Genomic DNA, 72,089 nt, shown 5'->3' on the forward strand with positions numbered 1-72,089 from the left:
ATGATAGGGATATACCACTACTGATCCAGACTATGACATGTAGTTGGATGGTCAGTCCATTGAATAGCACAAGATATATGTTGGGAGAAGTAGGGTGGTATAATGGGGAGAATGCTGGATTTGGAGTCAAGACAACATAGATGCAAATCCTGACACTTACTAGCTGTAGAATCATGAACAAGTCAACAAATGAATACAAGTCTCAATTTCCTCTACTGTAAAATGCTAGGTAATGTAGTGCATAGAGTGCCTGACTTGGAGTTAAATCTAGGTTCAGACCTTACTAACTGTGTGACCCTGGGCAAAGTCACTAAAAAAACCAAAACCAACAACAACAAAACAAAACAAAAACCCTTTGTTTGCCTCAGTTTCCCCATTTGTAAAATGGGCTGGAGAAGGAAACAGCAAACCTCTCCAGTATCTTTTTTAGAGAGAACCCCAAATGTAGTCATGAAGTCAGACACAATTGAAATGAGTGTAACAAATAAGTATATTAAAGCAAAACAAATTCCCACATGAGCCATATCTTTAAAAAAAAAGTTTCTTTCAGAACCTTGAATCCATCATCTCTCTGTTGGAAGGTGGGTAGCAGGATTCTCTGGAATTGTGCTTGGTAACTGTATTGATTAAAGTTCTTAAATTTTGAAGTTGTTTTTATTTACAATGTTTTTATCATATCCATTGTTTTCCTGGTTCACCTCACTTCATACTTCGTTCTGCATCAGTTCATCCTAGCCTTCCCAAGTATTTTTCTGAAATTGTCCTTTTTGTTTCTTATAGCACAATAAATATTCACACCATAATTTATTCAGCCATTCCTCAATTGAAGGGCACCCCCTTACTTACTTTCTTTTTTTCTTTCTTGATTTCTTCCTTCCTTTTTTTTTTTTTTTTGCTGCCACACAAAGAATTGCTATATATATTTTGTATATTGAGTCCCTTTCCTCTTTTATCTATTTTGGGTATAAGACTAATGGTTGAATCACTGCACATAAGAGTATGTGCATTTTTTTCTTTTTTTTGCAGGGCAATGGGGATTAAGTGACTTGCCCAGGGTCACACAGCTAGTAAGTGTCAAGTGTCTGAGGCCGAATTTGAACTCAGGTACTCCTGAATCCAGGGCCAGTGCTTTATCCACTGCGCCACCTAGCTGCCCCTAGAGTATGTGCATTTTATAACTTTTGGAGCATAATTCCAAATTACTTTCCAGAACAGCTAGACCAAGTCACAGCTCCACAGCTCCATTATTGTACCTGTTTTCTCGCAACGCCTCCAATATTTTTCATTTCCCTTTTTTGATATTTTTGTCAATCTACTGGGTGTGAAATGGAACCTCAAAGTTGTTTTAATTTATGTTTCTCTAATTATTAGTGTTTTGGGAGCATTTTTAGATGACTATGGATAGCCCAGATTTCTTCTTTTCATAGCTGCTTGTTCATATATTGACCACTTATTCATTGAAAAACTGTTCTTATGTCTTGAAAAATTATTTTGCTACTGGTTTAGGAACTCTTGCATGGCCTGATTATAAAGAGTATTGTGCAGGATAAAGGTGTGGGCTATGATCTGCATAATTAATTACCCCATGCAGAAACATTGCAGCTGGGAAAAATAAAGGAACTCCAGAGCTACAGTTCTCAGAGATTTCGAGGACCCACTTATTACATTTTATGAAGGTTTGTCCACGAAGTTTGTGGATTAATTAGGCTTTTTATGACATAGGGTCAAGTGAATGCTCAAGCTTTGCAGAGATCACTCTAGATTTCCTCCCTTTAGGCTACTTTGATATTTGAAGAAATAAATTGCTTATACATCATCAGCCAGCCAATAGGTATTAGTCATCTTCAATAATGGGCTATATTGAAGAATTTTACCTTAATTTTTTTTTCCAGATCTAGACTGTGATTTGACAACAAGTTTTTCTTTTGAAAATTATATTCAAACCAGACCAGTTGATTCAAGTAAATATCCACTGGGCATCAGTGACACTGCTTGTGGTTTATTGCTGAAATAACATTGAATATTGTGCCAAAAATAATTGGGTTTTTTTTCTTTTTTTTTAAAAAGTGAGGCACTTGGGGTTAAGTGACTTGCCCAGGGTCACACAGCTAATAAGTGTCAAGTGTCTGAGGCCAGATTTCAACTCAGGTCCTCCTGAATCCAGGGCTGATGCTCTATCCACTGCGCTACCTAGCTGCCCCCAAAAATAATTGTGATGAAAGAAAATCCACCTTTTTTATCATATCACTATGTAATAATGTGTATTGAAGGTCCTTTTGGGGGGCTGTCATTTATAACTTTTGGAGAAGGAATGCTTAATTCTCATCAAAGACTAATGATTTGAAAGAGTACCATTTGGCTCTAATAATGATGTTGAAAGAATTTTATATCCATTGTGTGGACATTTTGAAATAACATTAAGTACTAACTAATGTATATAGAATGGAAAACAAAGTGGTGAGTATACTTTTGTTTTGGGGTTTTTTTGTGGGGCAATGAGGGTTAAGTAACTTGCCCAGGGTCACACAGCTAGTAGGTGTCAAGTGTCTGAGGCCAGATTTGAACTTGGGTCCTCCTGAATCCAGGGCTGGTGCTTTATCCACTGCACCACCTAGCTGTCCCTGTGAGTATACTTTTTTTATTTTGGTGAGGCAACTGGGGTTACACAACTAGTAAGTGTTAAGTGTCTGAGGCTGGATTTGAACTCAGGTTCTCCTGACTCCAGGGCCGGTGCTTTATCCACTGCACCACATGTGAGTATACTTTTAAGCTCTCTGAGAATGGGTTATGTTCAGAAGAATTCAGAGATGGGCAAGCAATGGTATGATTGTTTTTAGTCTTCTAAACTGGACTATTGCAATAGCCTTCCCATTGGTCTTCCTTCCTCAAGTCTCTCTCCACTCTTAATTCATCCTCCATTCGGCTACCAAACAATTCCTCTAAGGAAAAGGTTGGACTATATGACTCTTTGCTCAACAAACTCCAATTGTTCCCTATTATGTCCACCATCATGGAGGTAGGAAACAGTGGGATATGGTTGGAAATAGCCTGAGTAGTACAGTTTGGCTGCTTTGTACAAGAAGGTTGGAATGATTGGTTGAAGCCTGTGGTAGTTGCTGTTGTAGGGCAACCACTGGGGCTGGGGAGGAGCAATTGGTTCAGTTCATCCAAACATACGCATGCTCCCAGCATCCCAGCTCCTTCTTCTTCCTTTGCCTTGCCCCTGATCTCTATTCCCCTGTCCTGCTCTTGCAAACAACTCCCCCAGAATGGTCTGGACTGATCCTTTTTTTCTGAGGAGGGAAGAGGGGATATGACTGTGTCATGGGGCACAGAGCACCCCAGAATTTCTCTGGGGCACACCGAGGAACCTTCTCCTTGAGAAACTAAACCAGAGGACAGATAACGCCTAGAGGAACCAAATCGGACTGAGCTAGCTTGGGATTCCTACCCTTCATTCTGGTCTCCCTTACCCTGGGGAGATAAGTTTGGGTGTGGCTTCGGCCTTTGTGTTCTGAAGAAGGATCTGTAGCCACCCCTCACCCAATTCCTTTAGTCACTACCAGTGGGGGATGGTCTTCCACTGCTCACCCAATTCCCCCAGCTACCACCAGTGGGGGATGGTCCTCTCTCACTAAAGGAACTTTTCACGGGCAGATGGTCCACCCCCATCAGTCCTCTATAAAAGTACCTTCCAGTCTCCTGTTCGAGGAGATTTGGTACCTCTGAGCCATGTGCTTTATGCCAAATCTCCCCATGAAAAGTCCAAGGATTTCTTTCATGGTTTCCCTCCCCCCACCCTTCCCTTCCCTTGCTCCTAAATAAACTATCACCTTATTCTAACTAAGTTTTGTGTGCAAGAGGGTGTAATTCTTTAAAGAGGAATTCCCAAGAATCCCAACCTCAACCCGTACCCCATTTTCCCACCATATCAATTGTTTGGCTGTCTTCCCATTGGATTCTTAAAAAAGACCCAGCCGGGGCAGGTAGATGGCTCAGTGGATAAAGCACTGGCCTTGGATTCAGGAGGACCTGAGTTCAAAATCCAGCCTCAGACACTTGACACTTAACTAGCTGTGTGACCCTGGGCAAGTCACTTAACCCTCATTGCCCTGCAAAAAAACAAAAAACAAACAAAAAAAGACCCAGCCACATAAGAACTGGTGTCTGAATACCTGCTGAGCTCCTATAGCCTGTGAAGGACATTTTCCTGACCTAGCCTTTTAACTGTGAAATGGAGTCTTTGGATCTTTTAAGCAGTGTCATGGGGAAAATGAAGTAAGGGGTAAGGGGTAGGGGTTTGGGGTCCTTAGGAATTCCTCTTTAAAGAATTACACCCTCTTGCACACAAAACCAGTTAGAATAAGATGGTAGTTTAAGGGCAAGGGCAGGTGGGGGGGGAAGGAAAACCATGAAAGAAATCCTTGGACTTCTCATGGGGAGAAAGGTATAGAGCAGTGGCTCTGAGATACCAATCTCCTCAAGCAGGAGACTGGCAGGTACTTTTATAGGGGACTGATGGGGGTGACCGTCTCTAGGTGGAAAGTTCCTTTAGTGAGGGAGGACCATCCCCCACTGGTGGTGGCTGGAGGGATTGGGTGTGGGGTGGCTGCAGATCTCTTCTACACAAAGGAAGCAGCCACACCTAATCTTGTCGCCCCAGGGTTGAGGGAGACTTGAATGAAGGGTGGAGGTCGGGGAGCTAGCTCTGTCCAAACTGATTATCTCTCTAAGCCTATCTGTCCTCTGGTTTAGTTTCTCTAGGAGAAGATTCCTTGATGTACCCCAGAGAATTTATGGGGTGCTCTGGGCCCACAACAGTAGTAAAGTGATTTTTATTGCATTTTAGGGTCTGTCCATAAATGACTCACTGAATTTTAACCCTTGATCCTGAATCATTAGAATGACCTAGTTTAGGCCTGGCCCAGAATAAAGCCAGATTATGGAGAGCCTTGAAAACCAAGCTAAAGAGTTTGAACTTTTTTTAAATAGATATGGGAGTGGTATGCATAACTATACAGTTTGTGGTCATCATATTTAGTCTTTCCGTCAACCATCCTACCAAGCAACTCAACTCAAATTGACCATATCCTTATTAGTCATGGAAATCTCTCTGAACTTGAAGCCAGGAAACCTGGGTTCTAGTCTCAGCTTCATTGCTAGCCAGTTGTGTGACTTTGAGCTTCAATTTTCTCATCTGTAAAATGAGGGGATTGGACTAAATGACTTCTAAATTCTTCTCCTAGCATTGTGTACTTATGTAATATTTTGTACAGAAGAGTTAGCAAAGTTGTTTATTTGTAGAAATCAACACCAGCTGCCTCCATTTATGCAACAAAACCTTGTTTTGGTAGCTCTGAAAGGACTGAAGCAATCTTGAGCCCATTGGCTGGAATAAAGCAAATTACTTTTTGAGGGCAGGAACTGCTTTTTGCCTTTCTTTGCATCCTTAGTGCTTAGCACAGTGCCTGACACATAATAGATGCTTATTAAATGCTTATTGACTGACTTGCAGAATGACCCAGAGAACTACTGTACTAAAACCACATAAAACTCATCAAGGAGTTTCTGAAAAACAGTCAGTTCCCAGGAGGGCAGCTGCTCAGACACTTGAAAATGTCTCAGAGAACAATATGTAATTTGCATTTCTATGTAAACTGCTGCCTCTTTCTCTGAGACAATCTCTTTTTCATTCCCCTATGTTTCAGATCAGTTTATGGAGAAATGACTGACCCACTAATTTGGGGTAAAAGCAACAGAAAATAAACTAGTCAGCATAGTCCAGTAATGGGAAGGGATGTATAGTACCAACCTTTTTTGAGCAAGGTTGGTACTGTCTGCATAGGTCCATAGCAATGTACTTCAGCTGTATCCCATGGATACTAATCAACACTCAGTGACAGCAAAGACAGCTGACATCAATAAAGATTTTTCTTTTGTGAAGCAATTGGGGTTAAGTGACTTGCCCAGGGTCACACAGCTAGTAAGTGTTAAGTGTCTGAGTCCGGATTTGAACTCAGGTACTCCTGACTCCAGGGCCGATGCTCTATCCACTGTGCCACCAGCTGCCCCCAATAAAGATATTATATGGGCATACAGTTGGGCTTGGAATATCTCTGGGTGTTACCCAGAAAAACCCACAATTACTTTTACCAAAGAGCATTGAAAGTAAATTATTTAAAATAAAGGAGGAAGAGAAGAGAGAACATGCATTAAATGAACCACCAGCCTTTTAAGAAGGAAAGAATTAAAATTCAAAGTCTGAGTAAGATAGTAGATTTTGTCCTTAGCTTTTCAGAGACAAGATCACGGTCATTTTATGTTCCAGTGCCATGCTGTGACTGCAGTGGGTATGACAGTCTTTCAACAATCCCTCAGCCTCAAGGAATAAGACATCTATTTCTCATAGGACAGTGGGAAATGGGAAATGGGCTACTAAAGGCTATTTGTAAATCACCCATTTTGTTCAAAGGGGTTGCCATTCTAATTACCCTCTGTCAATCCATTGATAAATACCCTTAAGACCAACAGATTTTACTCATTCATTTGATTGCATTCTAGGTTGGAATGGAAATAAATAGAAACTATTTTAATCCCTTCTTTTGAAATATCTGTGAAGACACCCAACTGCCTTATACCTCATCCTACCCTCATTCCTCCATCCCTATAATCTACAAAAGAACAAACCTCTTAAGTCATTGAATGACATGGGATATGCAGCAGGATTGACACATAAGGTGAATGTTAGATACTTCTCAATGTGGCAAAATAATTTTCATGATCTGATGTGGGCAAGAACTTAGTGAGGGAATGGGGCTGAGAACCCTTAGCTCTGAATCTTCATGAATCTACCCTGATCAGACCACACAACTATATAATGTTGTTCAGTCCTGGTACCACATTTTGGAAAGTGATGCTGGTAAACTGTAGTGTCCAGAAGAGAACAATGAAGAATTGGTTGAAGGAATTGATAGTATTTAGCCTGAGAAGACTTAAAGGAGATAGGATAACAATTCAAGTATTTTAAAGGTTATCACCTGGAAGTGAAATTTGACTTCTAGGTCCCAGAGGGCAAAACTAACAGAGGAACAGTGGGTTGAAGTTGCAAGTTCTGATAGAGAAAACTTTAGCTACCCCAAAGTGGAACGGGTTGCCTTAGGAGGTAGTGGGTTCTCCTTCACTAGAGGTCTTCAGACAGATTGAATGACTACTCATTCTCTTTCTACTCAGATACTCTGATTTTGTGACCCTCCCCTGATTAGATGCACAAGCACTGGGACACAAGAAGGGATGTGGTAGCCAATTAGAGGGCACACTTTCTGATGTAGTGGCTGTGCTCTCCCTACCTACCCAACAGACAGCTGAGCCCAGAAGAATAGGCCAGTGAGTATTGCTAGTCCCTTAACTCAAGAAAATTTTCTCTATAGTCTGTGGTAGGACCTTCACAATAACTTTTGTTGAATGCACCCCAGGTGGTTCAACCACTTCTCAATTTTCATAATGCTTCTAGTTCCCAGTTTTTTCAGTTCCAAATAATATTACTCCCATAAACATTTGGATATGTTTATATTATTACTATCTATATACTTTTTTATGCAATTAAACACTTCCCCCCAAAAGCACACACACACACACACACACACACACACACACACATATACATACAACAAACTCCCAGCAAAGTTAATTCCCCCAAAATAGATAAGGGAAATTGCCTAAAAGAGTATATGCCAATAATAATACATGTCATTTTTGTACTTTACTGTTAGTTAACACAAGGGAAGGTTATACACCTTAAGTTTCATTACTTGGTGCCACCAAAGATGGATTATATGTATATAATCATGATCTTCTTCATTGTTCTTTGACTGTTTTAGGAAATGTACTTCGTGGAGTAGGGGAGTATTTGTTGTGAGGTGTCCGATATGTAAAAACAAAATAACCCTCAAAAATATTTTAACAAACTGGTTCAGGTTATGCACTTAATGGCACCTTCATAAACAACATCCTAGGACCAATTAGTCTAGGTAACACTGGGCAGTGGCTGAATATTCATAATAAAAATCTGACTTTGAACCAGGGGTGTGCTGGAGGCAGCTTTTACCAGCTCAGGAGAGAAAGCAAATCAGCAAATGTTACAAACTAGGGCTTGATTACTAGTTTTGTTGATTGTCTACATTCAAGAATGGTTGTCATTTAAAAGTATCATGCATACTTTTTGCTTTCCCAGAGAGATAGTTGTTAAACATTTACTAGCACACTGCATAATAATCCCTTCCCTGTATAATGATTTTCTTTGATAGCTACTCGACTGGGGGGGGGGGGGGGAAATGTTTGATCTATCTTATTCAATTGTGTAGTTAAGACATTCATAGGGAACCAAACTACATAGGACCAACTGCTATAGTGAATGTATAGAAGCATAATAAGGCATAGTCTCAGTCTTTAGAAGATGTACAATAGAGTTTGGGAGACAGCTCTCTGTGGATGACTGGGCTGTGCTCAGGAAAATGTAGGAAAAAAAGGGGCAGCGAGGATTTTTCAAGAAATGTGTCACAATACTCTTCTTGACTGGGCATGACTGAAGACAGTCCCCTGGTAGTTTAGTTTCAATATTGGAACAAAATGAGACACACTTAAGTCATTCAATAATTAACAAAAGATTTACAATTATCCCTTCCACATAAGATAATATTATAGATTTGTGGCCACTTGAGAACTGACTAGGTCTAGTATATGATAAACCCAAAGATGCAAGCTTTTGGAACAAAAAGTCATTATTTGACAAAAACTGCGGGAAAACTGGAAAACTATATGGCAGAAACTAGGTAAAGACCAACATCTCACATTGTATACTAAAATAAGATCAAAATGGGTACATGATTTACACATAAAGGATGATGCCATAAGCAAATTAAGAGAGCATAGAATCATTTATCTGTCAGATTTATGGGCAGAGAAAGAATTTAAGACCAAAGAAGATATAGAGAATGAAATAAAATAGATCATTTTGATTATTTAAAATTTAAAAGCTCTTGCACAAACAAAACTAATGTAACCAAGATTACAAGGGAAGCAGAAAACTGGGAAATAATTTTTGAAACAAATATCTCTGATAAAGGCCCCATTTTTCAATTATATAGAGGACTGAGTCAAATTTATAAAAATACAAATCATTCCCCAATTGACAAATGGTAAAAGGATATGAACAGGCAATTTTCAGACAAATCAAAGCTATCTATAATCATATAAAAAAAATGCTCTAGATCACTATTGATCAGAGAAATGCAAATTAAAATAACTGAGATATCAACTCACACCTATTAAAGTGGCAAATATGGGCAGCTAGGTGGCGCAGTGGATAAGGCACTGGCCCTGGATTCAGGAGGACCTGAGTTCAAATCCAGCCTCAGACACTTGACACTAGCAGTGTGATCCTGGGCAAGTCACTTAACCCTCATTGCCCTGCAATAAATAATTAAATAAATAAATAAAAATAAAGTGGCAAATATAACATAAAAGGAAAATATTGGATGTGGGAGGGGATGTGGGAAAGCTGGGATGCTAATCCACTGTTGGTGGACTTGTGAGAAGCTCCAACCATTCTGGAGAGCAATTTGGAACTATGCCCAAAGGGCTATAGAACTGTGAATACCCTTTGATCCAACAATACCACTGCTAGGTTTATATCCCAAAGGCATCTCCCAAAAGAGAAAAAGACCTACTTGTACAAAAATGTTTATAGCAGCTCTTTTTATGGTGGCTAAGAATTGGAAATGGTATATGATGGTGATGGAATGTTGTTGTGTTATAAGAAATGACAAGCATGATGATTTCAGAAAGGCTTGGAAAGACTTGTATGAACTGATGTATTGTGAAGTGAGCAAAACCAAGAGAACATTGTACACGGAGACAGCAATATTGCTTGATGAAGAATTGTGAATGACCTAACTATTCTCAGCAATACAATTATCCAAGACAATTCCAAAGGACTAATGATGAAGTATACTATCCACCTCCAAAGAAAGAACTGATATTGATGGAACAGACTGAAGCATGCTATTTTTACTTTCTTTCATTTTTTTTCTTTTATTCAAGTTTTCTTATACAAAATAACTAATATGGTAATGTTTTACATGAAAAAAACTGCAGGGAAAACTGGAAAATAGTATGGCCTTGATGCTTCAGAATATCAATTTCATCCCCACCTTCAGTTTTTCTTTTGATGAAAAGCTAGCTGTCATTACTGACTTATGATATTGGTAAAAAGGAATTCTTCTTGAGGAAGCTCCTCCACCAATGTAGATAGATAGCTGCTCTACAGTTTATAGTGTTATTGAGTTGCCTGGGATTGAAAGGTGAAGTGATTTGCCCAGGATCATATAGCCAGTAAGTATCAAAGGGTAGACTTGAACCCAGGATATCTTGACTCAGAGATTAATTCTCTGTCCATGAAGCTATGCAACATCTCATTTTCCTTTTGATGAAAGGTGAATAAACCATCAGATACTTACCAGTTAATCTCCTGACTCAGATACAAATTTAGAAGTCATTCTCTTCCATAAAGCTAGGAAGTGAATATTGCCCCACCCCACAGAAATGTCAATAGATTAACACTAATTGCTTAGTGCTGTGAATTTCTTGAGTATTACTATAATTATGAATCAATGGGAGGTAGGGCTTTGCCCAATCCTTTGATTAAACCTCTGGAGCTAGTTTTAAGGTCTCCTCCCATTCTTTTCTTGCTGTCATATTTCAACCCAGTGTTTTCCTAAAGTTTCCTGAGTGACAGACCTCACAACCCTCCCCACTCTCTTTTAAGATTTCTGTGAGAGCATCAAAGGATTAGGGTCATTACTGATATGGTGGACTGCATGCTGCATAGAAGTTCACGCACTGATGTAGTCCTCTTCCACACCAAAACCCATGTGGTAAGCACTCAGCTTCAGAAATCCTTCACTAAAAAGACCCTTAGTTGAAATGAAAGACTGTCCAGGTGGTGATCGAAGGAGATGGTTGGGGAGGGAGCAGGTGGGCTTGGGAAATTCATTCTAAGGAAGAAGAAATGGGGCAGAAATGTAATGTCAGAAGAGAATGTAGCCCTTCAGGGCTACATTAGTCTCAGATATATTCCTGATAGTTGATTAGATATGGAAGAAGTGAGTCTAGATGAGGAAAGTTTCCATCCCACTTCTTTTCAGAAGGTCACAAAACCAAAAACATTCCCACTACCTATTAGTAGGTTTAAGACCAATTTGAATGCATGCAAGTTAGCCCCTAGAGCAGCAACTCTGTCATCCAGGTTCCCAACCATAGCACCCATTGTGAGACAAACCTAAACTTGGTTTAGGACAACACGTTCAAAGTTGTTTGTTTTCTTAAATTTAATGCCATATGCATTTGTGAACCATAAAAATCCAATTAACCTTCTTTAATAATTGCTGTTTTCAACCATCTAATATACAAATAAAGAATATATGAAATGCAAGATCCCTTCTGTAGTTAAGAGGTGGAGACAGCTTAATCTGGAATAACATTTCTGACGATAGAAATGTTGGGATAACAATCTTCCTCACCTCCATGCCAATCCTTTTAGAATTAAAAGCACCAGGTAGGGTTCAACCAAGGGTAAGGACTGAAGATGGGCGGTGGCCACAACAGGTGCCATAGCCCTCACAGGTCATCCAAGCTCCCATGACCTGACCTAACTACTCCCACCCCCCCAGTCCTGTATTATTAGAGTCCTTTTTAAAAATTTTTTATTTATTTTATTTTTTGTGGGGCAATGAGGGTTAAGTGACTTGTTCAGGGTCACACAGCTAGTAAGTGTCAAGTGTCTGAGGTCAGATTTGAACTCAGGACCTCTTGACTCCAGGGCTGGTGTTTTATCCACTGCACCACCTAGCTGCCCCAGAATCCTTTTAAGGAGAATCTGGGGAAAGACAGATTTTTAGAATGGTGGGTCCCTAACATATGGGATGCTTTTAAACCCAAATGAACAAAAATATAGCTTAGATGCATAAACCTCATAGGAGCTTCTAGTAATTGATTAATTAACTGAGCCTGTGTAAATTAAACAAATAATCCCACTATGGGATACACTGGAGCTGTGGGAGAGGCAGCTCCTCCTCCCCTAGACTATGTCTTGCTTCCAACCAGCTCTCAAAGCTGTAAGTAAGCAACTCCTATGGAGAAGGGGCCAGTCATCCCCACTAGCAGCCATCCCCAGAGCAGACAAGCCAGCCCAGCAGAAGCTGCAAGGCACGCTGAGGAAGAGGGAGGAGGCAGCATGTGTCAGGCGAGTCAAAACACCACCCAAGGACCACCATCTCTCTGTAGACCCTGACAGACATGGCCTAGGACCCTGACCTGAGAGCCTTGGAAGTAGCGTTGCTCTATGAATACAAGACTCAGTTCCTTGCCTGCCTCATTATTTTATTTTTTATATGAGTAAAGGAGATGAATGTAGAGTCTGTGGCCTTCTGAGCTTTGAAAGGTCAGGAGAGCAAGCCTTGGGGAGTCTGGGGAGTCTAGGAATATGGGACTCCAGGAGTTAGAACCTATTTTGGGTTTTGCAGCCTACTCAACATTGATGCCACAAGGAATGAGGACCTCAGAAACTCAGCCCATCACATCAGCAACTGAGATGAATACTCAACCAATAATCATACCACCTCTGGATATGATCTTGGCAGGAGTAATGCTATGTAGTGTATAAAATATTTTGAACTAGTTGGCCTAATTTGGAGGGACTTATCTGACTGGGGTACTTAATCTGGGACTTTTGACTGACTGGCTGACTGCTATTAATTTAATATGGGCCATTTATAAAGTTCCACCACACTGTTCCACTCCCAAAATTGATAAGCAAAAGATTAAGAAGCCTCTTAACCAAATAATCAAAGCAGAGTTTATTTATGAGATACTATTTAAAATTTAGAATACGGGGAAATAAAATGTACAACCTGACTGTGTTCCAGGGATGCCTGCTGCACCTGGAACTTTTTTAATACAATAAGGGCCGTTGCTGCCTCTTGCCTTATGGTATGTTCCACTTTCACTGCTCAGCTACTTTCTTCTAACTGCAAGCCCCTTTTGCTTTCTCTATCCCCCTGAGTCTAACTTTCCTCTCCTTACTGCCACCACTGAACCTCTGTGTTTCTCTCTCACCACCTCTCCTTCCAATCTCCTAGTGCTCCAGTGTCCTTCTGTTCTCTTAATCTTCGATTTCTCCAACCTGTACCCTGTGCTGACCACTTCTGTGCTCTCTGCTGCCTCCTGGTCAGTCTGTCCATCTGTCTGCTCTGTCAGTCTGCCCTCTGCCACCTTTGCTGCCCCTCTCCTCCATTCTTCTAATATTGTCAACCTTCTTTAATCTTGTCTGCTGGCCCCTCTGAGTCTAATTCCCAGGTCTATATATATTTTCCTTTTCTCCACTCAAATCTCAGGGCTTTTTTGCACCCCCACAGACCCCAAGCTAATCCGCCAGCCAGGGCTGCGGATGGGGCTGGGGGACACTTGAGTATCACGTGCCTCAGTACAGGCTATGCCAGAGCCCGGCCTGGACAAGCCCGGGATCTCTCGGATAGATCTGCTCAGGGCAAAGGGAGCTGGGGCTCCCTCCCAGCTGTCTGACCTGGCATCTTGTACAGCCCACTGGGATTTTTGGCTCAGCTGAGGCAGAGGGGGAGGGGCACCAGCACCTCCCACACAGAAAAGACCCTAAGGGCCTAAGGCTTTTTAATCTCAGCCCAAACATAGGGTCCTCAAATCAAAATAAATTCCCACAGTAGAAACCGTGCTAAGTTTGAGCCCTTTCTTTCTGGAGACTGTGATATAAGGGAGAATGTGTCCCCAAAATGTTGGGGGAAATATTTGTATTTTTGTTCTTGTTAGAGCCTCAAAATAAATATCCCTTTCGAAAAGCTAATTTATATTGTGATAAAATGAAAAATGGGCCATTACACACAGGTGGCCAACAGTGTGGAAATAACTAGTAGAAACTTGAGTCAATGGCATTAGAGAAAGAAAACCCCAAACTCCTTAGGGTACCCCTAGAATTTTGATAGGGAGATATAATCAGCCTGGCTCTGGGATATTGTTACCATAGAATACTTGCTATATTTGAATGAGTTTATTAAAACAGTGGTCTCCTAGTAACCTCCAAATATGCCTTATAAACATAAATAACCAATATGGTAAGAGAATGATGAAGGAGCAATAGCACCTAAAAATTGTTCTCCAGAAGTATTGAAAACAAGTATGCTACCCAGCCCTAACCTTTCTTCTCTCAAACCTTTTGGCCAGAAATGTTAACACTGTACATTAGTGGAAGAACTCCACTAGGGTTCAGCTAAAGTTTGGTTCCTATTCCCTAAAAAGCATGACATCAGGGGCAGCTAGGTGGCACAGTGGATAGAGCACCGGCCCTGGAGTCAGGAATACCTAAGTTCAAATCCGGCCTCAGACCTTAACACTTACTAGCTGTGTGACCCTGGGCAAGTCACTTAACCCCAATTGCCTCACTAAAAAAAAAAAAAAAGGCATGACATCACTCTGACCCGACCTGGCTTCTACAAATTGGCTGCCCACATCCCCAGAAAGAAGCATTCTGACCACTTCACTGGGGAAGACACCCCCATCCCAGATGTGGAGTAGACAAAGGGAGATGCAGCCTCCCTCTGCTGAATTAAAATTCATCAGGAAGGAACTTCAGCCTCTCAAGTTCCTGCCCAACATTTGTCAAAAGCTTGTTTTAGCTTCCATGATAGATGATCCACACAACTTGCTCTCTGTTCATGGAAAGAGTGGAGAATAAACTACTTCAGTCACTAACTCACCCTTTATTGCTTATTCCATTTAAGAAATGACAAATAACTTATTACATAATGAAAATCTACCACATTAGTAAACAACATCCACACATTGACTGAACAGGATGGGTAAAGGCAATATTTACAGAGGATGGATGCATGGTCAGGTTTAGGAATCAGGGTCAGTGCCTCAGCTTTGTTTCCAAAACAGAGCAAATTCTTCTGAGAAAAGAGCATCAGGCTTATTCAAGCAAGGGACATCTCGAATGGGAACTCTGGATAAAGCATTAGACTTGGAACCTAATGGGAAACAAATGGAAGGTTTGGCCTATGAAATAATGCCAAGGAAAATAAGAGGTCAGTATGTTGGACAGGTCTGTGGAGAGCGCTGAACCTTAGAGGGAAATCCATCGTGCCCATACAGAAAGATAAGTGTCAGGGAGTTAATTTGGGGGCATAGACTAAGGCAGAGATTGGGAGGTTGGTTTGGTTTTTAACTGTTTTTACTCAGTTTTTCTTTTTCTTTTTTTTTTTTAGTGAGGCAATTGGGGTTAAGTGACTTGCCCAGGATCACACAGCTAGTAAGTGTTAAGGTCTGAGGCCGGATTTGAACTCAGGTACTCCTGACTCCATGGCTGGTGCTCTATCCATTGCACCATCTAGCTACCCCTTTATTCAGTTTTTCAATCCTGTTTTTTCCAAAGCCCATGGAACACAAAGAAAAGAGCCAGATTACCTGTCTTCCAAAGGATGAGTTGAATTTGTAAAGCTCAATGAACCAAAGATATGCATTCAGAATGACCAACTAGGAGGTCACACATACTGAGATGGAGGCCTCCCTCACCTTGAACCTCAGGAGGTTCTAATCCTGAGTTGACAAAAACTACTTGTGAAACAAAATACTTTGGGGTGGAGACCAAGGAAAGAAATATACAACATTGTACAATATACAACATCAGCCTGATTTACCCCCTTCTTTCCAAGAGTTAGGAGAGAGTTGGGTCAAGGAGAGGGAAGGTTTCCCCATGGCCCCTATTGTAATTAGCCCCCTTTAGTCCAGTTTTCTTGGCGGATTTAGGGTTTATCCCATATCCCTGTAGACCCTTAGTTGGTTCTGCTGACGTTTTGTGTTTATCTTCTCGTTTTTCATGGCAATATTAATTGCCCACTTTCCTTCCACTATAATCATCATAGGGGCTTGAACGGGTCTTGGGTCGTGGGATAGAGAAATCCTTTTGAGAGTCCCGATTCTGAAAAAAGAAAAAAAAAAGAAATAGTTACTATTAAACTAGTTACAATGATGTTATTAAACCAAGGCAGCTAGGCAGCAGTACAGTGGTTAGAATGCCAGACATAGAGTCAAGAAGATCTTAGTTCAAATCTGGCCTCAGACATTTACTAGACGTATGACCCTGGGCATGTCATTTAATTTGTTTGCCTCAGTTTCCTCATCTGTAAAATGGGGATATGCTAGCACCTACCTCTCGGGGTTGTTGTATGGATCAAAGGAGATCATGATGGTGACATGCTTAGCACAGTGCCTGGCACATATTAGGTGCTATGTAAATGTTGGTGTTTTCTTTTTTTTTTATTTTAAATAAAACTCACCCCAGATCTTATTTGTTTATTTGTTAGTTTGAGGCGGCAATGAGGGTTAAGTGACTTGCCCAGGGTCACAAGGCTAGTAAGTGTCAAGTGTTTGAGGCCGGATTTGAACTCAGGTCTTCCTGAATCCAGGGCCAGTGCTTTATCTACTGCACCACCTAGCTGCCCCCCACCCCAGATCTTATTGAAAAAAAGCATATGTAGAACCCTAAGCCCAGGCTCCCTTTCCCCTAGTTTTCCTGTCAATCATAGTCCCAATATCCCATCTGTGCTTTCTGTGCCCCAGTGTCTTAATTAGTATGAGGTGGTTTTGATGCCCTAATGGCCTAGGGTGAAGAAAGGAAAGGAAACAATTTACCTGTAGCTGAAAATGGGTAGAGTATGGAGCATAGAGTGAGCTGCCAGGGTTTTCAGGGCCTGAAAGAGAAAAAGGAAAGTCACATAAAGTTTTATCTGCTGTTATCAAAGCAAATCCTCCTTTGATCTTTGAATTGCCCCTCCCCCAAGGCATTCTTCAAAAACCCTTTTCCAAAATCTCTGACTGCATCTAGTAACAGATGGATACAGTTCTGAGCCTGGGTGTAAGTTTGGCCTCAGACAAAGTAGCTGTGTGATCCTGGCTAAGTCACTTTACCTCTGTTTGCTTCAGTTTTCTCATCTATAAAATGGGAAGAATAATAAGGTAGCTTTCAAGGTTGTTGTGAGGATTAAATGAGATGATAATTGTAAAATGCTTCTCACAGTATCTGCCACATAGTAAGCACTATGTAAATATCAGCAGCAGCATCATAACCACATGATTATCACCATCATCAGCATTATTTTGAGAGTACCAGAAGAGCTTGACGAGTGAATCCCACTCCTGATTTTACCCATTTTTACTTTCCTGGTACATATAACAAAACTATTAGAAGAACAAAGGCAAAGTCATATTTTTGAACTTTTCATCAAAAACCCTAATTTACGTATAACAGGGCAAACAGAGGTTCTTAACTTGGGAAAAGCTACAGAGATGAATACACTACAGTATCGTGTAGCATTTCAATAAAAAATGTAAGCCAGGGGCAGCTAGATGGCACAGTGGATAGAGCACCGGCCCTGGAGTCAGGAGGACCTGAGTTCAAATCCGACCTCAGACACTTAACACTTACTAGCTGTGTTACCCTGGGCAAGTCACTTAACCCCAACTGCCTCACTAAAAAAAAAAAAAAATGTAAGCCACTCCCCCAAACTTGCCTGCTTATGAACATCTGGGGACCGAGAAAAGTGAGTATTTAAGATTTCCTCCCTTTCCTCCAAAAGCCCCTCCCTGCACACACACCCTTTTCCTCATTGCCTTTGTCTCATCAGCCTTCCAAGTGAACCAAAATAGCCCTGAGAAATAAGGGGGGGGGGAGCTCGAGGGGCCAGTGTTGTTGCTTCTCAGGGCTGTGGTGTTCTAAAGAACAGAGTGAGAACAGACCCATCTAGTCTGCCCTGAAAGGTCTTAACCTCCAGTCTCAAGGCCATCCACCCATGTAATTAGGTATGATTGTTCTTCATACCCAGGACATCCTAAAACTTCCGTGCTGCCAAGGGCAGGCTCTGGGTATATGAAAAGTTCTATCAGTACATCATCCTTCTCCCAAAAGTTCAGTGATTTGAAATTCTTGTTTCCCCCTCTGTTGTTGTTATTGAGTCATTTCAGTCATGACCCCTTTGAGGGGGGCAGTTCTTGGCAAAGATACTGGAGTGGTTTGTCATTTCCTTCTCCAGTCCGTTTTACAGATGAGGAACTGAGGCAAACAGAGTTAATTGACTTGCCCTGGGTCACATAGCTAGTAAGTGTCTACGGTCAAATTTGAACTCAGCAAGATGAGTCTTCCTGACTCCAGCTCCTCGATGTAGTCACTGCACTACCTAGCTGCCCCTACCTACTGACAAGATTTATAGTCTAGTTATATATATATATATATATATATATATATATAGTTCTAGTTACCAGCTATGTGACCTTGATTAGTTGCTTCATAGCCCTGCCTCCCTTAAATCCAATTCACTTGCAAGTCAAGACATCACCTTCCTTGATGTCATTGGTCTTCTTTGAGAACAAAGGACAAACAAGAGTCTGAGCTACCTGTGTCTCCTTATCTGTAAATTGGGGCTAATAGTACTGTCCTAATATCTCACAGTATTGTTAGGAGGATGAAATAAAACTTTTCCCCTTCTTTCACAAATGGGACAAAATAATATGATAGCATAGATGGGTAATAAAATGAAAAATGCTACACAGCTGTGAAGTTTTTAAAAATTATGTGTATCAAATTGTGTATGTGTATAATAATAATATCTGTTTTCCTTACTCCATAATGCTGTGGTAAAAGTTCCATGAGATCACATGTTAAAGTTAAAGTGCTACCAAATCTAGAAAGGGTTATTCAAATACAGGGAATCATTATATTGACAGGCAAACATGGTAGAGTGGAAAGAACACTGGATTAAGAATCAAAATAGCTGTTTTTTCTGTTTATTAGCTTTGTAACTTTGGACAAGTCATTTAAATTCTCTGTGCTTCAGTTTCCTTTATCTATAAAATGAGAGAGTTTTACTAGGTACTACACCTCAATTTCTATTCATCTTTTACCACTCCCTGTGTGAGCACATGGAGCATTACCTTGAGTGATTTCCTCTTGCAAGTAGGCTCTGTTCTCCATACCATAGCTCTGCTTCATGAATTGAGGTTTACAAAAGTTGTCTTCCATAGGGTAGTCCTTTGGGTTACGTTGCTTGGTGAGGAGGATAAACTCAGGCAAAATGTACATTAATAGGAAGACCCAGCCATTGGCAACCAAGGCAGTGCTGAGGATGGTGTCATCCCACTCTGATTCAAAGGATTTGTGAAAAAGCAAAGTAATCCATGCCACCCAGATGGCAATGGACAAAAGCATGGTAATAAAGATGTGTGCACCATGCCGCTTCCAACCAGTAAAGGAGCCACAGAAGGTGGATATAGACATGATGAAAGTGAAAGCCATCAAAAAAAGGACGTAGATCAGCAGCATTACAAAATCTTCATTGAGCCTGGTCTGTGGCATTTGAGCAAAGACATTAGTGTTGTTCCTGTTCATGGTAATGACAACATACTCAACAGCAATGATGTCCTGAACCGAGCTGAAGCCCAAGGCCAAGCCTAGAATCATCAGCAATGAGAGGGGCTTCTTTCCTCGGACCAACTTGGCCAAGGTGAATGAATGAGCTAGTAAGCAAGAGAAGCAGAGAGCAAAGAGGACTCCAAAGAGAAAGAAACGCGTGGGACCAGTCATGTCATTCAGTTTGATGATAAAGGCAAAGGTGAGGCCAAAGAGACCCAACACACCCAGGAGAAAGACAAACTGGGTAGGGAGGACTTTTCTACGATTGGAGTCTTGGACCTTGCAGATGAGAATAAGAAGAGATACCATGAAGGCAACTGAGGTCAAAACTCCAGCTGCTGCCAATGTCTCTAGAACAATCCCCCAAGGATTCTTGATGTCACAAAGGTTAAAGTACGTGGAGTTTAGGCCCAGTTTGCATCCATAAGGGGGGGAAGCCATGATGATTGAAACAGTTGTCCTAGACAAAAGGAGAAGAAAGAAAGGGGTAAAACGTTAATAGATTCAGTCATTAGTTACAGAAAACTTAGTTAAATATATGAGGATAATAGAAAGACCTGAGGGTTTCTGTCTCTGATAATAAATCGGACTGATCTATTAAAGTAAACTTCATATGTATCTCTCTCCACCTAATTAAACTATAAAACTATATATGTATATGTGTACATACACTATAAATCAGCTGTTGTCCTAAATCAAAGTAGTCATTCTTTAATCCATTTGGTTCCAAAGTTTAATTTCATGAGCCATTATCTCAGTAAACAACTGGAGTACCAGGAGAGACACAAGAAGGGATTGATATCTAAGGGAGTAGCCCAAAGTCAAAAGAAGTAGTCACCTGGCTACCTTTTCAGCTACTGTTGTTTGCCTACAAAAAGGAACCAGGCATAGTGAATGAAAAACAGATCTCAGAATTAGGCAGAGCTGGGTTCAAGTTCCGTCTTTGACATATGCTGGCTATGTGACCCTGGACAAGTCATTTAGCTTCTTAGTACTCCCGGACAATTCTTTAAGACTATAGATTACAGAACAATTGACAATCCATGTTGGCAGAGGGAAAGTCAGTCAATTAATCAATAAACATTTAGGAAGCACCTGCTATGAGTCACGCACTGATGATACAAAGAAGCAGCAAAAGACAATCCCTGCCTTCGTGGAACTTATAATTCAATAACGTCAGAGGCAACATGCAAACAAATATATACAAAGCAAGCAAAATACAAGGTAAATAGGAAAGGATTGAGAGGGAAAGAACTGGAATTAAGAAGAGTTAAGAAAAGCTTCCAGTAAAAATGAGGTTTTAGTTGGGACTTAAAAGAGTGTCCTAATTGGGAATGAGGAAATCACAGATTTAAAAAAAGAAAAGAAAAAAGAGGTCTACCCACACTCCCAACTTTTTTTTTTTTTTTGCTGCAGGGCAATGAGGGTTAAGTGACTTGCTCAGGGTCACACAGTTAGTAAGTGTTAAGTGTCTGAGACTGGATTTGAACTCAGGTCCTACTGAATCCAGGGCCGGTGCTTTATCCCCTGTACCACCTAGCTGCCCCCTACTCCCAAATCTTTTAAAAGTGATAAACCTGGGGCCAATTTTGTCATACCTTTATGCTCTACACAACCCTTTTAAAAATAATCACTGTTAATAAGGATTAAATCATAAATTACTAAGATGTTTTCAGCAATATGTTCTCTAAATTTCAGGAAAACAATTTGATTAATAACTTTTCTGGTGCATTTCATTCAGCAAATACTTTGATATTTTCTTCAGGAAAAAAATGAAAATAAAAATCTGATTGATTTCTATTCTTCCCAACCATTCTCAACCTTTTTTCCAGCTCTGGGTACCTGCCTATGTTGCTGAGGTCCTGTTTCCTATTTTAGATATTTGCCATCCTCCCATTGCTTGGAACTGGCGCTTTCTTTGCCTTTACTTAGATATCTCTACATCTGGCCAATAATATATATATATATCTGAGTACCTGAAGCTTATCCTTAACTCTCTGCCTGTATGGCCAAAGGCTTTTATTTTTTAAGATTTGTTAGTCGAATCCTCCTAAAACCAACAAATAGTGGAAGGGAGTTTCAGGCTATATACAGTTATAAAGAGTCACAGAGTCAGTCATAGAGAAGGATCACCATAGGGTCCTAGAAATAGAGTTGGAAGAGACTTCAAGGGTCAGGCAGTCTGACCTCTTAATTGTTGTTTTGTTTTGTTTTGTTTTCATATAAGGTATTTTATTTTTTCCGTTACATATAAAGATAGTTCTCAACTTTTGTTTATACAAACTTTACAATTTCAGATTTTTCTCCCTCCCTCTCCTCCCTCCCCCCTCCCCTAGACAGCAGGTAATCTGATATAGGTTATATCTATATATCTATATCTATATACATATATATATCTATACACACACATATATATGTCCATAATAACATTAATCCTGTTATAAGAGAAAAAACCAGGGCAGTAATGCAAAAGCTCAAAATAGAAAAAAAAAAACAAAACAACAGCACCCAAAACAAAAGAAATAGTATGGTTCAATCAGCATCTATACTCCACAGTTCTTTTTTTTTTTTTACTTGGATTTGGAGATCCTCTTCTATTATGAGTTCCCTGGAACTTTTCTGTACCATTGCATTGGTGAGAATATAGTCCATCACAGTAGGTCAACACTCAATGTTGATGATACTGTGTACAATGTTCTTCTGGTTCTGCTCATCTCATTCATCATCAGCTCACGCAAGACCCTCCAGGTTTCTCTGAACTCCTCCTGCTCATCATTTCTTACAGCACAATAGTATTCCATTGTATTCATATACCACAACTTGTCCAGCCATTCCCCAATTGATGGGCACCCCCTCAACTTCCAATTCCTTGCTACCACGTAAAGAGCAGCTATAAATATTTATGTACATGTGGGTCCCTTTTCCCCTTCCATGATTTCTTTGGGAAAAAGACCTAAAAGTGGAATTGCTGGGTCAAAGGGTATGCACAGCTTTATCGCCCTTTGGGCATAATTCCAAATTGCTCTCCAGAATCTGACCTCTTAATTGTACAAATAAAGAAACTGAGGTCGATGACTTGCCCAAGGCCAAGCTAAAAGTTTTAAAGAGGCAGGATTTGACACATATCCTCTTATTCCAGAGCCTCTTTCCATAGCTGTAGATCAGTAAGTAACTTGCATTCAAGAGGCACATAGATATCGTGGAAATAATCCTGGTTTTCACCATTTAAAAAATATATATGACTTTTGAGTTACTAGCTGAAACTTTGGAAAAGTTACTTAATATTTGAGCCTTGGTTCCCTCATCTGTAAAGTAGAGAAAATAATACCAACAGGGTCATTGAGAAAATCAAATGGGACAACATATATAAAGCACTTTGTAACATTAAGTGTTATATAAAGGTAAGTTATAAAAGCAGACTGAGGCACAGATATACAATAAAAAATGGAACTCCTTTAGTACTGACTCTCTCTAATCCAAAGCCCTTCTTGTTTCAAAGAGTAGGTATTCGGAGTCAAACTCCATAGCTGACCCTAAGCCAATGAATGATCATCAAACCTTCATGGAAAGAGGCTGAGGGAGGGGAAACCTGGCAGCCTATAATCAAGGCAGTCCATTCCATCTAAGGATAGGTCTAAGAGTTAACAAATTCCACAATTTCACAGGTTTTAGAGCTGAAAGAAGATCCACTCCTCTCATTTTTTTTTTTTAGTGAGGCAATTGGGGTTAAGTGACTTGCCTAGGGTCACTCCTCTCATTTTACAGATGAAAAAAACAAAGCCCAGTAAGGTTAGGTGTGACCCAAGGTCCTATAGGTGGCAAGTAGCAGAGGTGGATTCTGGGCCCAAGTTATCTGATCCCCAAACCATCATTCTTTTTCCTTGTTTATTTGTTCAATTATTTCAATCACATCTGAATTCTTTGTGAGCCTATTTGGGGTTTCCTTAGCAAAGACACTGGAATGGTTTACAGATGGGAAACTGAGGCAAAAAGGGCTTAAGTGAGTTGCCCAGGGTCATATAGCTAGTAAGCTTATGAGTCCAGATTTGAACTCAGGAAGATCTTCATGACTCTGGGCCCAGAACTCTGTGAACTATGGCAGTCCCAAGTGGCTTTTTCCTTACATTAAGCCTAAATCAGATAAGTTTCTATAACTGCCACCCATTGTTCTCAGATCTTCTGTCTCCTGCCAAGCAAAAAAAACAAAAACAAAAATCTAATCCCTCTTCCAAATACAGACAATTTCCACTGTTGAAGATGACAATCATGTCAACCCTTGGTCTTCTCTTCTTCAAATTAAACATCCCTATTCCTTCCAACCTAATATCATCCCACATAATCTCTCTCTCTCTCTCTCTTTTTTTTGCAGGGCAATGAGGGTTAAGTGACTTGCCCAGGGTCACACAGCTAGTAAGTGTCAAGTGTTTGAGGCATCCCACATAATCTTAAAACCGTTTATCATCCTGCAGACAGTCTGCAGATTATCAATGCCCTTCCTAAAAGGTGACACCTAGACCTGAACAGGATATTACAAAAATGTTCTGAACAGGACAGGACTATGCAGTCCTAGAAACTATGGGTTAGCCTTTGGGGATTCTATGATATCCTATGCAGCATGAGTTCACTAAAATACTCAGATTTTTTTCAAACTATTGTCTAACCATACCTCCTAACTCTTATACCGGTGAGGACTATTTTTTTTTAACGTGTGTGACTTTACATTCATCCCAATCAAATTTTATCACAAATTCAGCCCAAAATCTTAACCTGTCAAGATCTTTTTGGATCCTGACTCTGTCATCTGGTGTGTTAGGTTTCCCTTCAGCTTTGTGTCACCTGCAAACTTGTCCCTCTATGCTTTTATCCAAGTCACTGAGAAAGATCTTAAATAACACAAAGCTAATCAGAAATTCTTATGGCACTTCACTAGAGACATACTTCCAAGTAGACATCCAAGCATTAATATTCTTTGGTTCTGATAATTAAACAAGTTCCGAATCAACCTAAACGAGTATACTAATGCTTAGCCACATCCCTCTATTTTGTTCACAAGAATAGCATGTTAGACTTTGTCAAATACTCTACTAAAATCTAAATAAATCATATGTGTAACATTCTCCTTACCTACCTGTCAAGTAATGTCATCAGAAAAGGAAATGAGATTTCTTTTCTTAGGTATTCACTGACCATTGTTTTAATACTACCATCTAGATTTTTACTAGGGATTCAGGACTCCATTCTCTTCTATTTTCTTGTTTTTGTTTCGTTTTTGTTTTGTTTTGGTTTGGGTTGGGTTTTTTTACCTTTTTTTTTTTCAGGGCAATGGGGGTTAAGTGACTTGTCCAGGGTCACACAGCTAGTAAGTGTCAAGTGTCTGAGGCTGGATTTGAACTCACATCTTGAATCCAGGGCCAGTGCTTTATCCACTGTGCCACCTAGCTGCCCCCTCTCTTCTAAAAATTCATATCATAAGATCACAGATTTAGAGCTGAAAGGGACTCGATAGGCCATCTGGTCCAAATGCCTCATTTTACAGATGAAGATATTAAGGTCTACAGAGGGAGGATTTGAATCCAGGTCCTCTGACTATAGATTCATTGCTTTCCCCACTGTAACACAATTGTCTTCTTTAATCCAATGACACCTCCTTGATCACTTAAAGATCTCTAATACCAATGGTTTGACAATCCTATCTGCCAAACCTTTTAGTATCCTTGGATGTTGTTGATCTGGGTGGTGACATGAATTCATCAAGAGCAGCTGGGACCTCTCTTTCTACTTATTTACTACCAATTCCCTATTATAGGCCATTTTTGTTTTGTCCTTTCTCCTCGTCTCTCCCTCTCCTTCTCCCTCTCCCTCTCCCTTTCCTTATTTTTGAAGCAATCAGGGGTAAGTGACTTGCCCAGGATCACACAGCTAGTAACTGTCTAAGTCTAGATTTGAGCCCACATCCTCCTAGCTCTAGGGCTGCATTCTATCCACTGTAACACCTAGCAGCCCCGCATTCTCTTTCATAAAAAAAAAAAAAGAAAACAAATAAAGTAAGAGTTGCATCTTCTCTCTGTCATCAGAAGAGGTAGCAACATCCACCTAGCGATCATCAAGAAAGAGTACATTGATCCAGTTACAAAAGCCTTATTTCCCTCCTCTGACTCAGACTATATGAATCAAGCAAGAATTCTGCTTTTTTATTTTTTTATTTTATTCTGCCCCAAGAAGTTACTTTCATTCCTTCTTTTTTTGTTGTTTTTGTTTTTTGGTGAGGCAATTGGGGTTAAGTGACTTGCCCAGGGTCACACAGCTAGTAAGTGTTAAGTGTCTGAGGCCGGATTGGAACTCAGGTACTCCTGACTCCAGGGCCGGTGCTCTGTCCACTGCGCCACCTAGCTGCCCCACTTTCATTCCTTCTTATACTGCCCATGGTGCCAAAATCCTAGCAGATTAAGCAAACAGTGAATAGTTAGATTGGGAAAGGATTGGGAAGAGGTGCAGTTGTTCTGGAAAGGATGAGTAATATAATGACTCATAATGGACCTATCATAGATATTACTACAAAGCTCCACGGGCAACTCAAAGCTAAATTTAATTCAACAAATATTTATTAAGTCTCCACTAAATGCCAGGCTATATACCATAAAGCAGCTAAGCTTTATTTTGGGGAATTAGGCTTCTCTATAGATACCATGCGTTATGATAACTTTTGTCAACTAGCTACTTATATCTTATTCTTTTGGTATCTTTTCTTGGATCCTTTCTTTTTTGTGCGTTTTGTTTTGTTTTGTTTTTTGTGGGGCAATGAGGGTTAAGTGACTTGCCCAAGGTCACACAGCTAGTGTTGAGTGTCCAAAGCTGGATTTGAACTCAGGTCCTCCTGAATCCAGGGCTGGTGCTTTATCCACTGCACCTGTGAGCTGCCCCATCTTTTGGTATCTTTTAAATGAAAGCCTCTAGATGTGGGTGTGTTTTTGGTTAGTATTTTTTAAATTTAAATAACAGAATCCTGTTTCTAATTCTTACCTACATAATACACAACATATCATCACATAAACTTTCAGACTTCTGACTTTCTTTTCCTGTTCACTGTTGAAAGTAATTGTTGTGAGGAGGAAGTTCTGACTATAAACCAATAGCACTTACAGTTATGTTATTCTGAAGTCACATTTCCAGTCATCAAAGGAGAAGACCTTTTCCCAGGAGCAAATAGTTGGCCCAGGAAAAACATTCTCCAGTTTCTTAGTCTCCAAGCTTCTTATTGGGAATAGTTTAGAGGGGATGCTTGTTCAAGTATAAGTTGCACTAGAGGTTGTCAAAGATCCCTTCCCATCCTGGGATTCTGTGATTTATATCACAAACAGTCCCTCCCTTCTACCACCAGCATACCAATTGCATGCCCTCAACCAGGAAGTCCTGTGCTAATTAGAATCAGGTTGGGGGGGGGGGGGAGTAGCAGGCAGGCAGGCAGGAAAGGATTGCCATAGCTAAATAAAAGCATTAGGCATAAATCCCTAATGTTTTTATTTAGCTTATTCTTCTTTCCCTGATCCCTTTCCCACTTTGGCCCTTTTAACATTAGGCATAAATCCCTAATGCTTTTATTTAGCTATGGCGATCCTTTCCTGCCTGCCTGCTACTACCCCTTCCCCCACCTGATTCTGATTAGCGCAGGACTTCCTGGTTGAGGGCATGCAATTGGTATGCATGTAAAAACAATTTTTAACATCCATTTTTAAAACTTTGTGTTCCAAATTCTCTCCCTTAAGGAGCTTACATTCTAATGTGAGTTCCATCAGTGAAGTAGCTGTTCTACTGAAACAATAGAGAGTTCCTAGATAGAGCCAAATCTCGGGCCAAATAGAAGCTTAAATTAAGAGGCATCAAGGTGGGGCAGCTAGGTGGCACAGCGGATAGAGAACTGGCTCTGGAGTCAGGAGTACCTGAGTTCAAATTCAGCCTCAGACACTTAACACTCACTAGCTGTGTGACCCTGGGCAAGTCACTTAACCCTAATTGCCTCACACACACACACACAAAAAAGAGGCATCAAGGAACAAAGGCAGAATAAGGAATCAAATATGAATTGTGTCCTTCACTGATACCAGGAGTTGGGTAGGTTGTTCAGGTCCAGGGAGTGGGGGAGTTCTCTCTATTGAAGTGCTTTGCCATTGGGAGTGATCCAATCACAAAGTAATACTATAAGCCTGAAATGTTATAGAGATCTCTGGCTGAAATGCAGCACTCTACAGGGTAGGGTTGCTTCCCTCTCTAGCAATCAAGAATTTGAAAGATATTAAACTAAGTTAGTGCCATAAGTCTGAAGGGATGTATAGGTCCTTGGGGAAACGGGGTTCACCAAAGACAGAAGAAGTGTTTTAACTATTTAAAGACTTGGGTGCAAATCCTTTATTTTTTTCTGTTGGACCAATGAATCATGTCCTGTCTTGCTATCCCAGGTGCTTGCCCAAAAGTTGAGAACTCTGTTCTTTTATTGTGGAAACATAGACATTATCTGAAAATTCTGATTCCCAAGGAAAACACTGAGTGGGGGGTAGAATTAGTTAAATTCCGATGTTAAAGGAAGGAGGGAAATGGGTGACAAACTCCCAAGATTACATATATCCCAGTCTGTATAAATCTAGAACTTTAGATTTTGGCCCCAAATGAGATAGAAAGAGATGATAGATACAGATAGATAGACAGACAGATAGATTGATGATGGACGGATTGATGGATGGATAAGCAACTTTTAGTGAGAAAAACAGTAAGTTCCACTTTGGACATATTAAATTTGAAATGCTTATGGGCCATTGGCTCTGAAATGTAAAGCAGAAATTTGATGACTGGGGATTAGAGTTTAGGAAAGAGTATAGGTTACATATAAATACATAAAATATACATACATACATGTATAGGTCTATTTTCTGTGAGAACCAGGGCACCACCCCCTGCTGAGAAAGACATGAGGTGACCTTCCTAAGGTTATCCCAGCATCCAGAAGTCACATCACAATTCACGGACCACCTTCAAGTAATGTCAATCAATGGACTTGAATGCTACCAGCCAATTAACTTGGAGCTGTGTATGGGGACTGCACCTCTTCCAGTTCCACAGGGGGCTTCCAGGAGAACCAGCTGGGACTCTATCTCTTTGGAAGTGTGAGTTGCTAGGTGAAGACCAGTTTTTCTCGTTGTCAATCCCGCATGGATCTGATCTAGGTTTTCCCATTCTTTCAGAGACCTGTGCTCACTCTCTCTCTCTCTCTTCACTAACTTCTAATAAGCTTTAATAAATACTTAAAAGCCTAAACTGTTTGCTGCCGAATTTATCAGTAAATCTTAGCTAGTCCCGCCACCCCCCCCCACACACACACACTGGGGGGGGTGCAGGTAAGGCGAACACACATTAGATTTTAATCATCACATTTCTACATGCATTCAAGTATTATACATGTATGTACACATATGTGGACCTTGTGGGTGCAGGTATATATATGTGCATGTATATGTGTTTTAATACATTTATATGTAACCTAAATTCTTTCCTAAACTCTAATCCCTAGTCACAAAAGGCTGCTTTACATTTCAAAGCTAATGGCCCATAAGCATTTTAAATTTGTTATGTTCAAAGCAAAACTTATTGTCTTTCTCTTTATACATGCCTCTTCATCCAGATATCTCTATTTCTGTTAAGAACAGTAGCATCTTCCCAGTCACCCTTTTAACCTTGGAGCTACCTTTGAATCTTCCCTGTTTTTAATCTCCTACCTATACCCACTTAGTTGCCAGGTTTTTTGATTCTATGCCCACAACTCTACTACCTGCTCTGTTCTCTATGAATGGCTAATGCCCTAGTTCAGGCTCTCCATACCCCTCTACTTCCCAATCCAATCCATCCTCTATGCAGATGCCAAAATAATTTTCTAACTGCTCCAAGACCTTTCTTTAGCAGCTTTCCATTTTTTTTTTTTACAAATATAAACTCCTTAGTGTGATGTTTAAAACCCATCTAGCTCCTACTTAGGTTTCCAGTCGTATTTCATCCTTATTTCACACTTCACAAACTATGTTTCAGCCAAATTAAACTTACTCGCTCTTCTCTAAACTCTGTGCTGCTCCATCCTTCCCTTTTTCCTGCCCCCAACCCTGTTCATTCTCTTCCTCTTTTGTCTTGCACTGTACTGTATCTCTTGGAATTCTTATCTTCTTTCAAGGTTCAGGTCAGTTGCCACCACCTTTGAGAAGACTCTTCTGATCTTTCTAGTTGTTAGCACTCTGTCCCTCCTTAAATAGCCTTGTATTATATTTATTGTTTATAGTTTACATATTTACACATTATTTTTATGTTACACATTAATTGTTTATATGTTAGACATTTAAGAATGTACACTTCATTAGAGCAGGGATTATTTTTGCCTTTCCATGCCCAGTGACTAGCATGATGCCTTACACAATCAATATCTGTTGAATACTAATTGTGAAACCTCTGTCTTCTGACTCCAAACCTAATCTTCTTTCCACTACACAACACTAAGTAAAAGAGAAAAGGAGTCTGAGGTCAGAGTATCTTCCAGATGCTTTACTATCCAGTTTACTCAAGCTCCGTGTTAAGCAGAACAATCTAGGAATAATAATAACTCACATTTATATAGCACTTTAAGGTTTGTAAAGCACTTTATTCACATTACTTGTGAAAGGTAATCATTATTAGACCTATTTCATAATGTGGAAAAAATTAAGACTGAGAAAATAAGTGATTTGCCTATGATCACCTTGGTGATAAGTACCTGAAGTGGAATTCAAACCCAGATGCACTGACTTCAAGTACCATAAACTATAACCTAAAACCTCTATACCCATTTACCACTCTATATCATATCTTCCTGTCTCTACATACTCATAGTACCTCTACCCCCCCACCCCCCACACACATAATTGGCTAGACATATTTCTAAGACAAATCTACCATACACAGTGGTCAAAAGGACTTGAATAACAAAGGAGCCAGGCTTTGTTCTGTTGTCTTCTCAAGAGAATGAGAAACAGAAGGAAAAAGGATATAAAGGAAGAAAACAAAGGTGAAATACAGATAATACTAGAGATATTATCACCTTTAATGAACATCCCTGGTCTAGTAGCCCCTCTTGCTGCTACCACAGAAAGGAATGGGGAGACAGAATTGCCACTGTTGCGTGTTGGAGACAAATGGAGCAGGAATCTCCTGTCATTAATTTACTTATTCATTTACTCAGTCATTCAGCAAACATTTTTGAGAGACTACACATTAAGAAAAACATATTAAAAATTCCCTCTGTCCAATAGCCCAAGAAGACCTCTCCCTGGAGGGGGAACTCTGCTTCTTTCAAGTTCAGGTTTTTCATAATCTTAATAATCTGTCCACATTCTCCCTCTGAGTGGCTATAAGGGAATTTAGGAATTAGTAATCAGAGGTAGGCAGGTCTAGTAACCAAGTCCAGTTTAGGGTTCAAGTAGGAAGACCAAACCCAATCTGGTGAAATCACATTCCATGTCAGCTTAAAATTCCATCTTAGTTTTCAACACTCAACTTCTCAACCTCTTTGATCAGTCCTAAGAGTGGTTGGTGTCTGGCAGAAAGAATGCTTCCCTCCTCTTTTTATTCCCATTAAGAGACTTAGTTTCTTGACAGGTAGTTTTAACTGTTGGTAAGTAAATAAGAACTAAACTTTGAAGCCCTCAAACTGATGGAGACTAAATGGAGTTTTGCCCAATGGACCTCATCCCAGTGTGAATAGCAATAGATTTTCTTAGAAGACGACCTCATAGGGCATCTTTCTCCCCTAACATCTTTGCCCTTGGTCTCTCGCCCTCACTTTGGTACCTGTAGTGAGTGTCTCAACAATTCATCAGGAGGACAACAGAAGAGAGGTTGGTCTTTGAGACTGATGGGACATAGGTCCCTGCCACCACTGTGGAAGGGGAAAAAAAGAAAGACTTTCTTTTTTCTCTGGAAGATAAGGGAATAACAGCTTAATTTCAGTTTCAATGTTCCTGGAAAAAGACCTTTACTTGTCTCTGAGGCATTTTTTGAAGCAACAATAATCAGAATCATCCCTGTAAAAATAGGGTTTTTTTCCTTTCCATCTATAAACCTGCTTCCAACTATTTTTCATTTCCAACATATGGCAAAATACCTCTTTCCAAAACATGTAAATTTGTATTCATCTGAGGCTCATGTATTAAAATGTAGCATCATAGGAATTGTAATTGGAAGAGATTTTGGACATCATCAGTTTCATTTTATAGATGAGGCGAGTGAGTCCTAGAGAAGTTAAGTGATCACACATGGCACAGCACAGAGACAGAATTCCAATCTGTTTCTTCTGACTCCAAGTTTGATGCCTTTTCTATTACCAGAGGTTAAATGAAGGGTCTTAAGTATTTACATATTTTTGAGAGAAAAATCAGACTTTTAATGGTCCAGAGTACTTGCTTAGCTTTAGCATGCAAATGTGAATTAAGAATCATTGAAGAAGGTCCCTGTGACAAGAAAGAGTGTTGGACCATGGATCAGGAAACCTGAGCTGAAATACCAGGTTTGATCTGCAACCATGGACAAGCCACTCTTATATTCCCTGAACCTCAGTTTCCTCATATGTAAAATTGGGATAATAGGGTTCATCCTATATACCTCACAAGGTTATTGAGAGGAAAATGCTTCAGAAACCTTAAAGTGACATAGAAATATGAAACGTTATCATGGCCCTCCAGGACAGAGTTGTAAAATGATAAAAAAGCTTTTTTAGAAAACTAGGAGGTCTGGGATAAGGGAGGGAGTGGGGAGAGGGGGAGAGAGAGAGAGAGACTGAGACTTGAAGGGACAAAGGTCCAACCACCAGATGCACACTCTACATAAAGGATACAACCACTGGCTATGGATCATCTTAAGATGAGGTCAATGAAAAAAAAAAAGAAAAAGGGGCAACTAGGTGGCACAGTGGATAGAGCACTGGCCCTGGAGTCAGGAGTACTTGAGTTCAAATCCGGCCTCAGACACTTAACACATACTAGCTGTGTGACCCTGGGCAAGTCACTTAACCCCAATTGCCTCACTTAAAAAAAAAAAAAAAGATGAGGTCAATGAAATGGCACCTGACCTGAGTTCAGTTTGGCCTCTTATGACTTGATCATCATCCCAGATGACCAACTCATTCTTCCTGCTATTTGGTGTTTAAAGACAGATTTTAGAAACTTATTGAGTATAAGTTCTTTGAGAACAGGAACTATTTTTCTTTTGGGCTTTGTAACCTAAGCACCAACAATAGTGCCTTGATAAGTGACACTTAATAAATGGTACTTAATAAATACTTAATAAAGGTAATCATTTTATTGAAAAAGAGCTGGTGCTGGGCTTGACTATGAGAGCATAGGTGTCCCAGTCAACTGGTCCTTCTTCCAACTTGTTATTAGTAATATAAGAGGGCTTGCAACCAAGCCTGAGATGTTTTGCTTACTGCTGAATTTGAAGAGAGAGCCATAACTCCTAATTGGTGGAAAAAATATAATGCTTAGATCAAAAGAGAGGCCTTGAACTCATCCAAATGAACACAGTCTCTAGAGAGGGAAGCTGGAAATCAGGGTATAGTTCTCCTCTGGGAAGACCAGGGAGACCAGATTCTCCTGGTTTGAGTAGCTAGGTATGCCTCCCCCCTCACCCAAGTCCACACCATCACATCAGCATTCTCCACAACTAGGAGTTATAACTCCCTTGAAAATGCAGCAGCATGCAAAATGCCCCAGGCTCAGTTGGAAGCCAGGTTATGGTTATTTCCATCCATCATAGTCACTGTGATTAAATCCTCACTCTCTCATCCCCATCTAGCTTGGCCATATCCTCCTCCTTCCATTAGGCCCTCCAGAATGCTGTTCTATCATGAACAAATCCCCCTTCTTCCTGGACCTCCTCCTCTCACACTTTTTTCCATCATCTACTCACAGAAACTTTGCTTCCTCCAGAAGACACTGAACCCATCAATAACCTTCAATCCTTGCTGTCCCTTCTTTTATGCCATCTAAAACATTAAGCCATGAGGAAGATTAGGCATACTCTGTTATTTACTGTTGCTTTTCAAACCTTCCCTCTACTCTCATCAGTCGTCAGCAGCTTCTCCTCTTTTGAGATTCTGTTTATCTCTCTATATCACCCAACCCAGATCCTAGTTGTGGTAATCTATCAACAGGCAGGTCACTCTCCTCCTTTCTCAAGAATTCCAGTACCTGGCTCACAGTCTTCTTCTCCATAGCACCCCCTGCTCTCATACTTACAGACTTCGATCTACATCCATATCTATTCCCTCTCTAACACTACGTCCTCCCAATTCATCACAGAATAGGAGAATTGGCAGTGACCACAGAGCGTTTGTAGTCCTACCCATATCTGAGCAAGCAAACCCTCTACTATATGCCCAACAATCAGTCATGCAGAGCTCCAGTGACAGGAAACGCACAACCTACAGAAGTAATCCATTCTGTCTGAACAACTCTATTCATTAGGATGTTTTTCCTTACATCAAACCTGAATTTATTTCTCTTTATTTCCCACCCACAACTCCTTTTTCTGCCCTCTATAGCCAAGCATAAAAATGTCTAATCCCTCTAACTCATGACGATCACCCAAATACTGAAAGACGGAAATCATATCCCCACTCGTCTTCTCTTTGCCAAGCCTTAAACATCCCCAGTTTCTTCAGCTGAGCCTCCAGCACTGGGTCTCTAGTCCTCTCACCATTCTGACTGCCCTCCTCTGGACATACTCAAGTCTGTCAATATCCTTCATATGATGGTGCCCAGAACTGGATTTGGCCATCTATCCGAAGCCTGAACAAAGCTTCTCAATTTCTATACCACATATTTTCACTCTACTTCAGCCACCTTTAGGGATAGCCAAACCTTAAATCCTATCATCATTCATAAGTATGTTACTTCCATAATTCCAAACTCAAACTTTCCTATCTATACCATAACCTTCTGCCCTTCCATCACTTCTGCTCTGGCCTTCCTAAAAAATGTCTGTGGAAATTTTGGCCATATTTGACTATTTCAACAATACATTAACTCTACCCTTGACTCTGCTCCTCCCTTGTCCTAATTGCTTATGCCTGGTGTATCCCTCCAACCCCCACTTAGGGTTACCTTGGTTACCCCTGCTTACCTTTTACACTAGTGCTTCTATGCTTCAAAAATAACTTTCCTAAGCATAGATCTGTATATATTTCTCCCTTGCTCAAAAATTGATAGATTGTTCCCTATCACCTCTCAGAAAAAATATCCATTGCTCAGCCTAGTATTTAAAAGATCCGCACAATCTGGCTCCGATCTGTGATTCCACATTTACTTCCTATCACTCCCCTTCATTCACTTTATGCTTCTGCCAGACTGGCTGACTAGCAGTTCCACCTCCATTCACAGTGTCTTGCCTCCAATGCACCTCATCCCCAGCTCAGCCTCTTAAAAAAAACCTTTGTTTCCTTACAGGCTCAGCTCAGATGCTCCTACCCAAAGCCTTTTCTGATCCTTCCTATTCAAATTACCTGTATTCATGTTGTATCCCCACCCCCAAAAAGAACGTGTGCTCCTTCAGGGAAGGGTCTGTTTGGGGTTTTGTTTTTGTTTTTGTTTTTGTTTTTGTTTTGTTTTGTTTTGTCATTGTATCCTCAGTACCAAGAACAGGGTGTTACATACACATGGTAAATATTTAACCAATAATTGTTTGATTGAATTGTGAGGAAGAGAGGTAATGACAGAAAAAAGAGAAAGAAATCCAAAGAAAACTGGTCCGGAGTTATAGGGAGGGAGCTAGAAAAATGTTAATACTGAGCCTAAAAATTGTTTTAGTATCTTACTGATATGTAATGTTGATACAATATGTACTAATGTTTGCCAAAATCATAGATTAGCATATGAATATCCACCTATACTTTTTATGGTAAATCTTTTTTTAAATTTATGATTTTATTCTGAATTTGATAGTGAACACATAAAATGAACATTTCCATTTACAAAATGGAACAGAGAAAGAGAATTGCATATAAAATCATAATTCAGTCTTAACTATGACTTACTTTTATATAATAATTTTGACATGCAATTTTCTTTCTTTCCTTCTTTCCTTCCTTCCTTCCTTCCTTCTTTCCTTCTTTCTTTCCTTCCTTCCTTCTTTCCTTTTTTCTTTCCTTCTTTCTTTTTGGTGAGGCAATTGGGGTTAAGTGACTTGCCCAGGGTCACACAGCTAGTAATTGTTAAGTGTCTGAGGCCATATTTGAACTCAGGTCCTCCTGAATCCAGGGCCAGTGCTTTATCCTCTGCACCACCCAGCTGCCCCTAACATGAATTTTCAAAGCTATCCTGCTTTCTATTCTCTTCTGTGCATTTAAAATACTTCAGTGATCCTCTTTTCTTTCTTTTTCTTTTTTAGCAACCTATTGCTGGTCTCCTTTTCCCTTTAGTTTGTCCCCACCTTCATTGAAAGAAAAAGGGAAAGAAGACAGTTGTGACAAACATGCGTATTCAAAAAACACAAATTCTCAAATTGAGCATGTGTGGAAATGGGTTGTCTCATTCTACATTCTGAGTACCATCATCTCTGTTTTCCCACAACCCATCCAACAATTGTAATATTCTGCCCTTTTATCATCATTGCTAATCTGATGGATGTGAGGTAGAACCTCAAAGTTGTTTTAGTGTGCATTTATCTAATGATTAGTGACTTAGAACATTTTTTCATATAGTTATTGATATCATGCATTTTTCCTTTGAAAAAATCCTTTGACCATTTATCTATTAAAGAATAATTCTTGTTCCCTACATTTCTTTTTCTTTCCTTATTGTTATAGCTAGTATTTTATCCATATAGTAAATAATAGTGATGATAATATAATAGTCATCCTTGCTTTAACCTTGATCTTATTGGAAATAACTCTAGCTTTTCTCTATTACATATAATGATGGTTTTTGCTTTTAGGTAGATGCTATATGCCATATTAAGAAAAAGTCTATTTACGCCTATGTTTTTGGTGTCATTACCATTTTTAATATGAGTATTGAATTTTGTTCAAAGTTTTTGCAGAATCTATTGAAATAATCATGTAGCTTTCATTATTTTTGTTTTTAATGTGACCTATTAAACTTATAATTTTCCTTATATCAAACCACCCTTACATTACTCAGATAAATCCAACTTGGTCATTGTGTATAATTGTATCACTATGTTGTTACAGCCTCATTGTTAATAATTTATTTAATGTTTTTGCATTAATATTCTTCAGGGAATGTTGTTCTTTGGTTTTCTTTCTATATTTTGTCTCTCTAAGATTTAGGTATTAAAATTACAGTTGTATCACAAAAGGAGTTATTTTCCATTTTTGCTTAATTTTTTGTTTTTAGAATATTGGAATTAATTGTTCTTTGAATATTTCACAATATTCAATAGTAAATCAATACAATACAATCTAATCGACATTTAGCAAGTGTCTACATCATGCTCTAAGCACTATGGATAAAAAAAACAAAAAGAAAAACAGTCCTTGAACTCAATGAGTTTATAATCTAAAGGGCAAAACAACATACAAAAAGAGGTAGGAAAGTGGAGTAGACAGGGTTGGGGAGGAGATACCAAAGGGTATCCTTGAAGTTGAAACCAGGCAGGGCAGCAGATACAAGGTAGATTAATCTAAGGGCAGTTTCTGCCCTTTTTAAATATAGGCATTGGGAGGAGTGTGATACTCCACTCTCTAGCCTCCAAACAGAGGGGAGAAAAACTGAAGGAGGTACAATCAGTCAAAGCTTGAGTTAGCAGCATGGTGAAGTTGAAGAGTGGATGAGCTGTCAATCATCTAGCTCTAGTTTGTTATTTTTTTCTTCTCTTTGGGAATTTATTCATGGATTGTTCAATTTTTATTTCTGAAACTGTTCACTTAAATTCTCCATTTCTTCTGTTAATCTGGATGTTGTTTTTTAAAAATATTCATCCATTTCATCTATTAACAGTTTTATTGACATGTAATTGGGACATTTTCTGATATTTCCTTTATATAATTTTCTATTGTTGTGAATTATTTTTCATTTTTTGATATTGATAATTTTGTTTTTCTCTCCTCTACTTTAAAAATCAAACTAATTATATACTATTCATTTTTAATTCTTTCAGTTTCATTTATTAATTTAATTTTTGTGTTCAATTTTGTTAATTTCTTTGGTTTTCAGAAAATTTTACTTAATTTTTAAGCTGGAGGTTTTTGATATAACTCTTTTCTAGTTTTTTAGTGGCATGAACAATTTATTGATCCATTCCTTCTCTCTCAAGTTGATGAAAGCATTTAGACATGTATATTTTTTCCCCTAAAGCTGCTTTGGCTGATACGTTGTCCACTGTTATCTTTTTCTTTGATGAAACTTTCTGTTGTTTTTAATGATTAGGATTAAATGATCTAGTCTCAAATTTTTAATCCTTTCTTCAAAGGGTCTTTGTTCATAATATTTCTGCTTTTCTGCATTTGTGAGGGTTTTATGTCCTAATACATAGTTAGTTTTAGTAAAAGCACCATACACAGCTCATGAAGTTGTATACTCCTATTTGTTCCCATTCAGTAATGACCAAAGATCTATCATATATGCTTCCTAAAATTCTATCCTTAATTTTTTCTTATTTGTTAGCATCTAGATTTGAAAATAGTCAATTGAAGCCTCCTACTATTATAGTTTTACTGTCTCTCTCTCCCTATAATATGATTAACTTTTCTTTAAATGGTATGTCATTTGGTAAATAAATATTATTAATATTAAATATTAAGACTTGGTATTGATTCATTATCTATAGTGCATTGCTTATATAATGTAGTTTCTCCGTTTGACTTTTAATTAAGCCTATTTTTATTGTTGCCTTCTCTTAGATCACAATTGCTCCCCCTATTTTAAAAATTCAATTAAAGCATAATAAACTTTGTTTTAGCCCCTAATTTTAATTCTATATGAATCTGTTTCATATTGTTTCTTACAAACATTGCTGGGTTCTGCTTTCTAATGCACTCTGCTATACCCTTCCATGAGTAAGTTCATTCTATTCACTTTCACAGTTATGATTATTAATTGTATATTTCCTACCACCTTATCCTCATACTTTTTTGTCTCATGTCGCAAGATCTCTTTTTCTTTATCATGATTGCTGCTAAGTCTTACATGACCTTGACTATGGTTCAAGTTCAAAGGTACTTAAATTATTCCTTTATGGCTGGTTATAGTATTTTTTTTTCTTGGCCTGGAAGTTCTGGGTTTTAGCCATGACATTCCTGAATATTTTCATTTGGGAGGTTCTTTCAGTAGGTGACTGATAGATTCTATTTTCACATTGCCCTCTAAAAGATATGGTTGGTTTTTGTGTATGATTTTTAAAATATGGTATTAGGAATTTTTAAAAATAATTTTTCAGGTGGTATGCTGATTCTAAGATTATCTCTCCTTGACTTGTTTTCCAAGTGAGATTTTTTTTGGGGGGGGGTGGGACAACAGGGGTTAGGTGATTTGCCTAAGGTCAAGTGTCTGAGGCCAGATTTGAACTTAGGTCCTCCTGAATCCAGGGCCAGTGTTTTATCCACAGCACCACCTAGCTGCCCCCTCAGGTGAGATCTTTTTGATAGTATATATCTTATATTTTCTTCTATCTTTTCAACCTTTTGATTGTACTTGAATAATGTTTATTGTCTCATGGAGTCATTGATTCAGCTTTCTTTTTTTCTAATTATCAGGGAGTCTTATTCTTGGATACAGTTTGTTTCTTTCTGTTCTAAGCTATTAATCCCCCTCATTCTTTTCTCCATAGCTGTCGTTTTATTTAACATTACATTTTTTATTTCTTGCTTCATTTCTTCCAAGCACCCCTATGGTCTTTGTAGCCAAGTCATTTTTTTCTCTGATGCTCTATTTGGACTAGTATAGTCATTCTTTTTCTATGTTAACTTCTTGCATTTCTCTCAATCCATAGTATTTCTTCATTGTTTTTAGTGTTTTCTTCTGTTTACTCCTATCTCCAGCTTCACTTTCTGGATTGAGATTTGGTAGTTGGGTTGGACTCTGCTGTCTCATATTTTTAGATGAGATGGGCTGGCCCTACTTGTTCCTGGTTATGAGAGCTATTACTAGACCCTGCCCTCTGCAAAAATTCCTGAGTTTTTACTTCATCTCCTCCTGACTAGACTAGGATTTGGTTTCACCCCCTTTTCTAATTCCTTCTTCTTGCACTATCCCAAATCCAGAGTTGTCTCTTTTCCTTGCTGTGACCCTGATAAGCCCAAACTAAATATTGTCAATTGTGCTGGTAGCAGACCCTTAGAAAGAAACCAGGTGTTCACATCCCAGATGCTGCCCTAACCCTTTCTCCTGCTGTGTGTTGGGGAAAAGCTCTCTGATTGCAGCATTGCCTAGGTGCTAATCTGGTCCTGTTTTATGCTCTGGATCTGGAAGGACTGCCTGGTTCCTCTTTTGGGTACTGACCTGACCCTGTATCCTACAATGATTCAAGCAAGCTGCTTAGTCCCTGTACTGAGTCTGATCTAGCCCTGTCTCTGTCTGTATCTCATAAGAGTGTTTATGGGAACATCTGGGCTCCTAAATATCCTACCATGCTGCTATTTTCTCCAGAAATTGCTCAAACTCTTCTCATGATAAAATCTCTGAGGAAATTTTGGCCATACAAACTTACACTGGCCTCTTTTTGCTGAGCCCATCCAATCTTGAATTCAAGGTCCTTAATCAATGAGCTCTACTCATGTTAATATCATTATTCCTTCTAATATCTAGATCCTCATCAAGGGCTCTCTATTCTAGCCCCTAAAATCTATTTCTTTAAAAGGATATTTTAGAGTTAGAAAGGCTTTTAGAAATCATCAACATCCTACTCAGACAACTATACTCCTTTTTCTACATAAATCATTCCCCCTGCCTGGAATGTTCACTCTTTTTTTTTTTCCCCCATCAATCCATGACAGCCTCCTTCTTTCAAAACCTGCCTCAAAACTTGCCTCCTTTACAACTGATTTCCAGATTAAATCCACCTCATTCAGCATCTCTAAGTTATCTAGTGTAAACTACTGTGTACTGTTTTGCCTTGAAATATGTTCCTTTGTGTTCACGTTTAACATAATCTGCAGTGGAAAGAGATTTGAAGTTAGAAGTCCTCAGTCTGAATCTTGGTTCTATAACTTTAATGTGTAATCCTGGGTAAATCATATGATCTCTCTGGGCCCTATTTTCCTTATTTATTTATTTTTTGTTGTTGTTTTTTGTTTGGTTGGGTTTTTTTTTGCAGGGCAGTGAGGGTTAAGTGACTTGCCCAGGGTCACACAGCTAGTAAGTGTCAAGTGTCTGAGGCTGGATTTGAACTCAGGTCCTCCTGAATCCAGGGCAGGTGTTTTATCCACTGTGCCACCTAGCTGCCCTAGTTTCCTTATTTGTAAAATGAAGAGATTGGTTTAGATGATCACTGAAGTATCTTCCAACACTTAAATACTATGATATGATTATCAGTGTTATCTTCCTAATTAACTGTTATTTCTTATACTATAAATTCAACTTTAAATCTCAAAGATTTTTAAGCACTTATTATGTACAAAGTACTATTCTCTTTTTTGTTTAATACATTGTTTTCTGCCTAGTGTATGCTCAGTGAATGTTAATGAGCTCATTGTTGTCCCTATAATTAAAGTCAGTTACTCATTAGTAACCATAAGTAATGGGGCAAAAGCATTTTGAAGTACAGTACCATATGTGCTGGGTATCAATCTCTGGAATTATATGGGGCAGGGGACCCCTCTGGACATTCCCCTACTCCAGATATTGGTATCATCTCTATGGAAATTTGAGATCCAAAGATGGGAAGTATCCAGAGAAATTCCTATAAGAATCCATTTATCAAACATTCATTGACACAAATGTTAACCCAGAAAGGCAACTAATAAAAAATGCCCAAATAATACAATAGGATTGAATTTCCTTACATATCACTTATGAGAAAATGATCTAGTAAAAGTCACCAAAAGATCAACTCTCTCTCCCAGATAACTGCCAATCTCATCAGAAATCAAACAGAGTAATATGGATTTGATTATTCAGAAGGGTTAAAAAGGAAGACACTGGAAAGCATTAGGAAAGAAATCAGTGATGAAACTCTTCCAACCAGTTCATGCTCTCCATTAGACATGAGCTTCCACCTCATCATATCAGACCCAGAATGACCTGTGTGTCCACAGTGAATGAAGTGATTGACAAAGAAGATCAGTATTTTCAGTGAACGGTGAAAAGGTGAGACTATGCAACACTGAGTTGAAGAACCTTTCATTGGTTCTATCAAACGATAACTGTTTGGGTTGTTGTGTGTGTGTGTGTGTGTATGTGTTGTTGTTGTTGTTGTTGTTGTTGTTTTTTGCTGAGTTTTAATAATTACTCTTCTAAGTTTAATATACTGTATTGGGATCTAGCCATGAAAGTGAAGTTTTAATCACTGGGGAACAGTGATAAAGTGAAGGCAGGCAGGAAGGAAAAAAGCATTTATTAAGTACTTACTAAATGCCAGGCCCTGTGCTTAGCCCTTTACAAATATTATCTCATTTAATCCAAACAACCACTCTAGGAGGTAGGTGCATTATTATCCCCATTTTACAGCTGAGAACAGTAAGTCAGATAGAGGTTAAGTGACACAGATTTGTGCTCAGGACTTCCTGACTCCAAGTCTAGTGCTTTGTCCTGTGCCACCTAGCTGTCCCTATTTGGGGGAGGGGAGGGGCAACGAGGGTTAGGTGTCTTGCCCAGGGTCACACAGCTAATAAGGGTCAAGTATCTGAGGCTGGATTTGAACTCAGGTCCTCCTGAATCCAGGGTTGGTGCTTTATCCACTATGCCACCTAACTGCCTGCCCCCAGCTGTCTCTATAAAGAAAAAATAATATCTAGCATTTATATAGCACTTTAAGGTTTGCAAAGTGTTTTTCAAATATAATCTCTGTAAGGAATTGTGATTTGGGGTTTTCATAACCCCATCTTTGCTTCATTATGGTCAGACTAAAAAGATGCAAGCTTTAAAAGCCTAAGAGAAGATGGGTGTGTACTTTAAGAAATTATAGAACAAACAACACAAAGAACATTTATTGAGTCAAAGTATCGAACTAAAGTACGGAACCCCCACCTAGGAGTTCCCCTAAGCCCACATGGGCCTGGCCAAATTATAATGGGGCCAGCCCAGGGGTATGTTAAACCAACTGGAGACTCAGCCTGGCTATAGAACCACCCTTCCTGTGAGAGAGGCAGGAAGAGGGAGAAAGTACTCAGAGAGGGATGGGGAAGGAAGGGAGAGAGGGAGGGAGACAGAGAGAGGGAGACAGAGAGAGAGACAGAGAGGTGCTGGGGGGGGGGTTGATCTTCGGATCTAACCAGGAGACACTGCAAAGCTGATTCTAATTAGAACTACAGATTCCAGGTGGTGGTGAGTTTGTGTTATTGAAGTTGAGGCTGGCTCATTAAGCCAGCTGAGCTGGAAACAAGTTGAGGGTTTGAGTTAGTTTCTGCTAGACCCAAACTGTTCTGAGTAGCTGAGGAAGTAGAGCTTATTTGAGGTACCTGGGGGCCTTTTTACCCTAGATATTTAGATTCTAACCATCTGGGAAGAGGGTTGTATTTTTCCCTTTCTCTATCCCCTTTCTCATTGTCCCTAGCTCTATTAATTTTACTTGTGTTGTAAATTTTGTTCCCATTAATAAAACCTGATTTGTTTGTGGAAAAGAGGCTGTTAATCTCCTTTCTTATTAGCCTGAAAGAAATAACTAAAAGAGAGGCAGTTTGGAGAAGGGGAAACTCTGGACCTAGAGGTCCCCCATTATTTTCTGAACCCCAATATTATGGCAAGCTGCCCAATTAACTCTCCCAATACTAAATTTGGCCCTAACATGTCCTTTTAACTACTATGGAAGGTAAATGCTATTATTGATCCCATTTTACAGGTGAGGAAACTGCGGCAGAGAACAATTAAGTGACTTGCCCAAGATTACATAGCTATAGTTAGTATATAGGGCAGGATTGGAACTTCCATCTTTCCGAATCAAGGCCCAGCTCTCTATCCAATGCACCACATAGCTCCCACAGCACCAGACGAAGCCAAAATGATGTAGTCTTGAATTCTGACTCTGATACTCACTGGTATGTGTGACAGTCATTTCCCTAGACCTCAGTTTCTTCAGATGTAAAATGAGTGGGGTTGGACTAGATGAACTCAAAAGTTTCTTCAGCTCTAAATCTCATATTCCTAAGAGCAAGTAGCCTCCAGAAACTAGTGGAGATGAGATCAATTCTAGAACCATTCTTGAACTACCCATCATTCCCACAGTTACCTTCCTATACATTGTGATGATTCAGTAAATACTTTGTAAAGCACCACTGTGTCTAGTGCTAGCACATCGTATCTCTCCCTTCCCCCATGTAAGGATTGGAATGATGCCACCTGCTGGAGATTTACTGTAGAAAAGCTCTGCCATGAAAGGAAGGTCTTTGAGAGCAAGACCATGCGTCTTTTCTTTGGCATCAGAAAGTGACGTTTGCTGGTAGGAGGATGAAGGGGGAGCCAGGCACTCTGTCTCTCTCTCTCTCTCTTCCCTGAGGACACCGGTGGAGAAGGGAGCTAGGAATGCACTCTCCCTTTAATAAATAGGAATCTAAACCTCTCTCACTCTTTACCAAATTCTTATTCTCCTTAATAAATGCTTAAAAGTCTAACTCTTGCTAAAGCTTAAAATTTATTGGCGACCACTCATTAGATATTTTAGACAGACTAGCTAGAATTTTAGCTTTATCACCCAGAACTGTGATATTTCTTCTCTTCTACATGTGAATTCTGAGGTGAGAATTCAAAAACCATTCCACCTTTCCTTCATATCTAGAAGTCAGAAGCATCGAACCTCCTTGGATTCTTAAACTAGGATTCCTCAAACTGAGGAATGAAGAGACCAGTGGGCATTTTGTGGAAAGTGGAAGGTGAGAATTAGATTCCTACAACTGTGCCTACTTTAAAAGACAAACCACTGCCACAAAAAAAAAAAAAAAAAACAGGAAAACTGCACCAGTAGAACTAAGTTCCATGGGGCAGCTAGGTGGCGCAGTGGATAGAGCACCGGCCCTGGAGTCAGGAGTACCTGAGTTCAAATCCGGCCTCAGACACTTAACACTTACTAGCTGTGTGACCCTGGGCAAGTCACTTAACCCCAATTGCCTCACTAAAAAAAAAAAAAAAAAGTCCCAAGCCCTGCCCTGGCTTGCAAGGAATTTCATATTCTGTGAGTGGCTTAAGTAAGACAATACAAATCTGAGGTGAATATGAAATATTTGTTTAGTAGTTCTACAAGGTGTTTAAAATATATGTTAATGCATGTTTATGAGTCTTTTTTCCCTTTAAGCAAGTCTTTTGTGGTTGAGGAAATAAATAGTTCTCCTATACCTGACATCTACTACTTTGTCCATTGAGTAATTTTTCTGGAAGGAATGGTTTTAATCCCTTTAGGGTAGACTGTAGACATGAGCCATACCTAAACTTTGTTAAAGGAGATTTTTCCCAGCAGTTCCACTCTGAGATGGGTGTATAATGAGTGATAGAGTAGGGGAAAAAGTCTGACTTCCCTCTCTTTGGGGCCATGCTTGCCCCAGGATTAAATCCAGTCTGTGTGAGTCTAGGGAGCCCTCTTTGTCTTGGGAGTGTGCACCTTGGGCTACAGGTGACAATATTTGAATACTAGAGCTGAAAGTATCCATAGAGGTTGTCTAATCCAGGGGTGTAAAACTCCTATGGAAAAGGATCTCTATAGTCCACACATTGATTTAGAAAACCACAATTTAACATTATCTATGCGGCACTGTATTTTTAATTTATTTTATTAAACATTTCCCATTTACATTTTGATCTAGTTTGGCCTCGGTTTAACTTCCTACACTTTGATCTAATCCAATATTCCATTGTCTATATGAGAAAAACTAAGCCTAGTGTCCAACTGCCAAAAATTACAGAGATAATTGAGGCAACTAGATAACTCAATGGAGGAGTCTGAAGACCTGAGTTCAAATCCAGCCTCAGACACTCACTAGATGTGTGACCCTGGTAAATCATTTAAGCTCTGTTTGCCTTAATCTACTGGAGAAGGAAATGGCAAATCACCCCATTATCTTTTTTTTTTTGGTGGGGCAGTGAGGGTTAAGTGACTTGCCCAAGGTCACATAGCTAGTAAGTGTCAAGTGTCTGAGGCTGGATTTGAACTCAGGTCCTCCTGACTCCAGGGCCGGTGCTTTATCCACTGCGCCACCTAGCTGCACCCACCTCCTACCCCCCAGTATCTTTTCCAAGAAAACTCCAGGGACAGCATGATCCATAGGGTCATGAAGAGTCAGACAGGACTCAAAAAACCCCCAGATAATGGTTAGCAGGAAAACTAGAACCTAGTTTCTTGACTCACGGGCCAGGGATTTTTCCACTAAACCACACTGAACTGCTATAGTTTGCTCAATTCTTCCCTTGGCCAGGTCCACTGTTTGGGTACTAAGAAACTGTGGGTTTACACACCTTTGGGAGGGACTCTTTTATGTACCCAAGGTATCACCTTGTGTCCCTTGCCTCTCTCTACCACAGAAGGCTAAAGCCAACACACACCTGGAGGGTGGGGCTTCGGTAGCTTCAGCAAGCTAATCCTCAGAATCTATTCTGATCCCCCTTCCTTAGGCCTCAACCCCTTAAGCACGCCTAGAAAGAGAATTTGGATTGACAAGAATATTCTCATCAACAAATTACTGCTCCCCCCCAAAAAAAAGTTAATTATAACAAATTACTGCTTACACTTACATATAGCACTTTGAAGCTTTCAAAAGTTTCACTCCATGAGTTGGCCTGTACTTGTCCTCTACAGAGAAAGATAGTCTGGTCAAAACACAGAGCTGGAAAGGGCCTCTACCCGTCACCTAGTCCATTCCTTCTCACATGAACTTCTCTTTAGGGATGCTTTTAGATTGACTTTAATTAGTTAGTAAAGGCAACTAATCAGAGCATTTCCAGCCATCAGCAGATAATCAGTTCATTGTAATCATTGTTTAGACAGTAATAACAGCATGGAGCATAACACATGGTATCTACAGCTAAATTTGTTTGCTCTCTTCTCCCCAACCCCATTCTGATTGTGATCTTTCAGCAAAGATTGCCTTTGCTTCTGCCAGTCAACAGGTTCAGAAGCAAGAGAGTCAACAGCACAAAAGTCCATTTTCATATCAGGGCATTTATATTAGCAGAACTGGATATCTACCCTCTGGGATCAAACTACACTCAAACTACAGGTAATGGGGATGGAAAGGGAAATTAAGACCTTCCTGTTTTAGGAAGAAAGATACTGTCTCTTCACCTTAAGCACAGTGAAGATTACAGTTTACTGGAAAATTTATTGGGAAAAGAAGACAGAAAAGAGTTGTGTAAAAAAAGCAATGGCACCAGGTTCCACCCACCACTATTTCACCCCTCTGTCCCCACCAAAAACTAACTCTGCACACTTCCCGGAAAGCTAAGAGCTTAAAATCCTTAAAAAACGGCAAGAAAAAAAAAAGTGACCTGGACCTCTACCTTGACCAAAGTTATGCTTTGGGAGTATAGGTTTCTTGCACCCTTTTCTCCATACTCAGAACTGCGTAGCCTGAGTTCGAGCAGAAATCAGCACCCTAGTTTTGTTTTGGATTTTACCTTACTTCTATCTTAGTCTTGGAAGTCCAGTCAAAAAAGTATCTAAGCTGAAATCAGCCAAATAAATTCTTTTTTTCCTTGAGAGTTTTTTTTCGCCCTGCCAGACTTACTACATTACAGGGATTTCTCCCCTCGTTTTCTTCGACCCCTCCCACGGTCCCCATCTTAGCATCCTGGTAGTGTATCTCAAATGCCAGGCGATTATTTAACTCTAGACGCTACAGGGTGGTAGTGGCCCCTCTGTGGGCCTGACTTACTTACCCTTGGCGCTGGGACGTAGCTTGAAGTTTGGGGGCAGTGAATTTAAGAGCTCCTTCCAGAAACGTTAGCCTCTAGCCTTATGCTCTCGGGCAGCAATCCCGCACTTGACCCCAGGAACAGTTATAAATGGAGCCCAAGACGGAAAGGGGCGGGGAGGGGAGGGGAGGGGAGGGAAGGACAGTCAAAGGGGGTGGCAGAAAGGGGGGAGAAGGACACGCCTACTCCAATTCCACTGTACTTCATGCTGTTATGAAAATAAAGTTCTGGTGCCAGAGAATGAACTCAAAACTTCTTGACGTAAGCTGCACAGTCACCCCCGAAAGGGTGGGGATGGAACCTTATTCTTTCCCAGCCCAGCTGAATCAAGTGCGATTCATCAGGCTGGCTCCCTTCCTCTGAGGGCCGGTCATTGAGCAGGAGGTGAAAGAGTGAGGTCCTGGAGCGAGCCGGCGGATAGCAATTCTCCTTATCATCTCTCTCATTACTAACTAGGCAAGGGGGGGAGACAGTTACACCTTCCAGAATCAGCCACAGCCAGTGCGCCCCGCCTTCTTTCCCATACTTCCCCAGTTTGTAGCTTTTATCCTCCCCCAGGGACACTGGCCCCTGGCAGATGCCGTACGAATATAATACGCAAGCTGTCACCCAAGCACCCCCTGTTGTTTTGAGATTCAAAGAGGTAGAGGTATTGAGCATGGACGCGGAAGCTGCTCCTTGGAACATCTAATTAGTCCTATAAATTCGGGAGTGGGGGAGGGAGAAGGTCTTCTGACTTTGAAGTTCGGGGAAAATGAAGAATTTGAATTCATGCTTCAGCCGATCTTTCTGAACCGGGACGTAAAAGACTGAAAAGCTCTGCCCTCAGCGCTTACTCCTTCCACGTGTACAAGCGTCTCTTGGCATGGACAGGTTGGCAGCTCCCGCTTTTCCCTGTAGTCTGGCTCATCTTTTACCCTATCTCTCTCTCCACCTGCACTTGAATGGAAGCCAGAGGAATGCTGAGGATGAGAACAAGTGGCCACCCTCTCTTTATTCTCCGGAGCCGATCTTATCAGTGAGGTGCTTTGATCACCTTTCAATTCAATTCAATCAGACAAATATTTAAGTTGTTTCTATACAGTCAGGCTGCGTGCTAGGTTCTGAGGGTATGAAGACAAAAACAAAGCTGCCCTTGAGCTTATATTCTACTGTCCGGACAGAACATGAACGCAGGCAAAGATAATAGAGCATAGGAAGGAACCAGGTTTCTAGACTCCCAGGAGAATGGCACGGATGCTGCGTGCCTAGATTTTAGCAAGTCATTTGACAAAGTTTCAAATCAAGTTCTTGAAAGAGGTGGACTGCCTCACAGTGTAATTAGATGCATTCAGAACTGGTTAGAGGCAGCTAGGTGGCACAGTGGATAGAATGCCAAGCCTGAAGGCAGGAAGACTTAACTTCTTCCTAAATTCAAATCTGGCCTCAGACACTCAGACATCTGGCCAAACACCCAGGCTGTGTGACCCTGGGTAAGTCACTTCACCCTATTTGCCTCAGTTTTCTCATCTGTAAAATGAGCTAGAAAAGGAAATGGCAAGCCACTCCAGCATCTTTGCCAAGAAAATTTCAAATGGAGATATGAAGAGTTAGACAAGACCAAAATGAATAATAACAGGAACTAGTTAATGACCAGATACAAACAGTAATGATTTATAGATCCATGTCTCTGGTGGAATTCCAAAGTGGAATTCTTGTCTCTGACTATTTTCTGTTTGACATTTTTTTTCTGCTTAATTTGACTGAAAGGTGGGATGGCATTGGACCTTTCATTTCATTGATAAAGAAAACGCCCTCTGCCAATGCAAGTCTGCACCTTCTCTGCAATTTTTAGTCTTAGGGAGTTACCCTAGGAGCACCAAATTAAGTGACTTTCTCAGCATTACACAGTGAATATATGTCAGAAGTAGAGTTTGAGCTAGGTTCTACCTGACTCCAAAGGCCAACTCTTTAGCCACTGGCTTGCAGCTTGTCCATCTGGTTGAAGGCTCCCACTGATGTCCTATGCTGATGTCTTGTTGTGGCACAGAGGGGACCCTGTGTCCTGAAAGACCAAATGATCAAAGAACTCAAGTAGGGGGTCCAATGAAGGAAAGGTTGTCCAACTAAAGACAAGCCTAGAAAAGTTTAGAAATGTTTAAGATCAGCTTGGCTACAGGATGTTAAATTTTCCAGCTACAGGAACTCCTAAAGAACACCTACCATGTTGTAGAGGAGTTTAATTTACATCATTAGAGGAAATACACCAAAGAATTACAAGTCCCTGAAGCATGGAAGTGTAGCAATCCTCCTCTGTAATATCTCCCCACCTACATTCTTTTTTTTTTTTTTTTGGCGGGGCAATGGGGGTTAAGAGACTTGCCCAGGGTCACACAGCTAGTAAGTTTCAAGTGTCTGAGGCTGGATTTGAACTCAGGTACTCCTGAATCCGGGGCCAGTGCTTTATCCACTGCACCACCTAGCCACCCCCGCACCTACATTCTTAAAGGGGGATAGGGAGGGAGGAGGAGAATTTGGAACACAAAGTTTTTTTAAAAACCCAATGTTACAATTTGTTTTTACATGTAAGGTGAGGAAAAATTCTACATAAATAAAAAATATATATATATCCCTCCACCAGCTTGTTCTCACAGGTTGAGTTCCCCAAGGAGCAGGTACCATTCCAATTTCAATATCCTGTGAGCCAGTACTTCTAAAACTCTATCTCATGAGCCTCCACTTACCTTTAAGAATCAACCAGTATGGGCAGCTAGGTGGCACAGTGGATAAAGCACTAGCCCTGGATTCAGGAAAACCCGAGTTCAAATCCAGCCTCAGACACTTAAAACTTATAAGCTGTGTGACCCTGGGCAAGTCACTTAACCCTCATTGTCACACCAAAAAAGAAAGAAAGAATCAAGCAGTAGACATATTTAACTCAAAGCAGAAACAACGCAGATGACATTGTAAGAACAGTAGCTTCAAAGTATTCCCCTAGAAGCCTGAAATATACTCTTTTTTTTTTTTTTAGTGAGGCAATTGGGGTTAAGTGACTTGCCCAGGGTCACACAGCTAGTAAGTGTTAAGTGTCTGAGGCCGGATTTGAACTCGAGTACTCCTGACTCCAGGGCTGGTGCTCTATCCACTGTGCCACCTAGCTGCCCCTGAAATATACTCTTTACAAATATACCCAACATCAATGGAAAAAGTAGACACATACCTAACAGTGATCTACATACATAGAAAATGAGGTGACTTATTTCTGTCACTACAGAGCCTCAATGTCCTTTCTCTTCCTGAGGTGTCATTATGCTGTCCTCCCTGGGTGCAATGTTTCTGCTGGGCAGGTTAATCAGCTGGGATCCTTGGGCCTTCTCCTCTTGGTAGGAAGGCAGATAACAAATATTTACTAAGCATTTACTATGTGCTAGGCACTGGGCTGTGTTTGGAATACAAATTCAAGTAAAAAGAAAGATGGTCCCTTCCTTCAAGGAGTTTACAGTCTAACAGGAGAAAACAATAGGGAGATAAGGGAGTTGGGGGGGACAGAAGGTCATCCATATAGGGCCATGGTGGTAAGGTTCAGAGGGTCACAGTTGGGAAGGGAATGAAGGAAGTCTGGGCTCTTCCCCAAAACAGAGGCACCAGAAGGAATGGGAGGAGGTCAAAATGGAGGATGGGGGTAGAAGCAGATATTCCAGGGCCAGAAGGTCTCAGGCACTAAGGGAAGTTCCAGGGTAAATAGCTGAGGCATGATTATAACATGCAGAAAATTAGTTTGATTCCTAACCTCCAAGGCTAATTTTCTCTTGAATCTATATCTGATTCTCATCTCATTTACCAGGGATCATTTTCCATGGAAGCTGCCTCTATGATCTCTGCTCCCTTCTGGGTCTGGTATCTTCTACTATGCAAGAAACTCTACTGCAAAGTGCCATAGCTGATGAAGGGTAGGGAGGAGGAGAAGGAAATCCGCTCCTCCCCCTGTTAGGAAAGTGATGTGAAAGGTAGTCAGTCCCTCATCAGGAATTGGGTTCTTTCACCTTAACTAATACTCCTCTAATTTTATAGGAAATACCCCTTCCAACAATAGCTCTCCTGCCTCAACTGTCTCCAGAGCTAGCAAGCTAGGTTTTTCATTTTTGTTTTTTGGTTTGTTTGTGTTGTTGGCTTTTTTTCGGGGCAGTGAGGGTTAAGTGACTTGCCCGGGGTCACACAAGCTAGTTAGTGTCAAGTGTCTGAGGCTGGATTTGAACTCAGGTCCTCCTGAATCCAGGGTCGGTTCTTTATCCACTGCACCACCTAACTGCCCCCCCAAGCTAGGTTTTTAAAGGCCATCAAGTATGTGGGTAATCTTCAGTTAGGTAAATCAACCTCTAATACTATCACAGAAAACTCCTCCACAAATTCAAGTGCATAGATATGTCTCTCTGCCTTTTAACACATTAACATCTCATCATCCTTGTTACTTGCACATTATCAAGCTGGGATGACATAGAAGTCAAATGATCAGAACTGTCCGGACCAACTTTGCCCTATCTCACCAAAGTATTGGATAAAAACATAGATAGCATGATGATCAAATCCTGAAACTGTGACAGGATAGTTAACCCAATTAATAACAGAGTTGAGATCCAAAAAACAACGGGCTAAATCTCCTAATATTAAATGTAACAATGTCAGATGTTTGAGCACAGGTACACTAAAAACCAGTAGCACAAGTATAGGATTCAGAGAGATGTTGCTAGACAATAGCACATGTGTGTGGGGGGTGGGACGGGGGGAGGGGGAATCCTGGGTTGGTTTTGTTGGTTTTGTTTTTGTTTGGGGCTTTTTTTTAGTGGTTTGAAAATACATTGGGAGAGGCAGCATAACATAATGAGCTGTACTCAGAGCTAGGAAGGAGAGTTCAAGTCTCTCCTTGTCAAGCCACTGAACCTCTCAAGCCCAGGACAGCTCTTTAAGACCCCAAGTTGCCAAGAAGGTGACAACTTACGTACATTGGTTACAGGGATTTTCTTTATCCAGGAGTTTCCTATACCAATCAAGTACCGAGTCTAAACTCTGCCCTGTCCCTGACATAAGAGTGTTATACTAGAATATAAACAACATATTATAGATCTAGGTCTGCAGGAAGCATCAGTAGCCATTAAATCTAACCCCTGACATAGGAAACATAAGACCAAGAGAGTTTAAATGATATGCCCAAGATTGCCCATGTAATGTCAGAGGTGGAGTTGGTATCTGTGTGCTAGCACTCTCGTCATTGTCTCTCTTTTTTTTTTTTAGCTTACAAAAACCACAAGTGGATGACACATTAGGATTAGCAAAAAACATTAGGGCCAAACCCTATTCAAAATTGTGAGCATGAGTTTTTCTGCCTGTGTCCTGCTGCCACGACTCAAAGAAACTCATTGGCTTTCTACCAAACTCATTGGCATTTAACTGCACTGATTCTTATCCCTTTATGCCTAAACTATAAGCCCCTCCCAGAGTGACAATTAGCTTATCCTATAAACCGAAATGCACTTATTTTACGAGAAACGTTCAGGGGCAAGCCTTTCCAGTTCTTTCCCCAGGTAACTTTGTAACAGCTGCTTCTTAGAGACAATGGCCCCATTGTTTGTGCCTGGACAGAAATGAATTCCCCTCTTCTGAATAATTTACTCTTCTCTTCCCCAATTCCCTTTTCTCCCCCCCCCCTTTTTTTTTTTGGCAAAGCAATGGGGGTTAAGTGACTTGTCCAGGGTCACACAGTTAGTAAGTGTCAAATGTCTGAGGCTGGCTTTGAATTCAGGTCCTCCTGAATCCAGGGCTGGTGCTTTATCCACTGCACCACCTAGCTGCCCCCCTCCCCCTTCTCCTTCTTGTTCAACGTTCCTCTCTCTGACTGTTCCACTCCTGCTTTTCAGTTCATCAAAGGAAGTAAAGTCTGGTGGAGAGGGGGAAGGGAGTAGGGAGAGAGATGGGAAGAATCAGGAAGAAGAGACGAAGTAATGAAAGAGAGTAATAAAGAGAAAGGGATGGTAGTACCTGTGGATGAACTCTCACCTGTCAAAGTGGTCCTAAGGCCAAAGAGCCTTGAAAATAACCAGTGTTATGATCCGAAAGATAATAGGAGTACATGAGGAGCAAGAAAATTTCTGTTTTAGTCATAACCACACTGTTCTGTGGGTAAGCTGATTTGATTTGAAATCCTTAAGATAGAGATTGGTGCATAATCAGGAAACCTACCAAAGAGAGAAACCACCCATGTTCATTATCTCTCTAGCTCTTGAAGGGTGATCTAGTCATGCATCATCTCAACTCCAGATAGGTACTTATAGTAGGTAATTTTCAGGACCATTCTATAAAAGATACCATGTATATTAAAATTGTATCTTGTTGTGGTTCCCCTGACTACCATCACCCCATGGAGTAAGTTTATAAGTAACCAATATAAAGTAAGAATAGCAGGAAGTAAAATTGCAGCCAGGTGACACAGTAGATATAGTGCCCCCAGCTTGAGTCAGTGAGGAAGACCTGAGTTCAAATTCCACCTCCAACACTAGCTATGTGACCCTGTACAAGTCACTTAACCCTGTTTGCCTTAGTTTCTTCATCCATAAAATGAGCTGGAGAATGAAATAGTAGACCACTGCAGTATCTTTGGCAAGAAAACCCAAAAAGGGGGTCACAAAGAGTCAGACATGACTGAAAATGATGAAACAACAATAAGATTGCCAAAGGGAACTTAGAAGTAACATGCAGACCATCCCAAAGCTCAAAGAAGCATAATATGCAAAGTGTATCATATATTAACCAAAAATCATAACCTGATAATACGTGCTAAATCAAGGGAAACCATCTGGGTTTTGACAGCAGGGCCTTTTGCTCCTATGATAAGTAAATCTCAGATAAGTCCCAGATCCCCATAGTAAGACGATCAGAACATCAAATGTCACTAATAACTTTGAGATAATGTGTGTGTGTCTAGTTCCTCTCTGTGCCTCTCCCCCTCCCCATCTTCTTCCCCACACTGCCCACCTTCCTTCACCACCCCATTTTCACATCATCTGCCCCTGCTTTTTGCCTCTATTCTGTGTACTTTCAATGCTTGTTCACCCATGCACCCTCTTTGCCTTATTAAAGTGTGACCGCAACCTCACTTCCTGCTGCCATCGTGGTCTTTCCTGGTGAATACCCAAATAACTGGGTGTGCCTGCTCCCATTTCATAATATCATAAATTAATTAGCACTTCATCATGGGAAATAATTTGCCATCTGGCTCTTTTTGGGACACCCACACACACACCAGGACCCTCCTTTTCTGGTATTGAGCCCAAACTTTTTATAGATCCATGTTACAGTTCTGACTTATTTGCCAATTCTCCTCCTAGATCAACTGTTATGTGATCTCAAGCAAGAAGATTCATCTTTCACTGCTTTAACTTCTTTTAAAAATATATATTTATTTGTTTTATTAAATATTTCCCAATTACACATAAAAAATTTAACAATTTTTAGAAGTTTGAGTTCCAAATTCTCCCTCCCTCCCATCCCTCCCCTATCCTTGAGAAGACAAGCAATTTAATAGCAATTATACATGTGAAGTCATGCAAAACATTTTCATATAAGCCATATTACAGAAAACAGACCGAAAACAAAAAAACAGAATTCATCAGTTTTCTTTCTCTCTCTCTGGAGGTAGTTAGCACTTTTCATCATGAGTCCTTTGGAATTTTCTTGGATCATTATCTTGATCACAGTAGCTAAGTCTTTCACAGTTGGTCATCCTTACAATATTACTGTTCCTGTCTACATTCTCTTGGTTCTGCTTACTTCACTTTGCATCAATTTATATGTCTTCCCAGGTTTTTTGAAACCATCCTATTCATCATTTCTTCAAACCCAGTAGTATTGCATCACAATCATATAGCATAATTCATTCAGCTATTCCCCAATAAATGGAAAATTTCATTTCCAAGTCTTTGCTACAACAAAAAGAGCTGATATATATATATGTATATATATATATGTATATATATATAAACAAATAGTCCCTTTTCCCTTTTCTTTGATCTCTTTAGGATACAGACCTGGTAATGGGTATTGCTGGGTCAGAGTATAAGCACAGTCTTATAGCCCTTTGGATTAGTTCCAAATTGTTCTTCAGAATGGTTGGACTAGTTCACAACTCCACCAACAGTACTAGTGTCCCAATTTTTCCACATACCCTCCAACATTTGTCATTTTCCTTTTCTGTCATGTTAGCCAATCTAATAAATGTGAAGTGGTACCTCAGAGTTGTCTAAATTTGGATTTCTCTAATAAATAGTGATCGAGGATTTTATATGACTTCTGAAAACTGCCTGTTCATATCCTTTGACCATTTATTAATTGGGGAATGTCTGCCCTAATTTCTTTAGCTACAAAATGAGGTAATATTTCTTTTTTTTTTTTCCGCAAGGCAATGGGGGTTAAGTGACTTACCCAGGGTCACACAGCTAGTGTCAAGGGTCTGAGGCCGGATTTGAACTCAGGTACTCCTGAATCCAGGGCCAGCACTCTATCCACTGCACCACCTAGCTGCCCCAGTAATATTTCTTATACCTCCTATTTTCTTTTTTTTTGTGAGGCAATTGGGGTTAAGTGACTTGCCCAGGTTTACACAGCTAGTAAGTATTAAGTGTCTGAGTCTGGATTTGAACTCAGGTCCTCCTGAATCCAGGGCCGGTGCTCTATCCACTGCACCACCTAGCTGCCCGTACCTCCTATTTTCAATTAATGAGAAGCAATATAGCAGAATAGATAGATGGATGGATAGATGGATGGATGGATAAAAAGGCAATGATTAAGCTATTACTTTATGTCGAGCACAGTGACAAACCTGAAATGCAAATACACTCTGTGCCCCCAAGGAATTTATATTCCAAGATGAAGAGAAAAGATATGCAGGGGAGTTACAATAAGGGATGGATAAAGGCATAGGGATGGTGAATGGAGGCAAAAAGCAATTGAACACACCTTTTCCAGAAGTAGTAGCAATGACTCCATCATTGTTCTCCGAACAATGGAAAGTACAAGGAATATGTTCTCATGGCATGGCAAGAAATGACAAAGTTTGGTACCTGGTGTCTGGAGGTAATGAATATTCACCAATAAGTATGGCCATGGAGAGAGAATGGCAATTAGAGTCAGGATATTTGGGTTTTAGTCTCACATTTTCTGTCACCTTGGGCAAGTCATTTCATTTCTTTCAATCTCACTACTCTCATCTGTAAAATGGGGGCAATATCAGCATTAGCGACTTTAAAGTGTTTCTGTGAAGTGAAATGTACCATGTATAAAGTAACAGCAATATTGTAAGATGATCAGCTGTGAATGACTTGGCTCTTCTCAGCAATGCAATGATCCAAGACAACTCCAAAAGACTCATGATAGAAAATGCAATCCATCCCCAGAGGAAGAACTGATAGTGTCTGAATACAGATTGAAGCATATGTTTTACTTTCTCTTTCCTGAAGTATTTTCTGTTTTCTTTCACAACCTAACTAATATGGAAATGCATAACTACACATGCATTTGCATCACTACACATTTGTAACTTATATTGAATTGTTTGCCTTCTTGTTTGGTTTTTGGGGTTTTTTTGGTGAGGCAATTGGGGTTAAGTGACTTGCTCAGGGTCACACAGCTAGTAAGTGTTAAGTGTCCGAGGCTAGATTTGAACTCAGGTCCTCCTGAATCCAGGGCCAGTGCTCTATCCACTGTGCCACCTAGCTGCCCCACTTTTTGTTTTTTGTTTTTTTGTTTTGTTTTTTAATTTCTTGCCTTCTTAAAGGCAGGAGGGAGGAAGGAAGAGAATTTGGAACAAAAGCTTTAAAAATGGATGTTAAAAATAGTTTTTGCATGTAATTGGGGAAAATAAAATGCTAAATAAAAATATTTGAACTATAAAAAATAGTTCTGTGAGGATCAAATAAGGTAATGTATAATGTAATCTTGTGAGTGAGAAAGTATAGGCAACTGTAACCTAATGCAACTGGTTTAACAAAATGTTGGAGAGAAAGTATAAAACACACTGGTAGTAAACAGTTAACCTTGAAGTTAACTTGGCCCCACCTCTGATTAAATTCAATCTTGTGCACTATTACTTTGATTCAGGGGAAAGAAGTGGGAGTATGTGGGAGAGTGCATGGGAGAGTAAATATATGTCTACTGAGAGATGACACTTGAAACTCTGGAATGCAGTCTGTAGAGAATGAGAATGTGCACTTGTGATTGGCTGAGTCCCAAATATGGTTATTTCATTCCTTCTGTTTATCAGTTTATTTTTATTTTACTTCCTTTAATATTTTTCATTTTCATTTATAAACTAAAATTTTCGTTTTGTTTCCTTTGATAAGCCCTTGCTTATACCTCCCTAAATGTGTGAGCATGAGCAATCTTTTTTTTTTTAACTTTTCTTTACTATGTGTAAACTATACTTTGCAATTATTTCTGGGTTTGACTAGAAGGTTATAATCAATGTACATATTGTTCTTTTAGCTCTGGTTCTTTACTTACTTTGAAAGAACCTTCTTGGTCATCTAGACCAATCTGCTCCTTTTAAAATTGAAGACACTGATCCCCAGAGAAATTAAATGATTTGTCCAAGGTCACACAAAATCGGGAATAGAAACTGGGTCCCCAGTCTACAAATTCATCACTCTTTTCACTGTGCGATGTTTCCCACAACCTCACATATTTCTTGAAATATGATGCTGATTTGCATATAAAACACCTAAACTAAAGGAATGGAAGTTTTTTATCTTAATATAAGATGCCAAGTATCATTATTTGTCATAGTTCACACATACATGCACATGCACACAGTATCCACTGGTTGGGGAGTGGCTAAACAAATGATGGTATATGGGTTTGTTACTGTTATTTTTAAGAAATTAATATTTTATAATTTTCTCAGTTTTAATTTTCTAATATAGTAAATATCAATAAATAGAACCCACATTTTAAAAAGCTCTCTGGGGACCACAGTAATTTTTTTATTCTTTTTCTGTGTGTGTGTGTGTGTGTGTGTGTGTGACAATGGGGGTCAAGTGACTTGCCCAAGGTCACACAGCTAGTAAGTGTCAAGTGTCTGAGGCCAGATTTGAACTCAGATACTCCTGAATCCAGGGCCAGTGCCTTATCCACTGCACCATCTAGCTGCCCCCCACAATAATTTTTAAGACTCTAACAGGGTCTTAAAACCCAAAACATTGAGAATCACTGATATAATCCATTCTGGTGATCTGCTTTCTTAAAATCTATAACTATAATTTTGATAATTACTACTTTATAATATAACTTTAAATCTAAGAATACTCATTCTCTTACCTTTTATTTTTTTTTAATTTCTATTGATATTTTTGACTTTTTGTTCTTTCATTGGAATTTTGTTATCATTTTGTCTAATTCTATAATGTATACTACTGGTATTTTGATTAATACAGGATAAAGTGTATTGATAAATTCAGAAAGTATTGTCATCTTACCTGTATTAGTTCATTCTAACAATGATCAATGAAAATCACTCCAATTATTTAGTTCTTCCTTTCTACTAAAATTATATTGTGGTTAACTTCATATGTCCCATATATTCTCAAATTAATTCCCAAATATTTAACAACATTCTAATTTTTATAAGTATTTTTATTTTAATCACCTTTTCCTGATTTTTATTGGTAATATATACTTGCTGATGACTTTTTTGGGTTTTGTTACATCCTACCATTTTGCTGGCTTTCATTTTATTTAATTTTGTTATTGATTTCCTTGGATTTTCTCAATAAAACTCAAAAAAATTAATTGAGATTTTAAAAAATATCCTATTTACTAATGCATATTCTTTTCATTTATTTTTTTGGGGCTGCTGCTATATAACATGTTAAACATCAGGTCAGGCATAAAAACAGAAAGATAGATGCTTTCCAAAGCTGTTCAATACCATGGTAGAGGAAAGTCAGTATAGAGGCCAACTTGAAAAGTCCATGTGACTGATAATGTCCTCCAGTTATTTCTATTTGCAGAGGTTAATGTACCAGTTGCATTAAATCTCAAAACATTTTAGAACTTCCTGGAACAAGTTCAAAGAGTTTGAGCTTGTTGTTGTTCAATCATGTCCAACTCTTTGTGGCTCCATTTGGAGTTTTCTTTGCAAAGATACTAGAGTGGTTTACCATTTCCTTCTCCAGCTCATTTTAGAGATGAGGAAACTGAAGCAAACAGGGTTAAGTGACTTGGCCAGGGTCAAACAACTAGGAAGTATTTGAGGTCATACTTGAACTCAGGAAGATGAGTTTTCCTGTTTCCAAGCCCAGAGCTCTATCCACTTAGCCACCTAACTGCCATAGAAGCTGGCCTTAGCATCTACAAAAGAAAAACAAGTGAATGAAGGTCTTTTGCCTAGATTATGACCTACAGTTAGCTGGAAAACCTATAGAGCTTGCCCATCAGTATGCATAACTGGGCTTTAACAGTACAGATGGACTAATTGGGCCCACATTAAAACAGGAGGAGGAGACCAGGTTGGATCGACTTCAGAATATTGCAAAGTTCATTTAATGACCTCAAACTTCAAGTGGAAACAAAGGCTCATCTTTTTTTTTAAATACCAGTATTCTATTAGGGTTGTTGTGTGACTGCAAGACATGGGACACAAAGATCTCCACCCAAAATGAAAATAAATATCATGGAGAAGTTAATGGAGAAGAGCATGGTGGGTGTTAGAAGGCTGTAACATGTAACAATTAAGGAACTTGGAAGAATAGGAGTAAAAGATGCCAATTAGGAAAATGTGTAATAGAAAAGAAGATTGGCTGATTTTCAAGCACTCAACCAATATCATGATATCATTCAGAAGGAAAGAAGGCTCAGCATTTTGAGTGAAACCCACATGGAGAATCTGTGGAAGAATATGGGCAATGGTCATTCAGGATGGGCAGGCATGGATGGGTTGTGAACTGCATCCCTAGAATGAATACTCAAATCAATGAAATCATAGATCCATTTGGAGTATTGCCATTCCTAGCAATTCTGGGGCTGTCAAATAATAATGAGACATAACATCCTTGTTTAACTTCTATCCTAAGTAGGATGACATGTATCAAAAGATTTGGGTTCAAATCATGGTTCTCTACCAGGAAGGAAAACTTGGGTGCCATAGACCTATAGCTCACCATCTGTTTTTGTATAGTCCCCAGAAGTAGGTGTGGTTTTTACATTTTTAAAGAAAATTATATTGTATTTTTAAAATGTAAAAGACCATTCTGAGCTTAGAAGCCATTTGAAATAAGCAGCACTGGATTTTGCCCTCAGGCTCTGATTTGCCAACCCCCTGTTCTAGACAGTTACTAGACATGTGATTCTGGACAAGTTATTTAACCTTTCCAAGCCTCAGTTTCCTTGTCAACAAAATGTGATTAATTCTAACACCTGCTTCATTAGGTTGTCAAGAGGCTCAGATGACAATGTACATAAAGCATTTTACAAAATTTAAGGTGCTATATAAACAAAAATTGTAATTATCATTATTTAATGTTGGCTCTTGGGCTCAAATAAATGTTTTCTATTATGTAAAGGAAAAACTTCAATTTCTATAGTTTTTAGATTTTTAAAATATGCAAATCAACATTGTGTTTTATCAGAGGCTTTCTTTCTGTATCTATTGCCATAATCACAGAGAAAGAGTAAGAGAGGAGAGTGAAAGAAAAAGAGGAAGGGAAGGGAGGGAGGAAGAGAAGGGAAGAAGGAAGGAAAGATGGAAGGGAGGAAGGACTAAAAACAGAAAGAGGAAGGAAGGAATAAAAAAGAGAAAGAGGGGGAAGGAATGAAGGAGGGAAGAGAGAAAGGAAGGAAGAAAAGAAAGGAGAGGGAGGAGAGAGAAAGAGAGAGACAGAGAGAGATGTTTATAGAGGACCTTTAGTTCAGACCAAGAAAGTAAAAGAGGGAGTTACACACCAAGAACTCCCTAGGCCAATGAAACCTTAGATCCTTCACATGTTTGCTTATGATAGAGGGAAAACTAAATTTAATAATTATGATAATAAGGGTAAATAGAATGAGCTTGGTTATAAAAAGGAAAAGAACTACAGAGTACATTTAAAAAAAAAAGTTTAACCATATGCTGCCTATAAATAAAACATATACATAAAACAGAAATATATATATATATATAAAGATTTTTAAATTAATTTTCTTATACCCCAGCTGTTTCCAAAAAATGAGGAGATAGAGTCATTATTTTAGGCAAAGAGGAAGCCAAAATACAAAGCATTAACAGAGATAAACAGGAATGCTACATTCATGCTTAAAGTCTCCATAGACAATGAAAGAATATCAGTATTAAATTTGTATGCAGTTAAATGTTATAACCATGAAGCATTTTTTTAAAAACTAAATTAAATGTAAAAATGCCAAATATTGAAGGATCTTAACTCTCCCTCTATCAGAACTGGGAAATCCAGCATAATGATAAACAAATAAGAAGTTATAAATTCAAATAGAAGGTTGAAAAAACTGGATTTTATATGCACACAGAGATAGCTACATAGAAATATTAAAATTTCCTTTCTGCTATAAGATCCACAAGACTTTTACAAAAATTGACCATGCTCTAGGAAATAAAGGACACATAAATAAAGACCCTTGTGGGAGACCTTTAATTCAAAGTAAGAAGTCTGTAGTTTTGTTCTAGAGATAGTGAACTACTATATGTTTTTGAGCAATGGAGTAACATAATAAAACCTTTTCCTTAGAAAATTATATAGGGGCAGCTAGGTGGTGCAGTGGATAGAGCACTGGCCCTGGATTCAGAAGGACCTGAGTTCAAATTCAGCCTCAGACACTTGACACTTAACTAGCTGTGTGACTCTGAGCAAGTCACTTAACCCCAATTGCCTCACTTAAAAAAAAAAAAAAACAGAAAATTTCTCCCTTCTGTCAATTTACTCTAGGGGCAGCTAGGTGGCACAGTGGATAGAGTACCGGCCCTGGAGTGAGGAGTACCTGAGTTCAAATCCGGCCTCAGACACTTAACACTTACTAGCTGTGTGACCCTGGGCAAGTCACTTAACCCCAATTGCCTCACTAAAAAAAAAAAACAAACTTATATAGCAGGGGGGCAGCTAGGTGGTGCAGTGGATAGAGCACCGGCCCTGGAGTCAGGAGGACCTGAGTTCAAATCCAGCCTCAGACACTTAACACTTACTAGCTGTGTGACCCTGGGCAAGTCACTTAACCCCAATTGCCTCACCAAAAAAAAAAAAAAAAGATTATATAGCAGGTCAGCAAAAGATGTACTAGAAAAGGAATAGACTGGAAACAGGGAGATCAATTAGGAAGATATTAGAGAATCAAGACAAGAGGTGATGAAAACAACCTAGATGATACTTATGTTAAAGGAGAAAAGAGAATCTATGTGAGAGAAGCTTCAGAGCATTCATGACAAGGATATTTTGCTCCTGGGGCAATAATCAAAAACCATTTGTACCTGGATTCACCCAACATTGGATATAATGGGCATGTTTCTCAGTTTTATGATTCATTTGTGTTTTGGGGAGGGGGGCAGATCTATGATTTAATTAGTAAAGAAAACTCCCTGTGTGAACCCCCCATCCTAGTACAAACTGGCAATAGTTGCTTAGTTTTTTGTTCTAATTAAATCATAGATCTAGATTCCCTCCCCCCCCCAAAAGAGGCTTAATACTGAGAAATATATGCTTTATAATTATATTTGTCAAGATCATGAGGGATATCCTATTTGGTCAAAATGATAGAGAGATTTCTGATAGAGGATAAGGTTTTCCAATTGTTTCTATCTACATATGACATTTTGGTGATTACATTGAACCCTGCAGCATTACAAGGTCTTCTCAATGAGATCCATTGCCATTTCAAAGAGATCAGCTTGTCAATTCACCTAATAAAAACCAAAAGGAGAATGCATATTGCTCAGATGGTGGCATTTATTTGTAGGAGATTTTAACTCTCCTATCAGAACTGGACAAGTTTAGAATAATTATAACAGAAAGGAAATTATAGACTTGAAAAGAATATTGGTAAAAATTGAATTAATATCCACTAAGTGAATCAGTATTTTTAACAATTGCACCTACATTTTCCCACTGATGCTATATAGCTGTGAGTCTTAGAATACCAGAGTCCTAGAATAATAAAAATCACACAGGGTAATGTTTTGGTTTTTGGTGAGGCAATTGGGGTTAAGTGACTTGCCCAGGGTCACACAGCTAGTAAGTGTCAAGTGTCTGAGGCCGGATTTGAACTCAGATCCTTCTGAATCCAGGGCCGGTGCTCTATCTACTGCGCCACCTAGCTGCCCCACACAGGGTAATGTAAGGATACTTTGGTAGATGCAAATAGTATACAACATAACACCTATGATACCTATGCAACCATGGTCACCTCATTGAAGCTCTCTGGACTTCAATAGTCTTATTTGTAAAATTAGATTGTTTGATTGGGAAGCTCTAAGGTCCTTTATAGCTACTAGGGAGTAGTAAGAGTACTAGAAAGAAAGAGACAGTATTAAGGAAAAAGAAACTGGCAGGCTCCGTTGAGAAAGTGAAAGATAATAGATGGATAAAATTCCATGTTGCACTGGTATGAATGAAATAATAAAATAACTGGGTATTGGGTAGATCCTCTTTCAAGGATTTATGGGAAGGTTTGAATAATAACTACACAGGATGAGAAGGAATAGATAGGTATTGATCTATACAAGTAGAAGAATACCCATAACAATAAGAATATGAATATAATGAAGTATAACAAGCTTCTACTTTTAAAATGGAAAAATCCCTGAAAAAACTAAAACATTGAGCTAAATGCCAGCTATTCATAAGTTAATATGGTTCCTTTTCTTCTAATTGCACTCTGAGCTCTACCAATTGAAAAATAGCAGTTTTAATGTGGAGAGATGAAAAAAGGGTAATTCTGGCCCTCATAGTCCTAGACAGAGCCTAGGAAAGTGACAAAATGGAGAGTGAGAGAAGAAAGATGGAGTCAGAGGCTAAAAAAGATAATAGCTGCATGAAAATAAGGGAGATGATATTTGAGAAGGGATTCTTATAAGAATATAGGTAAAACCCAAGAGGCTATTATGACCCTTCCAGCTCTGAAACTCTGAGTATGTGTCTGTCAGAAAGTTGGAGAAAGCTGAACAATTTTACAGTTTTCCCTGAGGATAGCCATGGCAGAGAGAAAATAGAAGAGCTGCCTCTTGATCCAGACATTCATTACATTCCTTCTTTTCCTAAATGACTGATGCTGATGGAATCCCTCTCTGAGTTGTTTTCTTTGAACTCATGTTGACTCTATCCTATCAAGTGAAGTTAGATTAGCAGAAGCCCCGACATGACTGTGTCAGGCCCTGCTTCTTGGCAAGTATGCCCATTTTATGCATCTCAGAGAGATGAAGTGGCTTGCTTATAGTCCCATGGCTTATAAACAGTACAGCCTGGCAGAACTTGCACTCAGTTCTTCAAACGCTAAACCCAATGCTCTTTCCACAGTACCACCACTTCCCTAAAATACTATTTTTGAAGAAAACTGAACAATACGTTCTCCCTGTCTCTTTAGGGGAGGCAGTACACTCTAACGGGATAGAAACAAAACCATACAATCAAAGAGCATTAGAACTAGAAGGGATCATAGATGCTTTCTAGTACAACCCCTTCTCATTTTGAAAAAGAAGAAAATAAGAGGATATGGATGTGGTTTCTCTATTTATCATTGGGTCTTTGTATGTGACCTTAATCTGTTGGCTTTTACTTTCTTGTCTATAAGAAGATCTAATACTATTTCTATCTTTTTGAGTCATCTCAGAAAATTTAACACACCTATGGTGTGTCAAACACTGTCTTAGGTGAAGTAGGGAACAGGAAAATACAAGAGATACTTTTGGTCCTCAAGGAGGAGAATTGGGATAGAGGGTTGAAAAAGATTAACAGCCCATAAAAAGCCCAAAAGGATCCATCATGTATAGTATGAAAGGCAGATACCCAAACGAAATCAAGAAATCTCAGTGCAAGCAACAAAGAAACCCTGATCTCACTCGAGGGGAAATTTCCCAAAGTCTATAGGGAGGCAAGCTAAAAATCAAAGCCATGTTGAGGAAGTGGCTTCTCTACAGGTCTACTGGTTCCCAAGCATCTACTTCAGCTGCTTTTCATGGTTACTGGAACAAATTGTTATCATCTGTCTGTTCTACTTTTATCTGCCTTTACCTGCTTTTACCTGTCTTTACCTGACTGGGGTAGATATTTCCCTTAACTCACTGAAGGATTTGAGGCCTGTTGGCTACCCTCAATCTGGTTTAGCCCATCTGCCAAGATGATTTCCCAGGGTGTGGCCACTACACATGCTATAGCTTCTTGGAGCCACAGGTGAGAGTTGGGTGAAAGTGGACATCAAAGGTGGATGAGCAGCCCTGAAAAGGGGTTAGCAAACTCTCGTACCAGAGGTGCTAGACCTCCCTAAACACCCCAGTATTGTAGAGTACTTAGAGTTTGATCAGACATTAAAGATACCAAGGTGACCGACCCATTGCATCCTGATCATCCTGACACTGGACTTTCATGACTCTGGAAGAGAGAGTGGGGCTGCCAACTTTATGAGATTCTGCCTCACGTAAATGCAATTCACAAGCAAGTTAAGACAACATCCCATGACGTCATTGGTCCTCTTTGGAAACAAAAGAAAAACAACAACATCAACAACTGTTTCCTAAAATAGATTCTCTTTTCTTGGGTGAAGAAACCCAAATAGAGACTGAAACCACATGTCCTCTCTTGAAACGGGAAGAAAAGAAACACGTCTCTTCTCCCAAGCTCTTGTGACAACTCTGCCTCTTACACAAACATACAGCACTGATGAGATAAGTCTTATGCAAATGAACCAGTTTGAACCCTGGTTGCACTTCTTTCCATTGCCCCATAGTGGCTGCAACTTTAATCTTTTTTCAAGAGTGTAGTATACCAATCCAGCTTCTGGGATAGGAACTCAGTATTTGACAAAAACTGCTGGGAAAACTGGAAGATAGTATGGCAGAAATTAGGCATAGACCAACATCTTACACCTTATACTAAAATAAGGTCAAAATGGATACACGATTTAGACATAAGAGGTGATACCATAGGTAAATTAGGAGAGAAAGGAATAGTGTACCTATCAGATCTTTGGAAAGGAAAACAGTTTTTGACCAAACAAGAGATAGAGTATATTATAAAATGCAAAATGGATGATTTTGATTATATTAAATTAAAAAAATTTTGTACAAACAGAAGCAATGCATCCAAAATTGGAAGGGAGGCAGAAAGCTGGGAAACAATTTTTGAGGCCAGTGCTTCTGATAAAGGCCTCATCTCTAAAATATATAGGGAACTAAATCAAATTTATAAGAATCCAAGTCATTCCCCAATTGAGAAATGGTCAAAGGATATGAACAGGCAGTTTTCTGATGAAGAAACCAAAGCTATCTATTCCCATATGAAAAAATGCTCTAAATCTCTAATGATTAGAGAGATGCAAATTAAAACAACTCTGAGGTACCACCTGACACCTATCAGATTGGCTAAAATGACAAAAAAGGAAGATAATAAATGTTGGAGAGGCTGTGGGAAAATTGGAACACTAATGCATTGTTGGTGGAGCTGTGAGCTGATCCAACCATTCTGGAGAGCAATTTGGAATGATGCCCAAAGGGCGATAAAGCTATGCATACCCTTTGACCCAGCAATCCCACTTTTAGGTCTTTTGCCCAAAGAAATCATGGAAGGGGGAAAGGGACCCACATGTACAAAAATATTTATAGCTGCTCTTTACCTGGTGGCAAGGAATTGGAAGTTGAGGGGGTGCCCATCAATTGGGGAATTGCTGGACAAGTTGTGGTATATGAATACAATGGAATACTATTGTGCTATAAGAAATGATGAGCAGGAAGAGTTCAGAGAAACCTGGAGGGTCTTACGTGAGCTGATGATGAGTGAGATGAGCAGAACCAGAAGAACATTGTACACAGTATCATCAACATTGAGTGTTGACCTACTGTGACGGACTATATTCTTCTCACCAATGCAATGGTACAGAAGAGTTCCAGGGAACTCATGATAGAAGAGGATCTCCAAATCCAAGAAAAAAAAAGAAAGAAAGAACTGTGGAGTATAGATGCTGAATGAACCATATTATTTCTTTTGTTTTGGGTGCTGTTGTTTTTTTTTTTCTATTTTGAGGTTTTGCATCACTGCTCTGATTCTTTCTCTTGTAACAGGATTAATGCAGAAATAGGATTAATGTTATTATGTGTATATATATATGTGTGTGTATATATATATATCTATATGTATATGTATAGAGATATATAGATATAACCTATATCAGATTACCTGCTGTCTAGGGGAAGGGGGAGGGAGGGGAGGGAGGGAGAAAAATCTGAAATTGTAAAGCATGTATAAACAAAAGTTGAGAACTATCTTTACATGTAACGGAAAAAATAAAATACCTCATACATTAAAAATAAATACATTTTTTAAAAAAGAGTGTAGTATACCAAGATTTACAACAGTAACTCAGTATCCTAGTATTGCTGGGAGAACATTTCTGTCAGAAAGATGAGTCTTTAAGGCAGAAAACAAATGGAATCATTAAAAGCATCAAACAACTTACCAAAAGTAATCCAGCCTGGTATGTTCCTCCTATTCAATTCTAGGACCAAATCATTGTACATCTGCAATGTCTATCCCAGCTATATGATGCATATGACTGCGTGAATAACCATAAAACATTTAGTCATTTAAAGCCATAAAATTGCATTGATAAGCACTCACTCAGCAAGCATTTATTAAGTGTTTATTATGTGCCAGTCACTATGCTGAGCATTAGGCTTAATAGAAAAGCAAAAAGACAGCCTGGCCCTCGAGGTCTGAATGATAAACAGTTTTCATCCATTAATTTATTTTTCTGAATGGATTGTTAGGCTGACTTCTTTTTAGTATTCATAGATTTCCTTGAGAAGGGACTGTAATATGCCAGTGCACAATGTCATCTCTAAATAGGAACATCTGGAAGACTGCATCATCTAAAAAGAAATCATTTTCCATTTACATAAGACAGCTTCTGGGAAGATAGCAAACACCTTTGTTGAGCATACATCTCCCTGTTTATCTTCTAAAGAAAGAAAGAAAATTTGGCCTAATTGGTATCATTGAGGTTTGGTGGAATGAGCCCCATGACTAGAATATGACTCTGAAAAATTACAACTTATTCAAAAAGAATAGCACAAATGAAAGGGGTAGGGGCGTAGCATTGTACATTAAGAATATATATTCATCTAAAGAAATTCAGGAATCAGGGGGCATGGTGGAAAAATTTGGCTAATCAAAATATGATCTTTTAATCTTCCTGTCTAATGTAAATCCTGCCTTTTATATGAGTCAAAGGGGCCCATTTCCCCTTCAAGCACTGAAACTAGGAAAGTAGATATAAGATTGTTTTAATTGCATTTCATAGAAAATATAAAACAATCCAATGGACTTACAGTAGCCCATAAACAGCTTGATAAAATTACTTTTCCCTTTCTGGTGAGTCCCACCTTTCACCCCAGGAACCTACATAGTTCTCCATATGCATAATACCATGTTGCGATTTGGAATCCTGGTTACTAGAGTCAATCCCTCACATTTCTTTGAGTCTCACTTTTTGCCTCAGAGATTTATGTTATTACTAAGTCTTGGACTTCTCCAAAAGGGAAATAAACTTAGGGTTGCTACAGAGGCAACTTTCCCATTGGACCTATACCATCCAAATAATTCAAGACAATAATAGATAGCAAAGTCCAATTTTTGTCCTCTGCATCGTGACTCAATATGTTGCTACTCCTACAATTCTGGGGCCATGTTCTTCTCTTCTCTCCAGTCATCTGCATTTAGGCTCTTGATCATTTCCTACTGCCTCTATATGCTGCTACCTCTTAGGCCAAAAGATTCTGCCACATCCAACCTTTCCAAAGATGGGTCCACAAATTTAATTTCTCTTTCAATAAGGCTGGATCCCACAAATCTCAACATTAGTCCAGAAGGCTGGGTTCAGCTTAATTTATTGCTCCATTATTATTTCCAGCTGCTATTACCTCTTGGGCCACATGCTCTCACATGGCTGAGAGCATATGCAACTGCATTGTACCCAATCCTCTACTCTTTTAGGCTAAGGATGCACAGGTTTCACTTCCCCAGGGACTTTGGTCAACTCTTACCTTGGCTCTAGTTTCTCTCTCTCTCTCTCTCTCTCTCTCTCTCTCTCTCTCTCTCTCTCTCTCTCTCTCTCTCTCTCTCTCTCCCTTCCCCCCTTCCTCCCCCCCTCATTCTCTCTCTCCTATTCACCGCCTGACTGACAAGTCAGTCTTCCCTCTTTCATAAACCTAACATAAAGAAGTGGCTCTAATTCATAGTAACCTGAGCCAATCAAATCATCCACAATACTGAGATTGTCACTCCATGGTTTCTACCTCTCAAGGTTATGCAAAGTTCTTCATACCTACTTAATTACTCCACAGGGACTATCACTCTTTCTTTTTGAATATGTTCTCGTTATTAGTGACCCTGGAACCACCACATTTGAACTCCTAACTCCAACAGGAACTCTCCCACCCCATCTCATTTTCATTACCACCACCACTCGCACAGATCTCCTGAATGCTACCTAAGTTTCAAGTTATGCAGTAGGTATTGGTTAACATTTTTAAAAAACCATAGCTTCCAAAAATACATTTGTCTTACCAATCAACTAATTTGCATTAATCTCAGGCAAAAGACAAAAGAAAGATTTTTTCCCCCAATTCAAACATGGATACACTCTCAATTCAGACATGAGCTAAGCTTTGAGAGAAGCTGAGAGTCTAAGAGATGGAAGTAAGGAAGGAATAAATTTGATGCATTGGGTACAACTTATGTAAAAGTATGGAGGAAAGAGAATGAATATTATCCATGGGAACAAATGCAATCAGGGCACATATGTGTCCAGGGCAACATATACATTGCACTGCCATTGAGGTCATCTGATGATGCTACTGAGTCAGCTGCTTTCTCTACTGATATGAGGTTCTCTGTTGTTCTGTATTCTCTACTTATCCACTTGTTGTTGGATATCTCCACCATCACTATTGCTGCTCTCTGCTACCATTTGCTAGTTTTCAGCCACCATGCAGCATCTACAAGAGGTAGGCCAGTTTGGCTGAAATATAGAGTGCCAAGGTGGAGAGACTCTGAAAACAATTATGTACAAGCAAGATATTAACAGGATAAAATGGAGATAATCAACAGAGAGAAGGCACTAGTATTAAAGGGGATCAGGAATTTAACTGGGACTTGAAAGAAGCCAAGACATGGAGAGGGGAAGGGAGCGAATTCCAAGTAGGAGGGACAGCCAGTGAAAATGCTCAGAATCAGGAAATGGAATGGCTTGTGCAAGGAATAGCAAGGAAGTCAGTGTCACTGGATTGTAGAGTATGTGAAGGTGAATAAGGTTTAAGAAGACTAGAAAGGTAGTGGGGGGAAGGGCAGATTATGAGGGACTTTGAACACCAAACAAAGGATTTAATATTTGGTCCTCAGAGTAATAAAGAACAACTGGAGTTTATTGGAGGAAGGGAAAGTGACATATTTGGAATAACACTTCAGGAAGATCAGCTGAGTGGAGGTTAGATCATATTAGGGAGAAACATGAACAAGGTCTCCTACACAGGGTGATAATAATACCAGAGGCAGTATATATGAGAGATATTATGAAGGTAAAATCAATAGGACTTGGCAACAGGTCAGATATGGGGATAGGGTGGTAAGAGAGAGTGAAGAGTCAAAGATGACACCTAGGTTTCAATACTGGGTAACTAGGAGGATGATGGTTCCCTTAACAGCAATAGGGAAGTTAAAAAGAGAAGAGACTATGGGGAGCTGATGAGATTGCCAAATGAAATAGTATAGTGACAGGAGAGAAGAGGACCCAGGACAGAGCCTTGATGGACATCCCCTGTTAGTGTGCATCAATGAAGATCCAGCAAAGCAGAATGAGAAGGAGTGATCAAATAGCTAAGAGGAGAATAAGGATAGAGCAGTGTCATAAAAACATAGAGAGAAGAGAGCATCAGGGAGAACAGACTGATAGAGCTGTCAAGTGTTTTATCATTTGTTCTCTGGGACAAAGATTATTACAATAACTCAGTTTAGCATTCTTTTAGTACTTTTTTTTGTTTACATTATTGTAGTCTTTGGGTGTATTGTTCTTCTGCTTCTGCTTACTTCAGTTTGCCTTCCTACCCCAAAAAGTTGCTATGAGTATTATGATTTATGACAGATATTTCTTTGATTTGCCTTTGGCATACCTGCTCAGTAGTGAGATTGTTGGGTGAAAGGGTATGAACACTTGGTCATTTTTCTTGCATCATTCCAGATTTCTTT

At 39.5% G+C, this 72,089-nt stretch overlaps 1 protein-coding gene across 2 annotated transcripts; it reads right to left on the bottom strand.

Moving 5' to 3' along the window:
• Nucleotides 1-14,553: 14,553 nt before the first annotated feature.
• Nucleotides 14,554-47,678, bottom strand: GPRC5A (G protein-coupled receptor class C group 5 member A). 2 transcript variants are annotated; one of them, XM_043968155.1, is made up of 4 exons: nt 47,584-47,678; nt 19,072-20,009; nt 16,777-16,835; nt 14,554-16,063 (listed from the first exon to the last, which is right to left on the bottom strand). In XM_043968155.1, the coding sequence occupies exons 2-4, from the start codon at nt 19,988-19,990 to the stop codon at nt 15,971-15,973; spliced, it is 1,071 nt and encodes a 356-aa protein (XP_043824090.1). In that variant the 5' UTR covers nt 19,991-20,009; nt 47,584-47,678; the 3' UTR covers nt 14,554-15,970. The 2 variants fall into 2 exon arrangements, with proteins under 2 accessions (XP_043824090.1, XP_043824091.1); XM_043968156.1 differs by lacking the exon at nt 47,584-47,678 and adding an exon at nt 33,521-33,617.
• Nucleotides 47,679-72,089: the final 24,411 nt, after the last annotated feature.

Source organism: Dromiciops gliroides, chromosome 5 (genome assembly GCF_019393635.1).
Source record: "Dromiciops gliroides isolate mDroGli1 chromosome 5, mDroGli1.pri, whole genome shotgun sequence".
In the NCBI taxonomy this organism is placed as follows: Eukaryota; Metazoa; Chordata; class Mammalia; order Microbiotheria; family Microbiotheriidae; genus Dromiciops; species Dromiciops gliroides.

What these genes read in the sequence shown, in the direction of transcription:
- GPRC5A (XM_043968155.1), bottom strand. Translation starts at nt 19,990, where the DNA reads ATGGCTTCCCCCCCTTATGGATGCAAACTGGGCCTAAACTCCACGTAC. An exon ending in GCAAGAGGAAATCACTCAAG is followed by an intron (nt 16,836 to 19,071) that starts GTAATGCTCCAT and finishes TTTCTCTTTCAG; the next exon opens with GCCCTGAAAACCCTGGCAGC. An exon ending in CTACCCATTTTCAGCTACAG is followed by an intron (nt 16,064 to 16,776) that starts GTAAATTGTTTC and finishes TTCTTTTTTCAG; the next exon opens with AATCGGGACTCTCAAAAGGA.